The sequence below is a fragment of the Atractosteus spatula genome, chromosome 23 (assembly GCF_055471065.1).
Source record: "Atractosteus spatula isolate fAtrSpa1 chromosome 23, fAtrSpa1.hap1, whole genome shotgun sequence".
Lineage (NCBI taxonomy): Eukaryota > Metazoa > Chordata > Actinopteri > Semionotiformes > Lepisosteidae > Atractosteus > Atractosteus spatula.
Genome location: NC_142728.1, coordinates 56485 through 128573, shown reverse-complemented (window position 1 = coordinate 128573; position 72089 = coordinate 56485). Strand labels below are relative to the sequence as shown.

At 37.3% G+C, this 72089-nt stretch overlaps 3 protein-coding genes across 4 annotated transcripts in view; all 3 read left to right on the top strand.

Annotated features, from left to right (window-relative positions):
- LOC148815980 (TNF receptor-associated factor 1-like) overlaps positions 1-9357 on the top strand; it is an 11485-nt gene extending 2128 nt beyond the window's left edge. The window contains exons 2-7 of the mRNA XM_088904644.1: positions 3306-3380; positions 4005-4076; positions 5493-5882; positions 6621-6777; positions 7449-7597; positions 9145-9357. Coding sequence (XP_088760770.1) covers positions 3306-3380; positions 4005-4076; positions 5493-5882; positions 6621-6777; positions 7449-7597; positions 9145-9357 — 1056 coding nt within the window. The remainder of the gene's footprint in view (positions 1-3305; positions 3381-4004; positions 4077-5492; positions 5883-6620; positions 6778-7448; positions 7598-9144) is intronic.
- A 1332-nt stretch (positions 9358-10689) lies between these two features.
- Positions 10690-29992, top strand: traf1 (TNF receptor-associated factor 1). Of its 2 annotated transcripts, none has more exons than XM_088940781.1 (11): positions 10690-10787; positions 11669-11894; positions 12483-12567; positions 16642-16740; positions 17217-17378; positions 18866-18931; positions 19225-19293; positions 19678-20124; positions 25424-25601; positions 26969-27117; positions 28499-29992. In XM_088940781.1, exons 2-11 carry the CDS (start codon positions 11686-11688, stop codon positions 28715-28717), a joined length of 1683 nt encoding a protein of 560 aa, XP_088796907.1. In that variant the 5' UTR covers positions 10690-10787; positions 11669-11685; the 3' UTR covers positions 28718-29992. The 2 variants fall into 2 exon arrangements, with proteins under 2 accessions (XP_088796907.1, XP_088796908.1); XM_088940782.1 differs by lacking the exon at positions 10690-10787 and adding an exon at positions 11159-11229.
- Positions 29993-36752: 6760 nt separating this feature from the next.
- phf19 (PHD finger protein 19) lies at positions 36753-62564 on the top strand. The gene is made up of 14 exons (XM_088940764.1): positions 36753-36941; positions 37592-37673; positions 39580-39675; positions 40884-40978; positions 41842-41990; positions 43461-43556; positions 44782-44850; positions 46668-46788; positions 47394-47461; positions 47907-48056; positions 49325-49406; positions 50767-50852; positions 55040-55135; positions 62231-62564. Exons 1-14 carry the CDS (start codon positions 36753-36755, stop codon positions 62562-62564), a joined length of 1713 nt encoding a protein of 570 aa, XP_088796890.1.
- Positions 62565-72089: the final 9525 nt, after the last annotated feature.

Here is a 72089-nt window from a genome sequence, read left to right as displayed (position 1 = left end):
AAACCAGCACAGAGTTATTTCTACTTTGTTTGCAAATAATCTTTAGTTAAAAGTTTAAAAATAATTAAAAAGTAGCCAGGCCAAGACATTTGTTACTGTATTTTATCTCAAGAGCAAGTCATGTTACTGTTCATAATTGAATAGGCTGGTTATTTTTTTGTCTTTAGGGAAAAGTGTTCACAAGAACACTTCTGTATTATAATAAGAGACACACAAAACAATGAAAAGTAAATATTTAATCTGAGTGTGATTTGGGAATCAGGAAAATGAAGAGCTTGGTAATAGATCTTTTGGATGCAATGTCATGTGTTATACACACAGCTCTTTTTGAACAAGCAGCTTAGAGTCACCTCATCTAGTAAAAAAAACAACTGCAACAAGCTGACGTGAGACATCTGAGCCATTTGAATAGGAATTTACCAGATTGTGCTAAGGCGGCTATCAGAGAATGCTTGAAAAGCAATTTACCTTTGGAAATAGTGTTGGCTTCCTTCCAGACACAGCAAGGTCTAAGAGATGTGCAAAAGCAAGCTGCACTGAAACTGGATGTTGGCCTTCGTTATTTATAGAAATGGGGAGATATTTGCATATGAAACTTGCCCTTATGTGTACTCCTTTTTCTCTGATAAACGCCTGCATTTTTAACATGCACTGAGGAGTGCAGAAACACCTCTGTATTGCCTTGTCCGTATTAATGCCGCCAAAGGGTTGGGAATCTCGGCATCATTTTATCTGTCACTTGTTCTACCACAACCTATCTACTTCCTTAGCACTGCCTGCAGCTGATAACTAAAGATTTTATGGCTGTGTGGAGTGAACAGAAGCTCTATAGTCTCCTTTAGGGGGGAAAAAAGAAAAACATTGACTGTTACCTATTCTGAACACTTCTGTGAGACAGCAGAACAGTTAATAACAGTTAATAGGATCATTTTGGCATGTGTGCCTAGCAGTTGTCAGTATAAAGGATTTTGAATTCTTATTATCCTAATCAGTAGAATTGGATTAATTAGATAAAAATAAAATTTCTCTGGCAAGTCAGGTGCAGCTTTTGTTTTCTTACTCAACAGTACAGTATGAGGAAGTTAAAATGTTATTTTGATTCAATTTATTACAACAAAAACCCTTTGCCTGACTGAAAAAACAAAATCTCTAGAATCACCGGAGTTACTGTGCATTGCCTAAAGATGTACTATAGCACCTCAAAGAATTTTTCAAAGGGTAATTTTCATCATTATTTTCAGCTGAGACTATAAATGCTAATTTCTTAAAAAGCAGAAAAACTAAATTTCAAGTTGCTTAAAAATGCTATAATAAGACATGAACATGAAATAAAATATTATTTTGTTCTGAATGTACAGTATAACAATATGGCAGATTTAGACTTTTATGTAGTTCATCCTTTATTTATTATGTAAGGCTACAGCTTTTAATATGTTACCGCTGGTAATTAATGAGAATGTAATGAATTTGTTCATGCATTTTCCTTAGTGTTAAGCACATTTTAACCTTTGAATAATGATTTTGAAGATGTAGGGCAGAATGAAAGTTAAACTGTTTTGAAGATTTCTAACCTTGGGCTGCGGTCTTCTTTTAGACTTTAGAATGTCATGGCAAAATACCAAGACCCACATATTTCTGAACCTCCAGGATAATGTGAAATGCATGAGCTGAAAATTCTCAAAAGAAGTCATATTAAATTACACACTGAATCATCTAAAATGCTAAAGCAGGCTCTAAATTTGTTACTTATGTTTTCTTTATCTTCTCTTTCTAGTACAAAGTCTAGACAACTGTTTTTAGTCAGTGTCGTTTATTTAATTAGCAGATACGTACAGTATTTCAACCTAACTGAAGAAATCACAGACAAACATAATTATATTTTGATAGTGTCTGCTTTTCTTCCAACACAGAGTACAATACCTATACAATTAAACTCAGTTCACTAGTCCTGGACTGCAGTCTATTTCTATTCTATGTGCATTGGAACCTTTACATTATGAATTATTGGTGTATCACTGCAAAACAGTTCAATAACCACAAGATCTGTCTTCCTAATCGACTAAATTTGACAGGTAAAGGCAAAGGAGAAAAGCAAAGGTACAGTACATTTTTTATAAAATTAATAGTTTGGTATGGTGCATTTCTATGCTGTGCATAGGAAAAGAAGACATTGGACTCACAATGTGTTTACCTCATTCTAATAACTGCAGGAGTACAGTATATTGAAATCTGATACTGTACAGTATATGTTGGTTTTAACTTAACTAAACTTTAAAAGTTAAACTAACTAAAAGTTAAAAGTTGGTTTCAAGAAGTATTAGTTTGTACAAAATAGTGCTTTTTCACCTAAACAAGTTACCAAATTTGTAGATTGTACACATTTTAAAAATTGTGCCCATCAAATTTCCAAAAATTATAATTGGGTATGAGTTTTAAAATGCACATTGCCTGATTTTGCCTGAGAGTTAACTCCCTCTCTAATTTACTTACCATGTAGTGGGAAGCTTGCCCACAAGGAAAATAGAAACCATTCAGTTCCACCTTTACATCACATTATATGACACATGAAAAAGTTCTTAGCCAAGGAGGCCAAAATGCACTACCAGATAGAACTACATGATTCTGTTACATCCTGTAGTCTAATCTCGAACTTGCCTTGTTGGTGATTTTTATCATGTCTTACCGTCATTTTCTGCTGGCAAAATCAGATACCAAATAATATATTGTATGTGAAAAATACAATATAGGTAGCTCTTCTTTGATAAATGAATACAGGTCCTTTCTGATCAAGCAATCAAATTGGTGTTTATTGTTGAGAACAGAAATTATACAGGTTATGGTACAGGTAAAATAAATAGTTGAAATGTTTTCCACTAAGTAACACAACACAGCTCAGCTTTGGAATTGAGAACCTGTACATATTGAATATATATACTGTAAAGGAACAAGTAATAGGTTTATTCCATGCTGAAAAAAAGAAGAAAGAGAACACAACGTTTTGGCCGTGGAGCCTTCTTCAGGTGTGAGAGAATCAGGTGTGAGAATCTCACACCTGAAGAAGGCTCCACGGCCGAAACGTTGTGTTCTCTTTCTTCTTTTTTTCAGCATGGAATAAACCTATTACTTGTTCCTTTGCAGCCTACGCATGCTGACGCAGCTACCCACCTGAACTATATATACTGTATATGTATTCTACGTTACTCTGTCTCTTACATGTTCCTTTAGGTAACATGGTGTCTGCAATACATGGGAATGTATAGTGGAGTTCAGATAATCAATGTTTAAGACTCCTTTATAATTGACAGACTCAGCATTTCATACAAGCTATGCAAGAACATCAGGATTCCTTTTCTAATCACCATACTCCAATGAACACCAAGGTAAGTACTGAACAGAAGATATAAGCACTGTACAACATGTTTATTTCAGCTGCAAAAAACTAATGAAATACGGAGAATAAAACCAAGGTCTATGTCTCATGGCTAAAATTAAAACAGTATAAATCACAGTATAAACACATGCAGATCAGTGAGTTAGGTATATATTTTATGGATAAACTTTAATATTTATGATTGTACAAATGATGTAGGTAAGACATGAAAAATATATTAATGATGAAGGACATTCTTGTCATTTACTAAGGGAAAAACAAAGAGCTTTTATAAAAATTACCATTACTTCATAACTCCTCTTCACCAGATGCCCAAATCTTATTTTCCCTTTTACTGTATATCCCCAGATTTGGAATTGTCAAGTGTCAAATCAGTATTGCTTATTTACCTGTATGACCTGTATACCAGTACAGAAGGAATCTGTTGCTCAGAAGTGCAGAAGTATGCACTCTTGAGTCTTCTGCCTTTTTCAAACAAGACATGCAGCACCTACAACACGTTTAGCACTGTACGTCCCAATGACAGCTTAGGAATTGCTGTTTGACTCACCTGTATATTTTGGTGTCTGTCTGACAGAAGTGCTATTAAAAGGGAGTGGGATTGTTTTTCCAGGTTAATGACGATGAAGACAAAAGTGGGAAGAAGAGGTGTTGCCCATTTCAAAAACTGGGTTGTAAATTCAAGGTACTGTAGGTCACTCTTGGACATCTCTGGATTGCTAATCATTAGCAAATTGATAATAGAAATTTAAGAATTTATGGCTTGTTTAAAGCATAATTCTATGTCACTGTATAATCTCAAATAGGAAATATAGATTCCTGACCCAGACATAACCATTCTTGAAGTAGATAGGGAAGCAAGCCAGATTAAGTTTTATTTTTATTGTATAAGCCATAAAAATACTTTATTTTTGAGGCTCACTGGATGAAGTCAGAACTCCTTTCAATGTGTCTCATGTTTGAAATATTACACCTCAGCCTATTATATTTATCTCTAAGTTAATTACGTTACCTTCTGCAGACTGCTGTGTACCTATTCTGAAAAGGGTGCAATTGCTGGTGATTTGTCAGGCTCATTATAATTTCATCCTGATTGAAAGGACACGGAAAGAGACTTCCTAACACATTGTCAAAGGCAATACGTATTTATCTCTCATTTTGTCAAAACGTTTTACTTCACCACATGCAAATGCAATCAGGGGTAATTTCAGGGCTTAAATAAACATCATTCTTAAGTGAAAGTGCACATTGGAAGAGAATTAAGCTTCAGGACATTCCCAAAAGACCTTTAGTGTATTTGCTGCATAGTTTACAATTTCTGTTAAATGACTGCTTGTATAAACCACTAAAGAACCACTTTGGCCTTACACAGTATATGATATACAGTATGCCGTTGTACAGTATATTACATACATAAATATACAGTATAGCTTTCAATGTAGTGCAACATTTCTTATCTAAATCTAGATAAATCTAGTTACATATAGGTGACACATTTCATCTTTAAAAATTTTTTTTTTTTTAAATCACATACCTGTTTTCATGGTACATTTTGGACAAAATATGGCTAGTTGTGTTAACACATCCACATATAACCATTCAGAAATGTGGATGATTGATGTACAGAGATCCTGAGGGTAATATTATTATTTGTTCTTTATCATAATTTCTAGATTCATTAATATCTTTGCATCCCTCTATAGGTAACGGTCTCCTTTCATAGTTGAAAATTATTATTAGGAACAATGTACTAACGGCAAGGGTTTATGTTGCCTGATATGAATATACTGTATAACAGGATAAAGTCTTTCAAAACCTTTAACCAATGGTTACACAGTTTTCGTCTAGAAACAGACACTCATTTAGTCTGGAGGTCAATTACTTTTTGTGGTTTGAAAGCCAGTGATGACTCCTATCATTTTTAAATACAGTAGATATACCCCCATTGGAACATGGATTTTAATATTTACCAAGAACAATTAAAAAACCAATATGAACTTTTATTGCACGGAAACCCACGGGGTCTGAATGACATCTGTTGCTGTATCTGTAGCTCAGTTTTCACCCTCTTCCCTTTGCTGTTCGTTGCCTTACCCTGCAGGGAGGAAGATCGAAAATGAAGAGCCACGAGGCCTCGGCCTTCTCCTGTCACGTCAGGCTCCTGCTGGACGACGTTGTCAGGCTGGAGAGGCATGGCGCCATTCTGGGTGATTGGGGAAGAATAGAGGCTGGAGCCGAAGCTCTTTGCCCCCAGATTAGAAGACTACAAGACAGGCTCCACTGTACAGAGGTGACTGAGGAGATGCAAGAACTGAGTCTGGCCGTGCACTCTTTACAGATTCGCCTTCCAGACCTGGATAAACAAGCACTTGCTTTAGAGAATGAGTTGGCTTTGACTTCCATGGCTATTGAGAAGTGTCAAGCGCTGGTGGAGAGGAGTGCAAGACAGTTCGATTCCAACAAGCAGCTGTTAACAGCACTGCAGGATAAGGTCAGTTGATAACAATCTGGTCATCGTTCGCTTAGTATACTGCACGCTTCAAGCACATTGAGCATGCAGACAGCACTGCATGTTTTTGTGGGAACGTTTACAGTATCTCTTCACGTAGAGCATGTTAAGGATTACTCAGTAGATGGCATTTTAAAGCATTGCGTTGCAAAAAACAGGTTGGTGTGAGTTTTCACATTGTCATGGTCCCAGGAAAGAAATTAAGTAAATTACACTTCTGGACAATGATTTTTGCAGTCTGACATCTGATTAGTGCTATTGATGGATCCTTGCTTAGTATACTCAATGGAGCATGATGGTTCTCTAGTGAACCTCTTGCGGCCAAGTGGCCCTTGAAACATTTATCGACATCCTTCATTTTAAGCAATATAATTTAAGTCACTAAAGTAATTTAAATATACAATTTACTACTCTGTGCATTATTCCTAAAATATAAAGAAAATGTTTCAAATCTATCAACATCCCTTGTCTGAAGTCAGTCACATCAACAAATATTTCATTATTGTTCACTTGGGTAAATACGTATTCTTTATACTTTGAAAAAAACACTATTGCTCAGTAGAATTTCAGCTATTTATATTTGTAATTAAATTACTGAGTAAATATCAGGATGTCAAATGAATGGTGTCTAAAATATTATACACTATACTTCTCAGAATTACATATTTTTTCATCCAATAAAGTAGTGTATAATCATATTTATCAATTTATGTCTTATAGGTGCGGCAGGTTGAGCAAGGCTTAAATCTCTGTTTGTCAGTCAAAAACTTTCCAAAGGAGGTGGCCCATAAGGGTGTATTCATCTGGAAAATTCCACTGTTTCACCGCAGAATACAGGAAGCCAAAGATGGTACAAGACCTTGTTTGGATTCTGATGGTAAAGTCAAAGCAACATGTTTCACATATATCCATTCTGATTGTCATTCAGCTAATGGAATCATTAGGCTTACTTTTGAGCAAAACTGATACATTTTAAATAAAATGAAGCTTACTGTGTTTTCAGGCAGACCTATCATTTATGAAATGGTTGTGAAAAAGTGGCAATATTTATTAAGGTCTTATTCAGCTGAAAGCCTTGCTGATGCCTCAATAATAGTATAATACAGATTTAAGTTCCAGTACTGGGTCTGAAAAGTTGCACTTTAACATTTACACACTTCTGAATCTGAATTCTTAAAATTAATTTTTGTAAACATTTTGTAAACAAAAATGTGTATGTTGTAGATCATATTTTATCATACTTGGATGGTAGTTTACAGATAATAGATCATAGTCATTGTTAATGCAGATGACTGACTGAATAATCAACAATTTCAATTTTCATCATTTCCCACATTGCTCCTCTGAAATTTCTGTTTCTATGACTACACAATTAACTTTCAATGTGCATTTCTGTCAAGGAGTTAGTGTGCATTGCATTCATTTTTAAGTCTAAATTTTAGATTCTATTAATTTAACATTTTCTTCTTGTCATTAAAGACCACTTGTTTGAAAACTGAGATTTTACTGATAAAGTGTTCCATTTCCTTTTATGCATTTATTTTGCAGATTTCTACACAAACACCTATGGATACAGACTGAAAGCTCGCATGTATCTCAATGGTAATGAACAGGGAAAAGGAACTCACCTTTCCCTGTATTTAATGATCCTCAAAGGGGATTTTGACAGTCTGTTACAGTGGCCTTTTTCAGAAATGGTAAGCTTGCCCTACTGAAACACAATGTTAAAAAAACAGAAAATACCTACTGATAAGACTTTATTGATTCATGATTGTATATTTCCTAGCACAATACTGTACCTATTAAGTAAGGGTTACAGAACATCAGAGAATAGTGAAATCCTCTATTTTCTCGGTTTTCAAGTTACGAATTTTTATTTTTTGTCTTGATTTTCATTATTTTAATGCCAATATTGTGCACTTCTTCTGAAGCAGTTCTGTAACAATATGAAAGAAAAAAAAAACACCCACTCTACTTTCAATCATATTCCTAGGTTACTAATTATAGATTGCTTTTTTTCAAATTTAGCATCTTCTTAATTGGTAATACCATGGAAATTAACATCTGAGAACACTTTAATCTTTTAATTTATTGTAAAAGTTAAAACACACACACTGAAGTATATTAATACTGAATTTCCTTTTTTCTTTCCACATATCCTAATTACACTTGTATGTATATGTTAAATTAGAGACAAAACCATGTAAAAAAACAATAAGAAATAAATTAACAGTAGTTAGATAGAAAATTGAAAAGACACACATTGCATACCGTGAAATAATTAATCCAGTTGCTGGGAAATCACTTCTGAAGTTGCAAAACATGTCATAGTGCTCACACTAGTGTAAAAATAAGATTTGACTTTACTCTCTCTGTGCGGGGGATTCTAAAGCTATCCAACCTGACATCATGAGACTTTGAAATCCACTCGAGAACAAAAAACAGTGACTTTCAGTTTCAGTTCTAGAGACCCTCAACAATCAAGAGAGATTGCCCATAGGGTCATCTGAAAAACTTAGGAAAATTTCACTCCAAGATAGTTCTCCTCTAAATCTGGGTTTTATTAAGGAAAGAAGGCAGACTGTACTTGCTAAGTATGTAGGCATGTATTCATAAAAGGTGACCACATGAAATCTCAGAACATCACTAGATTAAATTAAGCTTTTAAACTGGTTTTACACAATAACCAGTCATGCAACTTGTCCTGCAGCACTGTCTTGCAAAACTTTATGAAAATCAATACTTCAAGTATAGTTTGTGCTGTAGTCTGATGTCCTAAAATGGATAGGATGGACAGGTACAACCGAAAGTGAAAGAAGTCATCAACTAGAAGAGTTTTCAAACAGAAACCATTAGATAGGCAGAAAATACCATTAGCACCTGTAGCCATATCCTAAATCACTGAATTCACTACAACATCTTGTATTGATTAGCAACTGAACATTTACTAGAAGATGTACAGTATACTCCAGTGCTTCAGGGCTAGGACTTTTCATCAACCAATTTAAATCTACAAAAAGCAGGTGATTTAACTTCTTACTAATAATAGTAATTACTTCAGTAATTAAGGTCAAAGATAGAATGGAAAAACAAATTATCTTTGTCTCCCTGGAGGACTGGAGCATCACAAAATAGGGTTATCTTTAAAATAAACTTATTTTTCTGAGCAGATTAATCAGGGTAGAATGGATTTTATTTAACTGGGCAATCAATAGTTTGTCACCTGTGTCTGTTTTCAATGCAGGTTAAAATCTCCATCATAAATCAAAGTAACAAAGAGGACTCAGTGGTCTATCACCTGGCTCCGAGCAGCTCACTGGTCCAAGCACTGAAGAAGCCATGCGAGAATGGGAATGTGCCTTTTGGGTTGTCCTGTTTCATGTCTTTGGAGGAGCTCTACAGGAGGCGTGCAGAACTTGTGCATGACAACACACTGTTCGCAAAGATTGAAATTTAGACCACTTTTCAGAAGAGAGAATCCAAGGTTTTGTTGTGTCCTACAGTATAGCTGAATTGGAATTAGATGGACTGCTCATGCAATTCTATCCCATTTCAAAACCTGAGACAATGAACTTTTGTGAGAAACCAAGGCATTAACCAGGACAGGTTGTTAACCGAACATCCTGCCCTGCTGCACAGCTGTTCTCAGAAAACAGACAAAATGTTTGGTTTCACATCACACATATGAAGATGACCCTCTCTTTAACTTGCACTGTTTTAAAGTTGTGTTGGTTTTCTTTGGGCATCCCAAAATACAGAACACAAACCACTATGACTTCTTCTGCATCACTTCTCAGACAGGATACTTCGGGGCGTTAAGCACAGCGCTGCTTAGCACGATTGAGTGACGTAACCTTTTGTTTCATAATCATTTCATGACCATTCCTTGTCGTCTGTCATTTTTGTTTTTCACTATTAAGTGACTCAACAGAATTTTCCCAATGGGGAAATGTACTGTAGCAAGTCCCCCTACACAGTCTTTTTATACGGGGTCATGTTAAAAAGGCCAGTTACTTTGCGTCTTCTGTCTTTACCAGACACCTGCTTAGTGTGTTATAGTTTAGGAAATGCGAAAGGGCTGAAACACGAGGAAAACCGAAAAAATCTGACAAAAGTCAAAGAAGGTACTGCAATCTATTTAATCATTTACCTGTCTATAACAGCTGCTTGATATGAGCCGCTGCTACAGTACACGCTTATATTTAGCACTGTAATGGTGAGGTCAACAGCTTATACTGTATAGCTTTATACTGGTTTGAAAATGTAATCAAAATTATAATAAAACATGTTAAACATTGGATTCATTCCAGTCTTTCAAAGATTTCTGCATGTAACGTAATCAAACCGATCATTACGCTAATTTTGCGTTTTTATTTTTTTATCGCAAGCGTCAACACCAATAGCCCGGAGCGTGTGCTGCAGCAATCGTCTCTCCAGCGGTCATCTTCCCGTTTTTCTCGCGCTTAGGACACTAAATTTCATCATTTCATTTTGGTCAAGGGGAAGCCTTATTCTGCCTTTCGTGTCTTAACCTGAGCGCGAAGATTATATTTTAAACAAAATGCATGCCACATGAAGCTTCGTCGCAGCTTTTTATATATATATATTTTTAAAAATGTATTCCACTTTTTTTCCAAGTTTCGATTTCTTGTTACTTGGCGACGTCACTTTTTTACCGCAAAGCCCTGAACTACTGGTGAGACGACCGGCGTGATTCTGTCTCTGGTGTAGGACTGAAGGAAAGGGCGTGTCGTCACCCGGTGCAGCTTGATTCGCCCTGCTGCGAGCTGTACCCCGTCTGGTGGGAGGACTCGTTATGTGAAGTGCAAGGTGACCTCATTCGGGAACTTTATACAAAAGGGACTTTCCAGGCTTCCGCATTTAACGGTAAAATGTAACATGTAGTGGAAAATAACGTAGAAACTCCCCAGAACTACTAGAAATACCACGGTGCTTTTCTGCGGGTTATAGTGACATATTGTCAAGAGTGGTGATTAAAAAAAAACGTGTTAAATTACCTTCCACCTCACTGACGTTGAAACACTGCAGTGCACTTACTGTATGTCTGCATAGCAGCTCGGTGGCGTTATTCAGTTTTCCATTATTTTGTCTCAGTTTAACTTCTGAAACCAAAGCGTTCGGTGCAAAATAAAAGTTAAAGTTTTAAGAGTCGCCACAGCGGCGCAACGCTTCGTCGCTCTTTAGTGGTTTTCAAGTGCTGTGTCAATAACTTTTGCATTCTCGTTCTCAGAAGGAAAACAAAATATACGGGCCTGCTGAAACAGAGAATTAACAGTACATATATCACGCTTGTAGAAGCTGTCATAAGGTACCATGGTTTCTGTGACTTAGTTAAATAATTAGTTATGTTGTTCTGTAGCCGCACACCTAACGTAGTCTTCCGGTGTTATTAAAATAAGAGTTCTGTATCTCTAAAAGCTACACTACGATGTATTCGCTATTGATCAGTTAGGGGATTTCAATATTTCCGTGTTCGAAAAGGGAAAATCCGTGGTAGTTTTTTATATTTTAAGCTTATTGTAAAGGAGGGGTGGCTGAGAGATTTAGTCCCGCGATTGACTTTTTCTGCTGGTACTGTAGGTGGGTCCTGTGCAATATCAAGGAATCAAAATGCCATACAAAAAACCTCTGTCTCTTTCTCCTTTTCCTCTATTTTCATAGAAAGCAGAGAGAGCCTAGAAGACTAGTAGATTATCAATTTGCCGATACCTGTAAGTGAAGTTTACTTTTACTCTCTTTGCTGTCAGAGTGGAATATACTTTAAATGGCTGTCAAGTCGACGGGGGACTTGTATAATGGCCTCTCATCTGCACCAGGAGAAAGCGAGTACCCTTCTGGTTTTCCACAAAATATTTGTGATGATGTGCCACAGGAGAAGTACTTGTGCAGCAACTGTAATAATCTGCTGAATAAAGCCAGACAGACACTGTGTGGCCATCGTTACTGCTTAGCCTGTGTCAACTGGCTGATGAGGTGAGCAAACTCTTTCTTTGCTGAAATGTTCATTGCATAACGTTGCCTTTCTTCCATTTGTAGGGAATCTGTTACACAATTGTGGTGTCCCCCTCCCCAAAGCAATGTATCTCTTTATTAATAATATTATCTCATACGTGTTGCTCACCTAAGCTTCAGTTTAAGCTTTGTCTCAGTAAGGCAGTAGCTGTTGAAAGCTGTTTTTATACCTTAAAAACTGGACTGGTGATTCTTAGACTCCATTTATGGTTTGGAGGTTTGAAGTAGTTTGCTGTTTAACGCTAAGTAGCCTTCTGAAAGCAGAGTGTCCAGTAGCTTAGAGAGGCGCCCCAAGTTTAAAAAAGCAGTTGCGTGTGATCATTATTTGATCTATTCATAAACTAAATAATACATCTAGTTATAAACCAATATGTAATATTTTTTTCTCTTGTTTGTGTTCTCGACAGTTTTTAAACTAGACTTTTGATTGCTATTTACTCAGGTCATTTGGCATATGAGGACCTATTCTATTAAGCAGAACAAGGACATGACTGAATTTAACTTGTAATATCAAGGAATCAATCCTTCATTCTGATTTTTGTTTTCCAGGAACAATATGAATCTGGTGTGTAAGAAGTGCAAAGAAGAAGATCCCAACTTAGATAATGAGAACAGCATTCTGATACCAGAACGTGTGGGTACTGTATTTCATGTGCTTCTCGTGAATTAAACCTGGGGTTTCACAACTTCAGTTCATCGTACTAAGAGACAGCAAAAAACCAAGTTATCTTGGTTTTGTATTGTTTGTATCGGATATTTTTGTGGTCTGATTACAAAAGCAGCTTTTTGAACCGTTTTTTTCACTGCATATTGAAAAACGTTGTAATTGCAGCTGAAACTTGTGTATGAATCCATCAAGATGCACCCTGTAATTTGATTAATAACAGAAAAGTGCTGGGCTCAAGAACAGGTTTCGGAATTTGTGTACATCTTTTTGAGAAAATTCCCCCCTTTGTTCTCCAGTTGTAAACTGCCCAGGCTTCACAGGAACTATAAAAAAATGTTAAACTATCAAGGCAATGATATTCCTAACGGTGTGGAAAAAAATGCTTAGGTAGATGTTTTGCCATCCTATACTAAGGGTTATCTCGTTGATTAATTAATGGGAAGAGCACTGAATCGTGTAGAAGCATAGATAACAGTTTAGTTGTGAATTATGAGTTAAAACCTTTCATAACACAGATAAATGAAAGGTGAAAATGGTGAGCCACACACGTGTTGGACAGCATTCAAGCCAAGATTTCTAATCCCAAAGGCCACAAAATTGGCAGGAAGCCTTTTCATTTCTGGGAAATGTGAACAAGAACTCATTAGAAAATGGGATATTAATCCATGTGGTTCTCAGTGTACAGCTGGATTCCTGAACTTCAGTGATTACTATTACAGGAACTCCCTCCCCAGGCCACAGTCATTGTCTAAGTCTTTCAGAAGACAGTCCTAGGATTACAAAGCTCTGGTTGTTGAGGCCAACAGCATATTTTGTGGCAGTTTGTAGCCGTCTGTGACACTGTTGAAAATGCAGTATCGCATCTAGAATAAAATAAAATCTACTGTAGGATAATATGATTTAACAAGTTGCAGGTGTCAGAACTGAGTGGTGGGTAGGATTCTGGGCACATATTGGACAACGATGGATGTGTGTCCTCACTGTGGACAACACTTGTATCCTTGAACAAAGCACCTCAATATGAAAGCTCCAGTTCACCAAGTTCTATACATTAGTACCGGCTTGCTACCGTATTATTACCCAGCAATAGGAAATCAGGCCTGATGGGCCTTAAAATTTGATTTGATTGGTGCTAATTAGGTAAGATTACAATACTTCAATTAACTATTTAGTTGGCTAGTTTTCAATTCAGCAGATTGATTTCTTATTTTATAATGGTTTTATTGTTTTATTGACCACCACCTCAAAGCTCTTTAGAATGTTAAGTTATGAACCAACACAGGTACGATGGAAGGGTAATATATTATAAAATGGAAAGTAATGATCGGTAATATTGAATCATTTGCGTGAGGATAAAGAACCAGAGCTAAAGTAAACGTTTTTTGTTTCAGTTCTAGCCATTGCATTGTTAAATGTAATGCCAGTTGTAAGTTTCTAAGAAAGTCTAAGTACAAAGAACAAACATAGTGGCAAATCGGTAGAGAATCCTGTGGTGACCTATAACAAAAATAGAGCAGCGCTTTTAAGAATAAGCTACTGAAAACACATCCAGTGGCGCGTGCTAATATTTATTTTGTTTATATGAATAATGCATACAGTATAGGCCTAGAGAATGTAATAAGAGTGGTGACTACAGTCAATATAATATAATTGTATCAGTAGTTTACCTCTGATGTTAAAAACATGAAATCAAATTTCAAGATATATAATAATATTGTCACATCATGAGCCCCAGTTAAAAGCATTACAGAAGATCTGATATTTTCTGTTGCAGTGAGATGAAAAGTTAACAATGCTTTTACTTGACAGCTGTTATTTTGTGCTTCTTTTGTTACTCAGAAATGATTTGGGTATTTGTGATTTTGTAAAGAGGATGCTTTTGAAAAAAGAAGACAAAGAACTGGCAGTAAATAGTTTTTTCAATGGTATAAAAACTGAACCACTAAAAGGTAAAAGGTAAATTATGAAATGTGTTGTGTGAATAGAAATACAACTGAGCTCCTAGAATGAGTTTGGATCTGCACATGCAGTTTGCCAAAGTTTAATGTTTTCTTTTGGAATTCTTTTGCAGAATACAGTTTAATAGATTTGAAGTATTTGTAGTAAAATGAAAAGGGAACATAACGAGCACTTTACTGTCATAATAACTTCTTCCTTTTAGATGTTCATGGTACTGTAGTTCTCTGCTGTTTTTGTCATTTAATGGTAGTGTGCAATGAATGAGTTATTTCTATTAAAGTCTTGGAATGGCACAACTGGTGAAGTTCATACTTGGAGTTTTGATTGTGCCTAATAGTCTAGAGAATACCGGTTAGAATCTAGGATATGTCATTAGCTGACTGCAATCATAAAGGTTGAGATCTGCTGCCCAGGTTTCACTTGCACTGCAGTACACAAGTGCAGATTCCTGTTGTTAACTGGGTCCCTGTAAGATTGATATATTATAAGGCAGAGCTGCATTAGTTGTCAATCTGATGTTTTAGTTACAGTATGTTGTCAATGTTGTGTTTTTTGGGCAAATGCATGATTTGTGTTTGTGTTGGCACAGTGGTTTTGGTGCTGAGTCATGCTGGTTAAAAAAATCACTCAAATCCAAATGACAATAAATTGCAAAAATTCTAAAATTATTTTTTTTAAATCACAGTAAAGGTTTCTGAAAAGAGTTGTCAAAACTGACTGCAAGGTTTTGAACAATGAGAAGCCAGAAATGTCACTTAGAGATAACATAAAGAAAATCTCAGAAAAGACTTCTTCAAAATGAAAAAAAAGGAAGTGCACCGGGGACATATTGCAGGGTTACACTGGGTAGCCTTCAGTGGACATTCCAGTCATGTGAAATTGATTCCTCCCACATGCTTCCTGGCATTCAGCTTTCAGGAATTTCTTAAGACTTAAGGGCATAAGAATTTTGCCAATCTAAGATGTTTGTTTGCAGCCATTTTTTGATAGAAGGAACAAATAAAGGTTGATTTAGTTTTGCAAAATGAAAAGGAAAAACACCACATTTTGCCTCTTGAAAGAAGCCAGGGAACTGGCTTCCACACATTTCTGATTCCAGACCCCCCCACAATCAAGGTGCTGCTGTTCGTTGAGGTATGCATGGAGAGAGCCTAGGGATGTAGTACAGGGTATACAGTTAGCAAGTAATTAGCAGATGATGCACACAGGACAGTCCATAACAAGGGCAGTCAGTCTGTAGTCCATGGGCGTATAGCATTTAAATACAAGCATGGCCTAAAAAAATGTGGGCATCTGAAGGACTGTCAGGGAAAATTTCAATTCCAAATAAAGAAAGGAAATATCTTATCCTAATTAACAAAACTAAATGGTCCAATTAAGTCACTTCCTGCTCAACTGTAGTGAAAACCAGCCTCTCTCCCATAACTGTTCTTCCACAGCCATGTGTAACATTGTGCTGTATCAGTATGGCACACTGTATGTGAACTGAAGCACAACACTGGGTAGCCTATGTTCATCTGATTTTTAGTACAAAAAACTTACTGGTAAAACAAGATACAACCAAAAAAAATTAAATTATTATATTTGCAACATTTCTACAGGTTTAATGATCCTGATGGTCTTTTCTTTTTTTACTCGTCATGGATTTTGTTGTTAGGTTTATTCTGGCCATATTGTGTGAACGCATTAGGCATCAATTAAATTAAACCTGTTGAACCATTATTTCTAATATAGTGAGAAATTGAAATTTACATCTACGTTTTAAATAATGACAGCTATACTAATCTGTTGCATGTTCATTTTTGTATCTCTCATCATCTTTTACTTAGTTTTAGGACTGTGAACTAAGTATAAATAGATACTTCAGGTATCACATTACTTTTTTGATACCTGTATTATGTTATTATGTTTGGCTGTATTATGTTTGCCAGCTACTTTACATTTCCTGAACAAATTGTTCGCATACAGTAGGTGGGCCTTCTGAGCTTGAAACTGTACCTCGAAACAGGCTGGACTTCCAGTGTTTGTCTCATAGCACTGTACTTTTATTTCTAATGCTGTATGTGGACTTCTCACTTTTAGTTCTTCAACGATGCTGCTATCAACAAAGAAATTTCTGAGTTGAAGGTCCATTGTGCTAACCAAGGCTGTAACTGGAGGAGCACACTGAAGAATTATGAGGTACATTTGAGAACATGCTTGCTTTGCTTGCTGAATTGAAATATTATAACGACACTTCAATTGTAATTGCATTAAGTTACTTTTGTACAAAGCTCCAGTCCCATTCGATTCTTTTTCTGTCTTGATTTGTTCATTCCTGGCACACTTCATTGAGTGCTTTCCTGGAGCATGCTGAGAGTTAATATCGTTTTCAGATTCGGGGTTGTGATCGTATCGTGCCCGTGCTGCCGCACACATTAGTCAAACGCTTTTCTGTTGCAGCACAGAGATAGTTGCCCCCTTTAGAATACTGCTTAATCTCCCAAAAGCTTTAAAGCTTTTATCCATTAGCTTGTTTTCTTTACTTTGGTTAATTTGTGTGGCCCCAGGAATGCATAACTATGACTTTCTCCCAGATGCATGGGAAAAGCATATTCAACAAACTCTGCCATGGGTATCATACCTAGATTTGTTACGCAACTTGTTTATTTTTTCAGGATCACCAAAGTCAGTGCGATTATGCATTAATCCCCTGCAACATCGGCTGTGGGCACATGGTGATTAGAAAGAACCTTGCGAGCCATTTGGAGAAAGGGTGTGCTAAAAACATGTTGCTGTGTCAGACATGCTCACATAAAATGAGTCAAGCAGAATTCCAGGTAAGACACATTCGAGTCCATACTAAAATGCGGCCAGCAGAACTAGAGACATGAGTGTAAACCTGTACCATGACGCCTTCATGCAATTATTCTGGTCACGATTCAAAATGTGTAATGAATCGCATGGTTGTTTAATGCCTTCACAGCATGAAAATGTTTTTTTTCCCTCTCTCAAGCCTTTTTGAAAGTGATTTTTTTTGGTCATATATCATCATACTCATGCCATTTAATATCAAGCTGATGTCCATCTCAATTTAATTCAAAACAATTTTTTCCACCTCCATCACTATCACAAGTTGTCGAAACTTAATTGGTGTCATAAAGGATTAAATGTTAGCTGGAAAATGTCAGTTTCCAACCAAATGAAGAATTGACAAAGTAATGTATTTTGAGTTTTCAAATATTCAAACCTTGGCAGTGCTCCCTGTCATTTGCCAAACAAATTCTGCTTGGCTGCTGATTAAAATTGATCTGAAAAGTAGATCACTATGAATAGAAAATGGAAACTCTCATTTTATTAACTTATGGCCTTTAATGCAGTGCTACTTTTTGTACAAGGATCAAAGCAATAAGTTCAGGCAATTAACTCTGTAAACATTGTTTAGAAGGACAGACTGGAGAAATTTATGGTTACAATTCATATTTATTTTTTTTAAATAATACAACCCAAAACAAATCCCTCACCAACTTGTGGATTACTGTTTTATGTCTATTTTAATAATTTTGCATGTATTAAATGTTCCTTATCTTAACAACTGGTTAGTCAGCGGACTGGAGTGTGAAAAACTGATAACATGCAAAGAATAATTGATCTATAAATACTTTACAATTAAGTTATATGAATAAAAAAACATTTTTTAAATGTGTACTTTAACTGTTGACAGAATAGGATTTCAAAATTGTTCTTTGCTGAAATGCTTTTTTGAATCCTTGAAAAACACATTTTATTGGGAACAAGAGAAGGGGACAGTCCCAGATTGCTTATACTTAATAATAGGAAAGCCCCCAGACAGAGTGTACTAATGCACATATTAGTCAGAATATGAATATTTTCCTGTGTGGTTTGAACTTTGATTAAAAATAACAAAAGGTTTATTGTACAAGAGCAGCAATGACATGTGGCATAAGGAAAAAAATGTTTGTAATGTGAATATAGAGTATGTCCATACTGCATCTTTCCTTACAAAATGCTATGCAAGTGAAAATAAAGTTAAGTATGTTTTATGTTAAAACACTTTGAATGATATAAAACATATTATGTTTATGATGCAAAGTCTTCACCTCAAGATACATGTATTTGATGAGTACCATTGTGTGATAGTTCAGTGTTCTCGGGTGAGTTCTTCCAAACTGAGGAACTGGGTCAAGTGATAGACACATAAACAATGCCATGGGATGTAAACAGATTTTTTTACTCTTTTTTTTTTAAAAGTCTTATTTTACTCAAACATCTGCATAAATTCCCTGATAATTGTTTTGGTATACAGAAACACACCTGTCAGAGCAGTCCTGCAAAAGAGAGAAAACCATCAAAAACTGAAACAAGAGAAAAGGTATTTGCTACAGCTTTGTTCGTAATTTCTACTTTATAGGACAATGTAGAGAGCATGGTAGAGGTGTCTGTTATTTTGTAGGAATGGGTACAAAATCACCAGTAAGCATACTTTTGTAAGTACAAGGATAGTTCTATTATTTTTTTAATGATTGCTTTAGAGAGCAATTTCATTTTTATTATACACTGAAGAACGCTTGCTGACAGCTTTACTTTAATAATTCGAAGAGTGGTTTTACATTCTCTAGAAGATTTTTATCTTTCTCACCTTTTAACCAATATCTTTGTCTCCAGAACCGACAGCTCTCAAGTGCAAAGAACAAAGATCAGTGCCGTTTTTCTGAGGTTGGCTGCACTTTTAAGGTAAACTAATGCCAATCGCCTTTTCAGATGGGATGTACAGTACACAATTTTCAACTAAACTGTGTGATAATATCAGCATCTTCATTGTACAAGTGATTATTTTCTTTTGAAGTATAGCATGGATTCATGTGCCAGGCAATGATTACAAAATTGTACTGTGATCAGAATGTATTAGTGCAATATGCTGTAACTACCAATTGCATATCAAGCCCTATGTAATATTGGGGTAAAATAACTATTGCAGGTTGACATAAGAATTATTTGACTTATGTCTGACTTTTGTTTGAACTGAATTTCCATTTTAAACAACACAAAACATTGACTCGTGATCTCTGGCCCGTTTTTCCAAAGGACTCAATCCTCATCTTTAATTTTGTGTTGCAGGGAACTAAAGAGAAAGTAAAAGAGCATGAAAGCACAGGTCTTGTGGCCCACTTGCAGCTCTTGCTTCAGGTGATTAGCAACCTAAAAGTCTCCTGTCTCACAACAATCAGCAAAGGGGATGGGGGCAAAGCTCATGTTTCAGGCACGGAGTTCAAGCTGACGGAGCTCGAAGAGAGTTTAGCCTCTATGCAGATGCAAGGAGCAGTGGAAGTGAATGGGGACTTGGAGACCGACGGATACACAGAGCCCTCCATTTCACAGGGAGCCCAGAAAGAACAACTAGGGGAATTCAAACAGAAGCTTTCGGAGCTCCAGCAGAAAATCTACATCTATGAGAATATTGTCACTGTTCTGAACAGAGAGGTGGAGAAGAACCAGGCAGCTGTGCTTGCACTTGAGCATCAAAACAAAAACAGCCAGGACAACATTGCAAACCTGGAGCTTCAGGTAATGGAATCATGCACACTGGTGTCTGCACTGTATATTGAAGTTTAAATCACGCATTTGAGATATAAATTGTATACAACAGATTGCACATGATTACATCAAATCCCTAAGTTGTAGGGATTCACAACTTACTGCTTAGTAGCCTACAGTATATATAAACCTGGTTTAGGCTAGAGTCCTGAAAGTATTATTAAATTGGGATGTTTTTTATTTCAATTGCTCTTGGAACAGCTGTAAAAAAGAGATTTTACCTGATTAAGTAGCTTTGCATATCTACAATTGTTACGTGACTTGTATTTTAAAATGTCGAAACCCTTTCTCTAACACAACACTCTGTTATGACCTGTCCCTAATAATCACCCATCTAGACTTACACGTAAGAGTAGTCTCGCCTCGTTGGGGTAATCAATCAGTCAAATTATCTTTATTATCTATAATGAACACATGTTCTAACAAAGTATCAGTCAACAAGGTCTGATGGGTTCTTTCATGGCCCACAAATAGGCTAAATTTTATTCAATCCTGTGTCAACAACCAGGCCAGTGGCACTGAATGACCTGAGGTTCTTGGCTTTTAGGTGTGGCTAGTCAAAGAATTCAAATTATCTGTCACAGACTGAAAAAACTACGGACTTAGATTTTTAGGATTATGGTGGGAACAGATTAATCCTTTCTTTTAAAATGACTGTGCTAACGTCTGATCTTACCTGGCGTGTTTCATGTGTTAATCCAAAATAAATATCAGTTGCCACATCTCTGATGGTCAGCTGTGAAGTGCATTCCAGATCCCACTTCTGCTGGCTTGATTAGTTCAGAATTCAGCAGAGAAGTGCAGTGGGGTTTATCTTCCTAAGTGATAAGCTTTTATTCTCATCTTAGTCTGACCTAACCTCGTTGCTGGCTTTGAAAGATGGCACACTGGGTTCCACTCTACAAAGGGAACACAGCTGTTCTTCTATGGACTAGAATGGAGTAGTGGGTCACATCCACTTTTCGGCTCTGCAGTCACTCCAGCAGATGATGCAAAGCAGCTGTGGATACCGGGCTAGTTTCCAAAAGAGCACATAAAATTGTCTGATGTAATATGTTATGGTAAAACAAAAATATGCCAAAGTTCTTCTACAATTAAGAGCTAATATGTTCAGCATACTGAAGGCTCCTCTTATATTTGATCCAAAGGCACATATTTGTTATGTGAAGTCCTGATTGTCACAGAAAAAAGTAGTGTTTGTAGAATTATTTTTGCCAAAAGTACAAGATAATGGAAAACTTCATAGTTGGGCTTGATTAGATCTCTTTGCCTGCAAAAGGAAAAAAAATGATATTCAATTGGAAAACTGGAAGTGTGACAGGAATAACTTCTTCTCTCCAAAGGATCTAATTAATTCTGAAGGTAATCCTTTTCTATATTCTGTGTTATGATTTCCTTCATGAAACTATACCTGCCATTGGCTTTTTTGGGCAAAATGTTCTTTCCAGTTGTTGGCTTGAATGCAAAATGTAGTTTTTAAATTCAAGTTTAAGCAGCCTCCCTGCTTTATCCCTGGTTAGTGAGAGGGGTTTTGGCAGACCCGACCTTATGTCTAGGGTTGTCATTCCTTCAGCCGGGTGAGATAAATATAGAATGTACAAAAATATCAAGTACAGTACCTTATTCCTCGATATCTATTATCTCGTTTCGTTGTAATCAGAGTATGACCGAACTAGGGAAATGACTTTTACATTGTATCACAGGGACTTTTATAGTACATATACCTCAAAACAGTACTTGTAGCGACAAGTGTCTCACTTTGTCAGGGTACTCATCCAAGCACAGGTTAAGCTCTGTGCTCACGGGTTCGAGCCTGGGTCTTAACTCTCTGACTGTGACCAGGAGCTCTAATCGATTGACTGAGCCCCACCAAGGGTAGGGTGGCAATAGCTGACCAGAATATTCTCGACTATTGGCAAAACACAGTAATCCATGTGGCTCTTGGGCAGTTGCAGGATTGCTGTACTTTGAGTGAGGACTTTGACTCCCCTCCCGCCAGCACTGAACCTCTAGTGTGGGACCCTGTAGTCTGTGTTACCAGATGAGTGGCTCAAAGGAGGACAAACACGCCTACACTCCCTCACTCTCTCCTGTGTACGGCCGGAGGTCACAGCCATAAGATACATACAGTAATTATATACAGTACATGGATACATAATTATATATAAAAAAAAAGAATAAAGCAGCATTTGTGTAAAATGGTGTATCTCTAAGCAACCATTGTAATCTTATTGAATTTAATAAATACATCTTTTGAAGTATTTTGTCAAGAATAGTAAACTTAATAAAATATTCTCTGTATGTTCAGGGAAATTACAATATTTTTGTATTTCCACAAATCCTTGTAATGCTTGGATCTTAAATTACAAATTGTGTTACGCACTAAGAATGAAACCTTTGAGTGAAAGAGCAGAATAGTGTGAAATGTCAAAGACATTTGTGCAGCAGTGTGCATCTACTGTACCTTTGCTTTGCACCCTGGTATTTGTCTGATTGCTGTACCATTCAGCAGGCAGTCTGGCATATCTGGCAGTAGGAAGGTGAACATGATCAGTGATCATTGAGCAGGAAGTGAAGAAAGGGTGAAGCAGAGCTTGAAGGGGAAAGATGTTGTACTGTGGCAAAGCTAGAAAAGATTGTAACACTAATGACACAAAGGAAACTACAGGAACATAACTTGCTTTTAATGTTAGACCATTTAAATAAATGTGAATTATCACATAATGAGGAGGAATCTTATGACAAACGGATGTCCTATAACAACAGATCAGCAGCATCTTCATCACTGAACAGAATTACTTCCTAACCATCCACCCATTTTCCAACATCTTCTTCCAGGTCAGGGGCGCAGGGGAGCCGAGTCTTTCCTGGCAGGGTACACCCTGGCCAGTCCATTGCAGGGCGGACACACTGACACAGACATGCACACACTCACACCTAGGGACAATCTTCTAATAATAAGTGGAGCACCTGGAGAAAACCTGCACGAACATGGGGAGATCCACAAACCCCACACAGACAGCACCCCAGGTCTGGAACTGAATCCAGGAGCCCAGCACTGTGAGTTAGCAGTTTTAACCTCTGCACCACCGTGCCACCAATTACTGTACTTCAGACTAAAGTGTACATTTTAAGCTTTAGTACTTTGTAGCCCTTAACTCTGCAGTCAATCCTGTAAAATAAACCCTACATCACTGAAACAGCAGTATAAGTTTTTTGTCACACAGCTCTCATAAGATGAGCCAAACCATGAAAATTATCAGTTGAAGCACTCTGTGTCATCGCCTTCTAAAATATTTCAGTCGTTTTCACATTTCTTTTGCAAATGAAGTGTCACCGCTGTGCCACATGTAGACACTCCGGGCAAGTAAAGTCAGTGCCTGCTGACATTTTGCAAACATTGTTATTTGAAATTTTCTTTTTTTTCTGAAACGTCTCAAAATCTCATAAAATTTAAACCTGTGAGGAAGAAAGAACAAAAAGCAAATAATTGCTACGGGCATAAAACCTGAAGAATAGTGTTTCTGTTTTGTAATGTTTTTGTCATCAAAAGGTAATTGAAGAAGCATTATAGTGCAGAATGTCTGTTGTTTTCTTGAGAGTCTTCTAAATGCATCTTACAGTTTTTGAAAACGTTCAAAAACAATTTATGCCCTCAGCTTTATGCTTGAGCCCTGGCTCAGTTGTTCTATTTACTGTATATGTAGTCTATTTCAAAACTGTTGTGATTGTCGATAATTGGGATTGTAGGTATTTTTGCTAATCCTCCTATTTTGTATCTGCTGCAAACTTGACTAGTTCACTAACTATGCCAGAATCATCTGTAGATCACTGATTGAAATCAGGAGTAATGGTTACTCTAGTACTGCAAGAGATCCAAGTGGTACTCCACTAATTGCATTCCCAAATCCCAGTATTCAAACCTTGTCTTTGCTGTTTTCTATTAAATATCCTCAGTCCAAACACACACATTTCCCCAGTTCCCTGAATGCCTACTGCCTGTAATGTGAGACTTAAGTTTTTATGAGGAATTTTATCAAAAGCCTTCTGAAAAGCTATATACACAGTATCATATGCTCTATGTGCATCCATTACTGTTGTTTGTTCAAAGAATGCTAACAAGTTAGTTGTTTAGGAAAGAACTCCCTTTTCTTAATCCATGTTAACTACTTCCTTGGATCATATTTTAATACCAATGATCTACAGTAGTTTTAATAACTGTTGCCAAAACCTTACATCACGTAGAAGCCAGACTTATTGGTCAATAGTTATTCACTGTTGTCACTTTTCTTACAGTTGCACACTACATTAGCACTTCTTCAGTCTGTGGGTACTTCCCCTATCTTGAATTAATGTTAAAAGAATTGCGTCAATAGCTTATGTATAATATATCCTCATACAGTACCTTGCGTGCAATATGATACCATCTGGCCCTGGGGATTTATTCATTTGAGTGCTTCTAGTACTCAAAACACTTCTGCCTCTTCTGTGCTGATACTGTTTAATAAAGAACTTTTTCTTTCTGCTGCGATTTGTTGTTTTCTTCCTTGGTGAACACCTCAGTGCAGTACTCATTTAGCAACATCATTCTTTTCCCTTTCATTGTCTAGAAAGCAATGAAAGTGATTTATAAGCTTTCTATTAAATTTAGTGAATAAATGAGTGAAACAGCTTCATTATTGTTTGACAGCCAAATCCCTAGAGCATTATTTGCATTGTACTCGCCCCCTTTTGCCAAATTCACTAGGGTTAATACCTACTTCCTTATAGTACGCTGTTTCAAAGTGTATTCAGCAGCTTGGTACAATATTGTTCTATTATTATCTTTATGATGCGATTAGATTCTGTAAGAAACTTTTCCAGCATCATGGGCTGTCAATGTACAGGCATGTTAAAAGCTGGAGTGATCCAACAGTGATATTACCAAGGTGCTATGGCAGAAACATTCTTATTATAATTGAATATAAATTTACATGTATACATTTTTAGAGGTTGAACTTATTTGCCTTGGTTTCTACTAACATTTTGTGTCATAAATAAGTATGCAGTATAAATGGTAGCATATATGGTATATGTAGCATACAGTATGTGATATGCAGTATAATTGGTAGTATTTCTGCTGCATATCACTGTCAGTGTTTCTGTACTGTGTGATTGTTTAAAATGGAGTCACTTGGGTAGACTGGGGTTTGGTATAATTCCTGTTTTAGCTTGGTGAATGCTGCAGGTACAGCCTTGGTCCTCACAATTGCTGGATGTAATTTTTCAGGTGGCAGAGCAGCAGGGGAAGCTTGCTGTGAAAGATCTTTTCATCAATTCACTCCACTTGCGTATCTCAGCACTGGAGGAGGCTTCGTATGATGGGACATTTATCTGGAAGATCTCTAACCTTAGCAAAAAAATGCAGGAGGCAGCAGCCGGCAGAGAGAACAACCTGTATTCTCCAGGTACAATGGTTGTAGTGCAAAATGTATTGTACTTTTTTCCTGTTTAATTTATAAACTAATCAATCCTACAGGCAAGGACAGAGAACAGGGAGTGAGCCCTGAGTGAGCTTTTTTGGAGTTGTGGGAAAGTTACATTACATTTTCATCTTACTTATTTTAAAATATATATATATATCTTTATTTGTTTAAAGCCTTTCTTCGTGTTGGTCAACTGTTTTAGTCCACTGAAGCACAGCAGGTGTGAGCCTGGTCAGTACCCGAATGGGAGACTTGGGAAAGATAAGGTTGCTGCTGGAAGTGGTGTTAGTGGGGCCAGTAGGGGGCGCTCATCCTGCATTCTTTGTGGGTCCTAATGCCCCAGTATAGCAATGGGTTGTTACACCGGCGTCCTGGCCAAATTTCCCCCTGGCCTTTACCAGTTATGGCCTCTTAATAATCCTTGTCCATGAATGGACTTTATTATTCTGTTGTCCTCCCCACTGAGAGCTGGTGTGTGGTGATTGTACTGTACTGTGCGGGGCTATTGGACTCTGTCTGCTGTCGCATCATCGAGGTGGGGCTGCACACTGGTGGTGAGGGAGGGGAGTCCCCATTACCTGGAAAGCACTTTGAGGGGAATGCCAAGAAAAAAATTGTGTTATACTGTATAACTGTAAGGATTATTTTAATATAATTATGACTTGAAAAGTGAACCATAGAATAAAGCACAAGTTGATGACAAAGCAATTATCCTACATAGATAGTATACAGTATATAGATAGAATTAATTTTGTACTCTTTGCCTTACCAAAATTTGCATCAGATTAGGTCAAACACATATTTCATCTGAAGCACAGCAGAGTGTCCAATGCCACCACACAGGTGCTTTTACCTAAAGGAATACTGCCACCTACTGGTCCACATAAAGTAGAATCCTTGTTTTGAGGCCTCTCATCTCAGTACTAACTGGACTCAGCCTGGATTAACTTCTGAGATGTAATGAGATCAGCCTACAAGGTGGTACAGTTGCTGCCCATATGAAGTGAAAAAAATGCTTTCATAACTGCTAAAGAGTTTTTACTAAACCTTCTATTAATCAACTCCTCTCCAAAATAAGACTTGCAATTAAGGCCTAGCAGCAATTATTTAACATTTCCTAGAAGGTTAGTACGGACCAGTTAGCCACAGATTAGCCAAAACATCAGTTTTTAAAATTACCATATGGTTTGATTTAGAGCGCAGATTTACTAAACCTTTCCAAGTTAATTTTGGTTTCTTCACTGCAGCCACCATATACCTAGGTGTTTTTTAAGATAAAACAAAAGAAAAAAAATCCCGGCAGTTGTCTGTCACTGTTAACGTAGTCTGCATCCTACTTCTTTCCTCAGCTTTCTACACAGGGAAGTACGGTTACAAGGTGTGCATGAGGTGTTACCTGAACGGAGATGGTATGGGAAAAGGGACACACATTTCCTTATTCTTTGTGGTCATGAAGGGGGAATATGATGCTCTACTTTCCTGGCCATTCAAGCATAAGGTGAGACCCCTCCTCCAAAGCAGTGCTGAAACAAAAAATCCTTTTATTTTGAAGGACAATCAGAGAAATAATGAAATTCTTTTGTTGGTCTTAACTTCTTGGCTGCAGGTACAGAGTAGACCATTACAAGATTTGTGAGTCTGCAATGTTTCTAATCAGTCCTAAGACTGGTTAATAATAAGATTTCTTGGCAGACAACATGAATAAAAGACAATTCAGGGGAAAAAAAATCCTATAAAAATCTGACTGTCATTCAAGCTTTCAAAAAGCACGGCTCCTCAGTGGTAAAAGTCTCAGAGTAAAGCTTTATTTATTGTACTGTTTAGCACAAGCCTCGTTCCTAGTTTTGTCACAAACTATAATTTGACATGAAGAAAGCTGACCACCGTGCTTTCAGTGGGTTTTCCAAGAAAAACTAACAAAAACGATTAAATGCAGCAGTTACAGAGAGAGTTTCTGTCTCAAATGATATTTTCCCTAAGCTTAGTCATTCTCTGCATATGAAATCAAACAAAGACAAGAAAGGAAATTTAGCAGCCAGATTCCAGTAACAATGCAAAACTTACTGTAACTTATTTTGTGACCTACAGGCTGGTAAAAAAAAATCCTAGAATTCCATGTAGGTAATTTTTTTTTGTTTTTACAATAGTAACATTTATTTCAAAGAATCAGTGTTTCTTAAACCAGCCAGACTAACTTCCATAACTGCCTCATTATTCTGCCTAGAACATGTTTTAGATACTGTAGATTTCCAGGTCCTGGTCAGTCTGTGTTCAATGGTTTCCATTCATACACCTGCACCTCTTTTTATGAATGTTCTTCTTATGAAAATTCGATACTACGAAGCATGTGAATTGTGACCCACATCTTTGGGGTCTGGAATGGATCGTAATTTTTCCCCCTAAGAAATAATGGAAATAGGTTTTCCTTTTCTGAATTTTTGCTATAGGAAAGGGTTTTCTGGGACCGAATTACATTAATAAAAAGAGGTGTGGATGTACTGAGCTCCTTCAATTTTATGTGAACCCTTTAATTGAATTATTTACTGTAGTTAATAAGACCTGTTTCAACTATTCTCATTGCTTTAAACATTAGCGGGCTACAACTGGAATTAACCCAATACCCAATTTGTGGTTTCAGAATTCTTATTGTTATCTCAATGCCCAGGTGGAACCACACAAAAGTGTGTATAGAAAAATCTACAATTCAATGAAGGGATCAGTTATCCCAAATGTCCATTACAACAACAAATCAAAGACAGGAGGTCCCACAGACCAGCCCTGGGAAGGATGTTTTTGATTAATGTTGTCTTTCGGCACTTGTGCCTTGTCACCACCTCCTTCCTCCCTGCTAACAGAATGATGCTGTTCTTTCTGCTCAGGTTACCTTTTTCCTCTTGGATCAGAATCAGAGGGAGCACGTGATTGATGCCTTTCGACCTGACCTTTCCTCCACCTCTTTCCAAAGGCCAGTCAGAGACATGAATGTGGCCAGTGGCTGCCCTCTTTTCTTTCCCCACGCCAAACTGAAGTCTCCCAAGCACGCCTACAGCAAGGACGACACCCTGTTCATAAAGTGCATTGTAGACACAACTTCATAAGCTCTTCAAAACACTTTCCACCATTTAGTTATGTATTACAATTTTAGAAGTACATTCCATAGACAGTGGCTTTAATAATATGAGTACACTGGATATACAGATTCCCACTGGAGCCACTGCATATTGTATATGCAAAATAATTTCCATTTCTGGTGTAATAGATTAGTTTTTCATTTGTATTTTTAAAAATAGTGTTAATAAAGGATCCAGGGTTTATGTATACTGTATATATTTTCAAAATTTGTAAACCGTCAGCAGAAAAGATGACATATTTCCATTTTTTTATTTTCTGACAATTACACAAGGGAATATTTATTGTACTTGGATTAAATTAAGCTCTCAGAAATTTAGGCTTTGGAGATTTTGTCATAAAATACATTTATTTTTTTAACGAATAAAACTGATCATTTCTTTTAAAACTGTAAACATTTTATATTTTCAATGCATTACAAACAACTGTGTTAAAGACATGAGAAGATAATGCTTGAAATGCTCTCTGAGCATGTTGCTTGAGAATTAATGGGATGATTTGTAGAGGAATGTCAGATCCTTCTGTTTACTAACCTCCTGAATCTGTATCTGCTCTGGCTGCTTCCTACGGTGCTGTAGGTGGCTGCCTGGAAAGAAAACGAGAATCATTGAGGCTTGTTTTTAGGTCTTAGGAGAGGAGCCTTCCTCTAATTTAGCAATACTTTTTCTAATAGGAATATATTAGAAAGGAAATTAAATAATAATCAGTAATTAAATAAAAGCCACAAAAACTGGCTTATTTTATGTATGCAATTTATGATGGGGTTATTCTTTGTTAATTTCACTGTTCATGTGAAGGTACCGTACTATATACAGTACAGCCTTCAGAAAAAAAAAACAGTGTGCTAACACTGAGTTTGAGTATAGAGTGGAACAGTCTGCTCTGGGTAAAATCAAGGAGATATATCTGCAGTAATCAGGTAAAGAACTTTCTACCACAGGCTGAGGTTGCTACCTCTCTGAGGATCTGTACGATGTCCAGGGAAGGTGCACTATGCCATCTACCGCTGCAGTCTGTTCTCTGTAAACCTGCATTAGATGGCTTTGTAAATAGTTGTACTGTATATAAGCTACTTCTGATCTCCAAGGGGAGGTGTTCTTCTTCCTTGAGAATGAATGGAAGGAATCTGTGGAGCTTTAAAACTTAAACGATGTAAACAAGAAAAAGAGGTCACTATTATCAGGCACTGATGTGCTATTGTGAGTGCTGATTTATTTTTGTATTAAACTGATTTTTCTACAGAATTCAACTTGTTCCTTGTGTCAGCATAAAATTATGTTGTCTGTTACACAGTAAATTGGTAACAAAAGCATTTTTGCTTAAAAGAACATAAGAAGAATAAAACTTAATTTTACAGCAATGTTGGAGAATTTGAAAGTATTATTGGCTAGATGTAGATAAACTTACAGTAAGTATTGTATATAGAAAAATCAAGATATTTGATTGCAACTTTGTGAGGATTATAGCTTCCAGAGCAGATTGTCATGATTGGTAAGTAATGCTACACAGGCTGGAGCTGCGTCTTAAACATTTGCCTTTTACATTTTTAGTAATATTTCCGCTGTTGATTGAAGTCGTTACTGGTGTGTGCATTTTCAGAATGTGCACATCTTCACAACTCAAATTCTGAAGTGTGAATTTGCTGCGCAAATCAACTTTACCCGTCACATTTTGCCATGCTTTGTTTGCATTTTGCCTCCTTATTTGCCTAACCTACAGTATTTCTTTGGAAACACTGACATTCGTGACAACACAGGAAAGACTGGAGGTGTAGTTCTTGCGGAGGAGTTAGAATCTGTTGTGGAGGAAAACGATTTAGGTCCTGTTGGACTTGACATGCTGTTACTCCAGACTTCATCAAGACAAGTGGGAGAAAAATAGATGGATGAATGGATTTCTGTGAAAACCACCTAGAGTCTGTTATCACAGTTTTTATTGAACAACATAAAGACCAGTAAACCTTTTTATAAAATATTTTAATATTGTTTTTGCATCTGGAATTTTTAGATGCCTTTTGAAAACAAAAACCAAGTCCAGACATTTTGTTGTTATTTTCTAGTATTTGAAAACCATTATTAATGACACATCAGTGGTATTACAATTAGCTGTTTTAGCTTGGATACTACAGCCTTGGAGCTAGATAGCACAAAGTTTCTCTCCCCTTCCTACAATGTATTTGCACGAAGAAATAGCAGTCAATCCAGGAGCTTACAGTACATGTAGTTGCAGTCCTATTTCAGAAAAAAAAGACTTAGATTGGAAACAGGACCTGAGTATAAGGATATACAGTACCAAGACTTCTGTGTATTGTTTGCATAAATAGAGGACTTCAGAGGTTTTTAGTGATTTTCCAGGGAATGCAAAAGCTTTAAATTTGCAGCATTATGAAATGTACTGTCACTTGGACACCTCAGGTGCTGCAAACAGGAAACATAAAGATCCCATAAAACAGATCCAGGCTATTCAACATTATTGAAACCATGAGACCAACTATTTTTCAAATAGAGAAAACTGAAGTTATTATCTTAGCACATATTTTGTAGGGCAATATAACATCGAGAATATGAAAAATGATTCCAAATGTTGCTTTCTTGGGCATGAAACAGTTTTGTAAATAATCTGTTCTTGTTTTTGAGGCATGCTTGAGTTCTTTTCTGTATCAGTAATGACTATAGACTATAGACTATATAAACCTAAGGTTGCTGCTGGAGGAGGTATTAGAGGGCCAGTATGGGGCATACTAATGGCAGAAGCCTGATGACACTAGCCACAGATCCAATTGACAACAGGACATAATCTGGCCAATCTGGTTTTAGATTAATTGCTTATGATATGCTTATATTTTCATCAATAGTGAAAATGTGAAAAATCAAACCTCTGGAGAAAGGATTTGTGATGTGAATTAATGGGCTATAATGAACTGGTGTCTTTTCCAGGATGTACTGAAGTCTTAATTTGCACTCTCTGCCTGCCAGGTGAGGCACTGACTCACTGTGACACTCTAAGGATTAAGATGATGCTGAAAATGTATGGATGTCTTAATGGCACCAGCAGGTGGCAGAAAGGGAAATGAAGTAAAACGCTTATTTCTTCTGTACTGTTCTGTAACTTTTCTGATATTAAAACACGTGGCTATGTGTGGTAGACGTCTCTTGCTTGGTTGTACTTGTGTATGGTTAAAAAAATACAACAAAAAGCATTAATATTCTAAACAACTGTGTCAGTAAAGAGGATTTCCTTATTCTCAACAACAGTTGAATGGTCAAATATTCTACTGTTTTCAGAACTGTGGTTCACTAAATTCCTACAGAAATATTGTTAAAAATATTTCATTCATTTTAAATTTAGCATTAAATTTACATCCTTGTAATTTCCATTTTGCCCTTTAGTCTTTGTTTCAGTCCTGTATTGCCAAGGTTGAAGCAGTCTTTTCTCTTAACCTTTCAGGATTTTGCATATGTGCAAAATCTATTCTCATAATGTATTTTCAAAACAAATAATTAATTTCTTTTGAAGGGTACACCATTCACCTTTGACAAGGAACAATTCTGTTTACTGAAATTTGATTTTTTTTATCCAGGACGGCATTGTCCTATTTTTGTTTTAATTACATTCTTTCTTAAATTGCTTATAATTATAATGTAATTGGCTGAATTTTAACTGCATACCTTAGAATTTAGTTTCCTTTATTAAGAAAGACGAGATGATTTAGAGAAATTATTTTAACAAATTATTTTTGTTAACTTTCTTGCTTCATCTCAAGCGTTAATGAAAATAATTTGTCAACTTAAATTCTAACCTAAAATTCTTTTCACAGAGGGTTCCTACAAAAGCTGCATCACTCATCTGATGTTTATAATATACATTTTTGCTCATGACTGCATTTAATTTTGTCAGGTTCTTTACAGTCCTCAAGAGTTTCTAAGTCTCTTTGTTGGTTCTTAGCTGTTTCAATTGTGTATCAACCATAGCATTTACAAGTTGTCTACTTACTGTATGTTAAAGTCAAGATCATTGATTGACATTAAATAGCAGCTAAAGCCTAATATAAATCTCATTGTAACTCCTTTAATTATGGTGCTCCAATGTACAATTATTTGAACATTAATCAGGTAGCCCTCAATTTACTTGCATGCACCACCTTTGTCACTTCCTATAGCTTTTATTTAGAAAATTAACCTTGTATGTGGAATATGATAAACCCTTCTGGATATCTAATTTTACCACATCATGAGCTCTGCTTGCTTCAGTTGCTGCTGATGCTTGCTCAAAGACATTTTACAAGTGCTGTATGCTAAACATGTTATGCCTTTCATAATCCTCTTTCCTGCCCTATTAGGGTCTTGTTAGTACACAAATTATCTTCTAATTTACCTCTAGATAATGTTTCCTTATTTTTACATATAATAGACCTACAGTATTTGGTCTTTAGTTTCCAGGATCAGATTTGTCCCACTTGTTGGGAATGGGTATATCTCTGGGTGAGTCAGTGGATACAAGTGCTGTCATCAACCTTTATCATACCAAGATGGCTTAATGCTGAGCATCAGGTTGTTTCTTCCTTATTGAATTCCTCTGTAAAATATTAATTTAAATACTTTAAAAATGCTTGTTTTCATCCTCACTGGTGATCTCTTAATACTCATGACAGTTTTTGCTGTTGTAATACTGGCAGGAAAAGTGCTTTGTATCAGTTTTGGCCTCAATGGCTAATGTTTTTGAAAGGCCAAATTTGTTATTCCATATGTCTTTTGCTTACTACCACTAAGCTCTGTGTCACTCCTTCATAGTTTGTTTTTTTCTTAAATTAAAAACAAGTGCTGTAGTCTGCCTTCTGGATGTTAACGGTCAGTTCAAATACCACTATTATATTATATATTATATTATAAAAAATGGTTTTCACCATTTTCTACTTGTATTCTAATCACTCTATCCTACTTATTTATTTTCTTTTATTACGCCAGATGGGACATTTGCTTTGCGGGCAGGTAAAAAACATAACACAATACGCAATCATGTTGTAACATGAGATGAACACATTAACAAATAAGAGACATATATGTATTATGAGAATAAATACAAAAAGGAATAAATAAGTACAAAGTCAAACATACAATCAACCTTCCAAATTAAACAGGTTAATAGCCTTAGGAATAAAAGGACTGAGTTCTGTAGCATTGCATCTACTGTATTACATCCTACTCATCTGACAAGGCTAGTTCAGTGCAAGAATGCTTGTGGACAGAAAATTACAGGAAGTAATTCCATTGCTACTTGATTCATTTCAGGCTTTAAAGTTCTTGTCAATCAGAACCTGAGATATACAGTAACTGCACTGATCACAAGGTAAGAATGCAAAGACACAATGTTATTGATATTTGGTGATTACTATTTAACCAGGTCAAGCTCCAGAAGTCTGTTTCAAAACAATCAAAGAATGTCCCGTTAAACTACAGTCTATTACAATTTCCTAAGATTTTATTATGTTATTGCCCATCCTTTTCAATTAATGTGACTTAATCTGCGCTAAATGCAACAAATACATATTAAGCTTATTTATAATTCACTTTTATTTTTTCTTCTGTTATCACAATATTATTTTGAATAGGCCCATTGTTTTATATACCAACGTAGCCCGACACAATTTTGTCTTTTACGTGCAGTGACTGAAAATTTTAAATCTGAAATGTGCAAAATGTTTTTTACTTATATCATCCAGTTTTTAAAAAGACAAAACTGTATCCATATTTGTGTCAACAAGAGGAAATACAATGTTATCTTAAATTAACATCAGTGAACTTCTTCCTAGTGACACAATTAATCATAAGTATAATAATGTTATTGTTGATTTGTTTCTACTATTAATACTATATTGTTTAAAATCTAATACACTGGCAAATGTCTTTCAATGCCAAATTATTTCACTTATTTAATTATAGTTGTAAGATTATATTAGTGCACGTTGCTAAAATGTTGTGAGATACAAGAGACGGGGTTCAAAAGAAGTTTAGACTGACTTCCTGGATGATGATGATGATGATGATGGGGCTATGTTAATTACATAAGCAAAACGTAAATGATTCGCGGGAAAAAGCAAAAAAAAAATGGCGACTTGCACAATCTGAAACCTTAGATATAGCTGCTTCACCCCTGCATCCCGCTATAAAGTATACTACATCTAATGGGAGACACAAAACGAGTTTAAAGAAATTCTGTTTTGTATTTTCTGCACTCCGGAGGCCTATTAAATCGGTAAGCGAAGACGAGGCGAATGTTATCTGCTATATCTGCTGGTTTTGCTGATAAAAGTTTTTTTAAAAAACTTTGCTTAAATAAAATAGAGTGAATTTGTTTGGATTCGTAGTTATCAAAGCATGGGTTTTACTTTCTTAGAGATCCGTGTTTATACTTAAGTCATTCTGTATGGACGATTAGAAACAAAGTTTGCAGTACAGTATTGTCATCTCCGGTGCGGGATTTTTCTTAAAAACTATAAAATTACCGCAAACACTCAAGACATCTGTGTCACGTTCTTTCACATCGATAGACTATGCAGTGATCTCTCGGTAATTTTGGTTGACAACATTATAATTATTTTTTTTATGTAAGTAGCTTTTTATGAATTTTCTAAGGTCATTTATTGCTTGTCTGAAGTTGCAGAAAGTGTTGCGTCCGCTGCGTTGCATTTACTTTTCGCAGTTGAGTAAAGGATACATTTTGATGAATGCGTCTGTACTGTTTAAAATTTTAATTAGTTTACAGGAGCCTTACAATGAGGTGTGGCGTATAACGAGCAAGGTGCCGAGCACTGTGTAGCTGTATTGCTTTTATCGGTGAAATCAGATTGCAAACGTTGTGGTGGGGGGAGTTATTCGCGTTCAGTTCTCTGCTACTCTTTTTCACTGTGCTTTCAGAAAATAAACTTTTCACATAAATGGGCACACGTTGCTTTTTGCACTTGCTGAGGGGCATTACCAAAAAAAACCAAAGGGACGTGTCAGCTTTTGAACCTGCAGCACACACACAACAAAGCGTGCCCAGCGTGCCCTGTCGCTGTTTGTGATTACGACAGAGCGCGACTCAGCTCGCAGCTCGCTGGAGGGGCGGGGTTCCTACAGGCTTTGGGGCACTTAAAAGGATACGAAAACTAATATCATTTTGATCGCTACTGTTAGCAGATAACAACTTCGCTAATTGTACTTTGCACCTTTTTCTTACTAAGTAGTTTTGTCAGTTTAAGAAATCCCTGTTGCATATTTGTCTTCTATTTTCATGAGTTTTTTTCACAACACTTGCAGAGACACCGATTTTAACCGGACTTCATTCGGATAGCCCCTAGTGGCAAAGCCTTGTTTTCCATTTGAGTAACTTACCGTTATTTAAGTGAAGTCACATACTGTGCAGTTAAATTGTGGTTGGGGTTGTCTTTATGATGATTCAACTTGCAAGTATTTCTGTAAAGCACTTAAAATGAAAGGGATTCATTCTGTTTCATCCTGTTAGTACAGCACGTTAAGTCTTGCCTGTGTTCTACTGATGATCTCAGTTTGGTTTAAATTTAGTAGCCTAATCATTCCCTGATACTTTCAGACTAAGTTAATAATTTAATAATAAGTTAATGAATAAACTGAGATAAAAACCAGTTCCTTCACTGTGTGTATGTAACAGATGTTAGGATTATTGGGTTGTACAAATTGCAGAATTTGTTTAACAAATATGATACAGAGATATCTGAAGCACACAGGGGTATCAAATAATGTATTAAAGAACATGGCAAAACCACACAAAAGTTGTATGAGGGCTGCCTAAGAGAAATAATATTACGGTATTTTACACTACGTAATTTGGTTTTATTTTTCAAACAGACACATTTGTGAATTGCTGTGACTCTAGAAACAATGCTCACGTGTGTCACCAAGTTTGCTGTTTTGCTTTGATGTGCTAGTGCGTCTGAAGGTTTTATGTTTATTCTTTCATTTGAAGCGATAGGATTTCTGGGGGCTCATGGAGAGCGGCATGCTGGAGCCCTACAGGGGTATCTATAGCACCAAGAGCCATGAACAGCTGGAGCCCAAGAGATCCCCTCAGAAGCAAGGAAAAAACTGCACGGACATGGAGAGCAGTCTGTCGGAAGGGCAGTATGTGTTGTGCCGGTGGTCAGACGGGCTGTATTACCTAGGAAAGATTCAGAGAGTGAGTGACCTCCTCTTTAACTTGCCATACACGCTCTTCATTTAGCAGTTCCTCCATCTTCGGCTCGAGCAGTGGTTTGTAATGATGTCTGCCACTGCAGAATTCTGTGGGTCCAGGCATGTTTCTGTATCGTTTCTGAAGCTGGAGGTCTAAAGAAAACGACCAGTAACACATGGAATTTGTGTCGCCTGTTTTATCAAATCTCAGCCCTTCAAGGTTATGCCTCAAATTTATGTTTTTGATTAGGGTGAAACCATTGTTATACTGTCAATGTCCTACCTACGTTAGACTATAGCTACACAAGTTACAGTGTAAAGATGGCTAGTGTTATGTACATTGGCTTCTTTAATGATGGCTATTATGCCTTTGTAAGGACTGGATTTAGGAGAGCAGATTATCTGTCTGGGGAGCAGATCTCTTGCATTGCTGACACTTTAATGCCCAAGAAGAGGTGGAACATCAGTATTCTCAAACAGCTGAAAACTGCTCTCAATCTGCCTACAGTAACTTCACCTACAGGCTTGCTCGCACATGAAGAAACTGGCTCCTGGAGCTGAAGAATTTAAATGTTTTCACAGACCTCTGAAGTTAATCTTTTTTTTTAATTGATTTTTTCTCTCTTTTTTCACATTTGTGTTATGTACTTGTAGGTAAGCACTTCCAAGCAGAGCTGCTTTGTCACCTTTGAGGATAACTCCAAATTCTGGGTTTTATTTAAGGACATTCAGCATGGTGAGTTGATGGTACTAATTAAACTCCATAACAGAGTATGAGTTAGAAGAGAAGAGAGTTGTTCATCTGCAGACACCACAGAATGCCAGCTGTCCTGCTGTCCTGTAAATGAAATGTAAGCCATCGTATTATATTAATGCACATTGCATGGTCATTTCTAGTAGAAAACTGGCATTTTATGTGGCGTTAGTCAAACCTTTTGGTGAATGCAATGAGGAATGTTGCCCACCCGTTGTCTTGTAAACAGTAGTAATCACCCTGAAAAGAAGACTTAGCATGGTTTGGTTGTTAGCTCTCTGGCCACAGTGTCATTCAAATCAGTCATTAATTCTAATGTCGCCCCATGAATAGTGGGCCCCTTGGTGTACAGGGGAAAGAATCTCAAGACAACAAGCTGTTCAGGTTACAGCAGAAAATTAAGGAAACCCAACAGTATTTACCCTTAGGAATAAACATTGGAAATAAGGCTATATGCTTCTGTAACCATTCTGTAAGCATGGTCCAAGTCTTGCTTCAATAAGGAAACAGGAGAGTCCTTTAATACGTGAAAGCTAATTATTTGTTTTTTTGGCAAAAAAAAAAATTTTTAGTCATGTTTCCCTCTCAACTCATGTTTATATAATCCTGGTACACAACACAGCTTCAGAAATGTATTCATGTTTACAAGTAATGTAGTCTGACAGGCCATAAATCTTTCACAAATGAAATGCTACAGAACAAAGTTTCCGACATTTTATTTCTGTCAGCACCTTATGTGTCAGTACTTTTCTTGTCTAAAATCCAGCAGTATACATAAATGCATGAGCTCACACTAGCTCTTTGAAAATATGATACTTCATTTCCGTCTTTGTCCAGCATTTACTGTATTTTACATTGCAGGTCACATCAGACACCACAGTTTGTAACAACTAGGATTTTAAAACAGTTACTGTATAAGCAACACACTGTTTTAGAAAGGTGAAAGAACATCCTTTGTAAAAAGCAAATGCCGTCCATTTCAGATGCACACTGAAACAGGATGGAATGTCGTTTGTTGCTGTTTTGTTGCCACAGAGTTGAGAGCACCGTCCTACACTGGGCGGTTGGCTGTAGTCAAGGGACAGAGACCTGTGTGTTGTCTGTAGGTGGGCTGTACATTAGCCTGTTCCGTATAGAACCTAACCTGATAGTTCCTTTCCTAATTATTCAATTCAAAGCGCCTTACAGGTAATGGGGACTCCCCCTCCACCACTAACATGTAGCCCCCAACTGATGCAACAGTAGCCATATTGCATCAATATTGTACACTTGCCACACATCAGCTCTCAGTGTGGAGCAGAACAGAGTGATGAAGCCAGTTTAGTGACGGGGATTATTAGGAGGCCATGATTGTAAAGACCACAGGGAAATTTGGCCAGGATGCCGGGGTAACACCCCTACTCTTTTTGAGAAAGACCTGGAATTTTTAATGACCACATCATTAGGACCCATACAGACCACAGGGTGAGCGCCCCCTGCTGGTCTCACTAACACCTCTTCCAGCAGCAACCTTAGCTTTCCCAGGAGTCTCCCATATAACCTTAACTCTGTTATAAAACTGAATCTTTTAAGCCAACTTTTACACCAATCGTGACCTAAAACTATGTGTACAGACCACAACAGCCATGGATACATGCATTTTAAGAAAGGGTGCGTAAGTGACCTGCCATGAGCATTTCACCTTATACAAAGACATCGAGACACCATACATCTTTCACGTCAGCAGGTGGTGCTTTCGGCAAGGTTTGCAAATTGCCACTGAAGGTTTTATGGTGAAGGTCTGTTTTGCAGATACTTGGTGTGGTGTTTAGTGCAGTTTTAAGTGCTGTAGCATTGTTCAAAGGTTTTGTTCTTTCTTGATTGCCTCTCTGCTTGCACTTGTTCACAGCTGGGGTTCCAGGGGAGGAGCCCAAGTGTAGTGTGTGCTCTGGACTGGCACTGGTGTCAGACAATGAAATCCTCATATGTGGCAAATGTGGAATAGGTGAGTAAATGGAAATGACATGTATTTCCCCATCTCCTCACATTCCCTGAAGGGACCTGATTAAATATTCAGTTTCTTTATTACACCACCTGCTTTCTGCTGTCTAATATGGCAGTTTCAGATTTAGAAAGACATCTTAGATTTATCCAAGGTGGGATAGGAGGCAATTTTTGCTTTTATGAATAAGAGCAAATCACAGATGCTTAGTCAGTGCACCTTATTCACAAACTGTGCTTGATGATTCATCAGTTTGAAGCACCTGTATTGATTGCAAATTTGCAACATGATGCAGTTGAATTTTCTAAACAGAGACCTCAAATTTGTCATCAGGATTGGTCTGTGCTGTTGGAAAAGGGTATTCAAGCACAGAAGGGAGGACATTTGAGACTATTTTGTATATTACTAGCTACAGACATTAAAGCCCTTTTTTAATATACCAGAGCCATGCACTTGATAAAATTGGCTATTTCCCCATTATGATTCAGTGATACCCTGTTTCAAGTGGAAGCTGTTTAAACAGGGTGATTGTGATGCACTCTGTTACTGGAAAACAAGACGATAAAGTGCTGAAAATGCCATATTAAATCATTGTAACCCACACAGACAGTACAAAGTTTTTCTGAGGTCAATTTGTAAGATTAATTTGTTATAAATTTAGTATATTATACCATCCATTTTTTAACCCCTTTAATCCAGTTCAGGGTCATGGGACACGTTTATAAGCCCAGGCCTGTAAAATTAACAAAGAAAAAACTGTTTACTGCTTTTACTTTAAAAAGACCTTTAGGGTTAGTCAGATGCAAAAATTATCATTGTTTTGATTTTGAAGTGTTTGTTTTTTGACAGCAAGTCAAAAATTGTAAGACTTCTGTTATGTGTGTTCATAGCACAGTACCACCCGCACTGCATTAATATATATTTTTTCTTTTTATGTATGCTGGGAAACCATACGAGTCTCTCGTTTTCATCATTGTGCATTCCCAGCAGAGAAGATAGTAAATAAAGAAAAATGGGCTCAGATGATTCTTTGATGGTTATAATTAATTTTCATAAAGCTGGTCTTGCTGAGTGACTGAATGAAGCCGAGGAGAAAGTATTCAGCCTCTTGGGACTGACTTAGTTAGAAGCTATTAAGCAGGCAGCAGATTGCGGACTTATTTGTTGATGTTAGAGCTAATCTTCTTTCTTGGTCTTCATTGCTTTGCCAGGTTATCACCAACAGTGTCATCTTCCCCAGGTGGAAAGCACTTTGGATGTGTCACCCTGGTTTTGCAGGAGGTGCATTTTTGCCTTAGCGGTGAGGGTGAGTGAAATACAGAGATGAGACAGGCGGTCTATGGGTTTTCAGCCTCTCTGAATGAAGATGAGGAGAATAAGAAAAATTAAAATGGAAAAAGGTTAATGGCTTTTTCTTTTTCATAACCCTGTAATTTCAGTGAAAGGTGTTCCTTATGTTTGGTTTTCATTGCTTGATTGGTTGTTCAAATAAAACACAAAAGGGGTATATGACATAAAAACCATTTTGTAGTTCAGAATTCTTTCTGAACTGAAGTGGTGGAGCGGTGGCTCTGTGGCTCAGGATCTGCGCCTGTGGCTGGAAGGTGGCCGGCAGAGGAATCCTGCTCCGTTGGGCCCCTGAGCGAGGCCCTTAACCCCAACTGCTCCAGGGGCTCCGTATTAATGGCTGACCCTGTGCTCTGACCTCAAGCTTCTCTCCCTGTCTGTGTGTCTCATTGAGAGCAAGCTGGGTTATGTGAAAAGACAAATATTCCTAATGCAAGAAACTGTATATGGCTAATAAAGTGATCTTATCTTTCATACTATGCTCAGGCAGAATTTTACAGACAGAATGCAAACATCTTAAAGAGGAATTATTCCTCTTTGTAAAAGATTTCTGCTTTGTCAATTGGTTCCTTCCTTCTTGTGAAGATGAAAATGTCAATCTAGATGTATACACCTGGTGCTCTTTTTATGAAGAAAGAGGACATTATCCATTGGGCTTCTCCTGTCTCTCAGGGGTTATAGCAAGTATTTTGCTCAAGTTAGTCACCCCAGATGGACTTCTGGGTAGTCTCCTGAAACTGTTTGTTGAAAAGACGTTGATGATCATTCGCCGGTTCCTGAAGCCATTGCATATTGACAGCACGCTTTTCTCTTGTTCTGCAGAAAGGTGGGGCATTGAAGAAAGGCCCCATTGCGAAAGCACTGCAGGCAATGAAACAAGTGCTGACGTACAACCCAGATGAGCTAGAGTGGGACTCCCTCCACAGAACCAACCAACAGCAATGTTACTGCTACTGTGGGGGGCCTGGAGAGTAAGTTAATAATAATTATAGTATTTATGTTGTCCTTTTGGAAGCAGATTCTGCTTGTGCCAATTGGTAATTGGCAGCTGTTTTTTAATGTATCATATAAAATTTCTACTTCCAGCTGACCACATAGACATTGCAGATGCTGACCCAAGGCTGTTACTGTGTGCTGTTAAGGCCCAGCTTAGCTGGTATTGGGCAAAAACTGCTTTTAGCCCTCTTAAGTAGTCAAGTCTATTAAGGAAAATGCAGGTGTTTATAATGGGCTTTATTGCTACTAAATAAGCTCCCCCAAGAGAAATGTATTTTACTCTTTTATCCAAGGACAGAGGACAAGGTTGTTAAGTATGCTGCATGTGGCAGTGCCAGGGCTTGAACCAAGTGTGTCCTGGGAGTCAGCACCTTTCCTGCTCTTCTGTCCTTCTGGTGATGTGTTGAGGGATATCGAAGAGGAAAAGTGAAGGTTGAGGACACGTGCGTGTAATGCTCTGTGTTGTAGGTGTTAACACTTTCCAGAATCCCCAGCCGCATTCAAGCCCTCTGCAGCAAAACACCAGCCTTTTGATGTGGCCGGCTCCTCTGAGGGATGTGTTAGTTGTGTCCTGCAGGCTCTGCAAAGAGGCTGGGAGGGGGCAGATAGGCACACGTTGCCCACTGTACTGTATATTGGAGGGAAAAAAAAGAATTTCCTGCCTGAAACCTATTTGATCAGCTATTTCCTGCTTGAGCCATCACTTGGCTTGATGAGCCTAAAGTTGTTTATCTGTTTATTCCAGCTGGGTGGGAGTAAACAGGGTGGGCAGAACGTCCTGACATTTCCCTACCTCTACTCACCTCACAGAGGAAAATCTCTTTTGCTTTAAAAGAAACTTGACTTGCAGTAAAATGGAACTGTAAGCAGTCAGTTGCTCAAAATGTGCATAAAGAGCAGGAGAAAAAAAACACTGGAGCATTCTTCCCATTTTTCATCTCATGTCAGAATAAGTAGTCAATGTTCAGCATCTCGTAAACCTCACAGATGAAATATTTTGCTAAAGATCATCTGAAATGCACTCTATGTTTTTCAATTGTAGTATTTGTACTGACTGACTTGTTTTTTTAAAGTTTGCCTGTTTTGATAGACGGGGATTCATTGTTTTTTTCTTGTAAGGGGTGTTTGTTTCAACACCTGAGCATAAATAAGACATGCCCCTCGCTGTCTCTTCTTGATTCCCAGCTATTTCACATTTTCAGCCTTATGAAACCAGCCCCAGGCAGGCTGGGCACGTCTGCCATTGTACTGAAAGCCATGATTTGCTGTATTCTTCTCAGCAATGGCCATACAGCAGTAAAGCATTTGCTGAATGTACAAAATAAATGATACCATGCTAATTAAATTAAGGTGTCGGCCTTCCTGTTATCTTTCAAGATCAGTTGGTCACAGAAGGCATTTCATAATTTAAAGCTAATCTTTTTTTGTCAAATTTCCTTTCCCAGATGGTACCTTAAGATGCTGCAATGCTTCAGGTGTCATCAGTGGTTTCATGAAGCCTGCGTGCAGTGCCTGCATGAGTCCATGATGTTTGGAGACAGGTGCGTGGTGAAAAATGAGTCCTGTTGGGATAAAGACCTCCAGTCTGCTTAGCTGTTGGAATGTGTTTTTTTAAGATAGCTATAAGGAAAGGAGGTGAATCAGAAGCAGGTTTTCTCAGTTTTTTTAATGTTGTTTAATGTTTCCTCTAGGAATTTAACTTGGTTGTTGATTTGCAGCAGAATTAAAGTGTCTCATTAAATTTACAATTAATTTTGTCAATGCTGTATTAACTTTCAAATGGTTAGCAACGTGATTACTTTGGCCTTCACTCAGTTTGCACAAGCCATGTTCAGGAAAGGGGATAAGGAGCTATTTTTTAAGATATATATGACATTTGGGTCAGAATAACGTAGTGGACAAGTCACTGGTCTCATAACCTATGGGTTGTAGGTTGAAGTCCCTGGTGTTACCCTTGTGTTGTACACTTGATGTACAGTACTTTACCCCTGGTGCTCCAGTCCACCCAACTGTATAAATGGGGAGCAGCATTTCAGGGTGTAATCCTTGTAATAAACCTTCTGGGGACTCCTTCATTCACTAGCTGCCAGGGACACCAGGATGAGCTCTGGTCTGACCAGATCTGTGATTTCACAGCAGTTTTTCTTATGAGGGCCCTGTGAAGCTGGACCCAGATCGGCAGCACAGCTGGGGTGCGATACACATAGGTGTCCCTCGTTTAAATCTTCTAGTTAATTGCTCACTAATTGTGATTGTAAAGGATAGTCTTCCTTAGAAGAGTTTGTTTTAATTAACCTTGATAAAAAAGAATACAGCTCTGAAATTCTTGTTTTTTTCTGTTTAATTTCATCTCAATAAGAGCACAGGTTAAATGTTTTTTCCACTAATTGTCCAGAGGTTGTGATTTGCTAAAGATGTTAAATCTTCCCTTTCTAATGAGTTTAAACACAGCTGCATATATCCTCTAAATTGGCAACTCTGACGCATCAAAAAAGACGTGAATTATTTAAAATGTTTTAGTTAATTGTACTGTATGAACATGGCCCATGGGCAATGTTTAGACTAACATCATCTTTTGAAGAAATAAATACAGTAGTTATGGAAATTGTGATGGGGATGTCAGGAGTGTGATATGTGCAAGGCCAGGTTTTTATCTTGAAATGCTCTAATGCGTGTGTTTCTTTTGGAGTTATTAAAGATTGTGTTCACAAATCATCATTTGAGCCCTTCAGATGTTTAACAGCACCTTTTCTTTATTTTATACAGATTCTATTTGTTTATCTGTGCTGTGTGCAATAAGGGAGTGGAGTATATCAAACGCTTAGCCCTAAGATGGTAAGTAAGTTTAATCTTACTGCTGCAATCAGAAATTAACTTTCAGATCAGTATTTAAGGTAATAATTATTTACAGACGGATTATGCGGGAAGTCATTTTCATAACCTGTCTTAATTATTTTTTCACCTGTGATTGCATAAAGTGTGGGTGCTGTTTTGCACTCAAAGTAGTGTCTAGTTCAGAGGGGTCATATTGAATTTGTGAAAAGCCGAGAAGCCTGTGGTTTTTGTTCCAACTGAACTCCGTTACTTTCTTGGTCTAATAATTGAACTGCATAATTGTGATTATTCTGACCAGACTCTGTTGTGTTTTACAAGTAACTGGGGCAGTAATGAAGTGAATACTTTGAGTAATCCACACTTTCAGAAAAATACTTTAGACATCTAAGTAAGAGAACGGATTAATTGCTTAATTGAGTGCTTTGTTTGGAGCAAAAATCAGAAGAACCAATACCTTGGAATTCGGGATAAAGTTCCTTAGTTTCGGAGCTGTTACTCACTGGGTTCTCCTGATACTTTTAAAGTAAAATCACAAGGGGGAGGTCTTATACATGAATGAATTTGTATCAAAGGATATTCCAGACACGTCCCTCATCTAATTTTTCAGGCATGAGATCTAGATCTGGCGTTAATGAAATACTGGAGCTGACAGTGGCAAACACCCTGTAGTTTTTTTGTACATTAAGGGCAGGAGTGCATTCACTCATCTGCAGCGTATGAGATTTTCACACCAAGCTCCTGTTGACTGAGGCAAATGGAACAGTCTTGCACACAATGTTAACATCAAACACACGGGGAGATTGCAGCACCAATTGCCTTGACAATGGTTACAGTTTGACAGGACTATTAAGGCCTGTCAATTTTACTTTCTTTTTTCATGAACCTTTTAATGCTTGGTATGGCATTTATAGGATAAAGTTAGCTAGCTTCAGATTAAATGTTTTTTTCCTTTTTTTCTCCTCACTTGTTGAGTATATTCAGGCATGATAATGGTCAGAAATGTTGGCCTAGCTTCAATCTTTGAACTGCAAAGAATCACAGTTCTTGCAGAACAACAAAAAATAAAAGTGTAAATGCAAAGAAAGTAGCACATTCATTCCTATCTTTAAGGTAAATTTTTTACTAATATGCAGCTAATCTTGGTTATTAACATGGTTGTCACTCTATTAATAGATTATTGCATTTATAAATGTCTTTTGTAACACCTTCTTTTAAGAGTGTCATTGCAATGTCTCCAGAACGCTTCACTTAATCTTTAGTGGATGCCCACTGTATTTCAGATGAGAACTGTCTATGGAAAAGCTATGAATATTGAATTGAAATTTGAAATGAGATGAACATATGAAAATAATAATAATTACACTTATATAGTGCTTTTCTGGACACCAATGTGCAGCATCCACTTGGATGATACGATGGCAGCCATAGTGCGCCAAAACACTCACCACACATCAGCTATCAGTGGGGAGGAGAACAGAGTAATGAAGCCAGTTCAAAGATGCGGATTATTAGCAGGCCATGATTGGTAAGGGCCAATAGGAAATTTGGTCAGGATGCTGGGGTTACACCCATACTCATTTCGAGAAACGCCCTGGGATGTTTAATGACCACAAAGAGTCAGGACCTCAGTTTTATGTCACATCAAAGGACGAGATTTTAAAAATGTAAAGTTAATACAAAGGTTGCATGGATATAGTTATGTAGAGACAGACTGTTTGTATGTAAATCTTACTGTGCATGAAACTCAAAGGAGGTAAGTTTGTGCTCTATAGGACCTTGAGGATCACCCTGACATTTAGGGCCTTGCGTTCCTTCAGGGTCGATGTGGTTCATCTTGCTCTGTACAATCTGGGAGTGCAAAGTAAAAAGAAGTACTTTGAGCTAGAGGAGATTCTCAACTTTGTTAGTAACAACTGGGATCACTTCCAGCTTGGAAAGGTAAGTTGCTTCTTTTGTGAGCAAAATAAGAAGATGTAATTGACAAGTGCAAGGAAAATATTAATTCAATATTAGGTGGGAATAAAGTGACAATAAATGTGAAAAAAATGTAGGCATATGTAGATAAGGGCTGATTTTTAAAGTTACAAAAATTTGCACATTCTGTAACCTGCAAAAAGTCTTAAAATGTTATCCATCACTTCATTGTGTTTTATTACTAGAATATGCTCTAGAATAGTTCTGGTTGTTCATCTTGATAATATTGGCAGCCCCTTCACCCTCAGCCGACAGTGATGCCAGGATTTCAGTGCAGTGGGAGTTTAGAAAATTGGCTGTTGGCCTTTTAATCTTTGCCTAACGAATGGAGTTGCCAAGTTGAATTAACAACAATTAACTTGTTCTGCTGTTCTTAGAGAGATCATGGCCCTCGCTTTGCAGAAATGAACAGAAACCAAACCTGCTCCCTTTGTCCTCACCAGACCTATTTTTGCACATATTTATGCTTTATCTCCATTTTTTTAGAAATAGAATCTTTCCTGAAATATTACCGTGTGAAAAAAATACTGTTTCTGCTTTTATATATACACTGTTTCTTTTTCATGCAGCTTGCCAACACTCCTGTTACAGAAAGAAGCCAGTATGTGCTGGATGCTCTCAATAACTATAAAAGCAAGTAAGACAACTTCCTTCTTTTCTCAAAAAGATTTTGTAATGATTATGTATGCTGATACTGCAAAAACTGCTTTCATGGTTAGGCTGTTCTCCAGTAATCAAACAGAACCTGTATTTAATTTACCTAAGTGAAGATAGCCCAGAAATAATTTATTGGCTGTATTTTGTGCAGTTTTTAATTTTTAAAATATTTTTTATAAATGATATTAAATGCAAAATAGTTTTTTGTGCAATTTAATTTGGAACACTTTATTTTTAGAGCGGTGCAGCCAGAGAGGGACCTTGATGGGAGTGTTGAGACAATACAGTTTCTCTCCTTCTAAATTTCCCCGTTGTCTAATGTCTGTCTGGGCACAGCACGATTCTCTTAACGCAGTTCTGAAGATAATAGTAATTGATGAATGTTGCTGTCTGTTATCGATTTTTTCATTCTCAACTGTGTGCAGGTTTCTTTGTGGAAAGGAAATTAAAAAGAGGAAATGCATCTTCCGTCTGAGAACGCGTGTCCCTCCTAGTCCTCCCTCCAAGCTGTTCCCAGAGAGAGCACAGAACTCGGAGGGCAGGGAAGGAAGGAAGAGAGGGAGGGGCAGGAACAGGTGTGTTATGTTGGAAATTTCTGAAGTTTTCGGAATAAAGATGAATGTTGCATTTTTTGCTACAAAGACCAGCTGGTTCGTTAGTTAGCATCAAGTTTTAGTTGAACATGTAGGATGAATTGGATTGGTTTACAAATTTCAGACATTTAAAAAATCTCCTATCCTCTTTGCCAAAGATGCATTCTGAGAAATTAAACTTCTAATGGAAAAAGTCAAAAGACCTTAGTTTTCTTCTCTAAGAAAGAGATTCAGTACTTTAGCATATTGGCATAGGTACTGTATATTTATATTCCTTTTCCATTTATCTATCATTGCTTCAGTAATGAAAAATGTGTCATGCCATAATGAAGTCCTAGTGGCCTTCAGCCTACATCTAATGAGGGAAAACATTTTATTTCTCTCTGTGCATTTTTTTAACCAAATAGCCAGTCAATTCATTCTCAGTATGGACTATTAATGTTAAATGAATATTGACTTCTAATCCATGCAAAAATAATACTTTGAGCCTTGAAATAGGTTTCCTGTTGCTGTCATATTGTCCCTGTACCTTCAAATGAACTTGCTTCTCATTTTTAATTATATATATATATGATAATTTCCTTCACTCTAAGGCCAGCAAAAAAATCCAGCACTCTGCGTAGCCTTCACAAGAGATATTCACAACATGTGCTGAAGGGAGTGAACAAAAAACAACTGTTAAGTTTGACTTATTCTGTTATATAGAGTTGTGGCCTGGGTTTAAACCTATGAGAAAAGGTAATTACAGATGGAGTCACCCACTGGCTCTCCAGAGCTTGTTCTATTCGATTTATTAAGGGGTCGGATCTCCAACAGAGAGACAACCCATTTAATGAATATTTCCTGGTCACGGAATTAAGGTTTTAAATATTGTGAAAGTAGTTAGATGCAAGTAATACTATGCTATTAATAAAACTATTTTGATGCAATGGAATTGAAGCAGAGCAAGAAGTCCATTAAGATTTAGAACACATAGAACAAATTGTTTGGATAATGGTAACACAGGAGCAGCATCATAGAATATTGTGTGAGTAATTGGCAGAATATACTTCAAGCTGTATCTCATCTGTCTCCATTGATTATTAAGTTTTGAATACAAGTGCATTCACTTATTAAGTTCATCAGCATGCAAAAAACACTTTTACCTTGGGATGTTTTGCCTATTCTATGATCTCTGTGAGCTGTTAAAAGGTTTTCGCGTTGTGTTTTTGACAATCCACTTCTAACATTGTTTTGTCCTCTTGATGCAGCTCATTGCCCCCAGAATTTCAGCCCCAGAAAAGGATGAAAAAGAAGAGGTCTAAGTGGTTGCTGGAGGATGCTATCCCAAACGTGAGTCATGCCTTGTAGCACTTGAACACTTTGTCCTGTTTTGTCTTGTGTCCTGTTCATTTGCTCGGATTTCTGTTCCATATCATGATCTGATGTGTTTTTCTCCCTTGTCTGGAAAGAACAGATGCAACAGACCTGTATATTTTGAATTGTATTATGAATTGCAGATTATTTACATTAAGTCTTTTAATGAGACTAACAAAACACTACAAATGATTAAGCTTTGTTTCCCAAAAATATGCAGACGTGCAATGCTTATTAATGTCAATTTTTTCATTAGAAATGTCTTTTGCTGTCTGTTTTGTATCTTTTTGATCTATATGGTTTTTCTTCTGTGCAGTCTTGCCAGGGTGTGAATAATATCATTGAAGCTGAAAGGCATTGTTCTTCGTGTAACCTTATTGACCACACACGCTTTTGGACGTGACACTACAGAGGGACAAGAATTCCAGTATCGGATCTTGAAATCCATTCCATTGCAGTATTGTGTTACAAAAGATTTGTTAATTGTCTAGATAACATTATTAATCCACTAACATGGGAAATTTGATTTCCGGTGGGCATTGATTTCAGGCGCTGGCCACCTCAGGAGAGCAAAAATACCTGCAGTACTAGAGATGTGATAGGAAGGGTTTCAATCATTTGGACTCACTGCTGGTTCAGACTGTAGTGTACAGTAGGTATATATATTGTATGAGCTGAATTTTGTTGAACTTATAAGCTATGGAGGGGCGGCATGGTGGCACAGTGGTCAGCATTGCTGCCTCTCAGCGCTGGGCCCTGGGTTCAATTCATTATATTCATCGTCAGAATGGCTGGTTTGTCTATTGCACCGTGTATTGAACTTACAGCCTGACTGTTTGTAGCTGTTGAAGACCCCATGGCTCCGCTGGGAGGCTAAATTCCCACACATGTATCCTGATTTTTCTCTGCTTAAATTGTCCTCTCTATTGTATTTGGTACACCTGCCAGCCTCTGGCCCAGTGATGTTTGCATGTCACTGCAGAGTGCTGAGTGCTATTCTGGAGGGTGAATTGAGCCTCTTCCTTATAAGACTAGTAATTTAATGCACCATTGTGGTGGTTGAACCTGAGATCTAAAGCTGCTGCTCTGGAAGAATGGGGAAAATCACTCACATTTTACCACCTGAATGTTATTGTCAAATCTCCGGACCCTCTGCCCCCTTATCTTCTATTAGTCCTCTGCAGTAGATCAAAGTTAAAAGATTTTTTTTTCCTAGAAATAATTTAGCAGTACTTTCATGCAGCTGTGTCCTTTAAACAGATTTGTGTGGTCTTGGCAGGAGAAACCTATATTGTCCATACATGTTGCTTTAATAATACTTGTAATCACATTACAGAATGACCTAACATCCACCTGGAGAACAAACCACCATATGGCCAGTATATTTGACTTCACTTTGGATGAACTACAGAGTTTGAAAAGGTAATGTGCCTCTAAATAGCATTCCATATTTTTTATTTAAACTGCAGAATGCATGCTGCTTGTATCAGTATATCAGTTGTAAAATTCACAGACATTAATACATCCATCCATTTTCTAAATGCTTTATCCAATTCAGGGTCGCTGGGGAGCCGGAGCCCATCCCAGCAAGCAATGGGTGTAAGGCGGGATACACCCTGGTTGGGACGTCAGTCCATCACAGGGCAGACACAGACAAGCACATGCTCACACCAGGGCCAATTATTCCAGAAGACAATTAACCTACCAGTATGTACATAGGTACCAGTATACCAGGAATATACCAGGAACATGTACCAGTGTATAGAGTACATGTGAGTTGGGGTAGAATGTACAAAGTCCGTGCTCATAGCACCTTAGGTCCTGATTCGAACCCAGGGCCCCAGTTATGTGAGGCAGCAATTCTAACTACTGCATCATCATACATAATACATAAGAAAAAGGGCACAGTAGTAGCACTTGCAATCAAATTAGGTATATTTTAGGTTTGTTGCTATTAGCAGTATGAAAGGAATGTACCCTTTTTCTTGCATTGATCTGTTTTTTCATAAAGCACATAACAATGCAAGAACAGTAAATTCAGTATTTGGAACTGACAGTGTTACAGATTTGATAAATGCAGTGCGAAGCTTGTACGTAAGAATTAAAATCAGCATCTCCTTGCTTTTGTTTAGAGAATTTTCCGGCAGAACTGCAATTTCTTAAATGTGCTAGCTTCATGCACAGCGTAGTTCCTTTTCCTGAATTTACTGGATGGAAATAAAACTACTCTAGCAAGAAATACCCTTAGAACACTTTTCTTTCTCCCTTTTATTGCGAACCCAGAAGGGAGCGCTCCCATCTGGGCTTCATAAGAAGTCAAATAGCCCCTTGTGAAGGTGGAGCAGCTCACACATCAGTTTATCATTTTTCAAGTGAAATATTTCATGAAATGAAATAGTTGAGGTAACTAGTTGATTTTAAACTTTTTGGTCTCAACCACAGCTTTCATTGTACTTTTAACATGAGGATTCAAGGAAGTGTTATAACATTTTATGGCCTTTTTGGGGGGTTTATTTCATAACTAATGGAATCTTCAGTCCCCAGTACGTTTTTCCTTCTTCCTCTAGAGTTAATATGTTTCATAATCACAGATTGTTGTACATAAAAGTGTATTAAAAGCTAGCAGCAACCTCTTAGAAATTCCATTTCAGTCCTTGATTCTTATGTCTTATTTATTGTGTTGTTATTGCTCAGTTTGCGTAGTTTCTCTTCTTTTGTCTAAAGCTAACGAGATGATGTGAGCAAGTTCAGAAAATACTGATCTTAATCAATTTTTTACACAGGTGCAAAGGGAAACAAAGAGATCAAAAACTGTCAGGGAATTCCCGAATGGGGAAACAAAAAAAAACGTGATATTAGAGCGCTTCAAAAAATCTTGATTGTTTTAGAAATAAATTGACATTTCCTCCAATTATTTTTACACTTGCTAGGATAGGCTCCAACTCCCCCGCTACCCTGAACTGGAAAAAGCAGTTAGAAAATGGATGGACCGGCTACTTCTAGGTTCATATTGTCTTCTAAGCCAGTACTAATACTTCTAAGCCAGAAGCAATGGCTGTTTCTTGAACATTACATTTCAGAAATATAATTGTGCTTACATCAAGCATTATGTCCTTTATTTTTTTATCTCAACTGTTTTCCTGAAAATGATTTAACATAATTTTACAGCAGTAGCTACAGTATATACAGTATGTGTTCGATGTTTTCTTCTATTGCAAAATATAAAGAGAGAAACTTATTACTGCTTATCCCTTGCAATGCTTAGAATACAAGAGATTTTATCATCATTGCTTGCAGTAAAATTGCTTTAATTTGCATTGATTTTCCCTATGAAAATACTCTTGTTAAAGGTCTTGAAGTGGTTTCAAATATTTTATCAATGTGGTAGGTGAAGGCATTTAATTACATCATTCTGTAAAGGTTAAGGCCTTCCCCAGCAGCTGAGTTTGAATAATAAATTAATTCAGAGTGCATTACTTTTCGAAAATTAAACCAATAACATTTTCTTTATTTGAGAGATTGAAGCATAGGCAGAAACATTCAGAGTTGAGGGGGAGGGGGGTTTGGAGGTTATCTGTGGATCAGCCTTCCACAGTTATACCAACAAGCTCAATTCCTGCCGTTTTAGAGCCCTGCAGCAATAGGAAAGTGAATTCCATTCGCATCTCCCCTTCGTGATGCATTTCCTCTTAAATAATTTGCATTGCACTGGTTGTAGAAACAGTACATCTTTAACTGGCATGGAGATGTTTATGAGTAGCTGACACATAGCGACCCCTTCCAGGATAGAATTCTTCTCTGTATGACCTTCCAGCACATTTTTAGCAAAAAGAAACAAAAATCTGGAAACATTTAAAGTGTTGTCAGAGCTTGTAAATATCTGGTATAACAAAAGAAGAAGGATAAATGATTTAATTCCACATGGTACATACTGTACACTAGAGATCAGTTTTTTATTCAGATTTTATGCTTTGAAGAAAGCAAGTCAAATTAAAAATCACTTTTTGCTTTCCAGTACAAGCTTGTAATTGAATATCCCTCCATCTTGCATTACTTCACTTTTTTAGTAATTACATGCATTCAATGTAGTTGGCACCAGTACTGTATCAGAAAAAAAACACATTTTCTCATTCAGAGCTTCAGACAGGCGATCTCTAATGTGTGATTCACAACTTTAAATCTAAGGTTCCCTGGGGCTGTTGGAGACGATGCAGGGATTCATCATTTTACTCACAATGTGCAGCACATCAGCATCATAGATAAAAAAAATCAGCATTGCTAAAACGGTTACAGAGTTTCTGAATCAAGTTTAGGGCCAAGGGTCAAATCTAAGGGTCAGATTGAAAAACAAATTGGGTGGGCTTTTCAAGCATGGTAAGTGTTTAGTTTAGTCCAGCTATGTTTAAGAGATGACTGACCTCAAAAATATCAGGGGAGTGGGTTCTGCAACCTTAGTGATGCAAAATGGCATTTAACAAAAGGACTGCAAGAAGTGCGTCCAGTCTGTTGTCTGAATATTTCCATGAGTACCTCACATACTGCAAACACGGGTCTGTGCATTCTGTGTTGCAGCTTGCACACACAGAATCCCTACTTGTCATACAAGGTCAGTCCATCAGAAGGGACAAGTTTGATTGGATGAGCAAGTTAAAATCACTTTGACTAGTGGTGGAAAACAGATAAGAAGTATCTTGCAGCTTATTCAAATGACGCTGTGTGGTCTTGTGGATAATTTTTTTTAACTTAAAAGACATTTGGTTGTACTAAATTAAAAATGCAGATTTGAGTTTTGATGTCATTGTTCTTTTATTTGTGTATGCTTAAAAAACAATTTCTACTGTAGGAGGTACAGTAACAATCATTTAAAAATTACATACTTGTAACTTGTAAACAAGATTTCTTTACTAAAAGTACTTCAGTTGTAAGCTATGTTAAGTATAACAGTGTAATGCAGTTTGTGCTCCACCAGTGTTTTTGTTTTTACATTTTCTTTATTCTTTATCGAGAAATGCACTGTCCGTGATGGAAACATCATATACATAAATATTTAATAAATAAATGTATGAATTGCAAATCTCTCCAGTGTTGGTTTGTTAAATAATTCATATTTCAGAGCCTGGGTAAACCTGTGCTCATCAATAAACCTAAAGTTTAACTCAACAGCATGCGAACAATTTGACATCCTGAAGTACCCAGAACCACATTAAGCTCCTCTATCAGCCTATAAAACCTCCTCAGTTTTGTACACATCTTTATCATAGTTAATATCACCTTTCCTGTGTTTTTGTTTCTGTCTACATCTATCTATATCAGCTCTGTTGGAGCTGGTAGATGATACCTTCATCCTTCTAGTTTTTTTTGCTGAGTTTTTATCGCCTCCACTGTGCAGTCAGCTTGATGGACAGCTTTTCCATCCGACAAATGAAAATGACAGCATGCATCCAGTGTGGAGAGGGCTTGAGACAGCAGGCTGGTCTCAGAACAGTTGGATGGGAATGAAGTTTAAATGAAAATGTGAAGTATAAAATAAGCTTAGGCTTCTTATCCAATATTGGAGGATGGATGAGACTGCCTGTGGTGAAGCACTGACTGTGATTATGTCCTTTCAGTACGAGTTCGGGACAGACCTTCAGCCTGGACCTGGACTCAACAGATGCTGCAAGCACATCTGGATCAGCTACCACAAGCGTATCCTATGAGTGCCGGTAGGATTGGAGAGCTGTTTTTCAAACTTTTGTGCCTGCATATATAGTGGTTGCAGGGCCTCAGAACCATTTAGCTCTGTAGGATTAAGTGACTGGGTTAAGTTTTTAATTATTTCATATCTTAGCAATGAAATAAAAACCCAGTCTGTTGGCAGCCACCCCTGTACCAGTTGTGCACCAAGAAGAAATAGACTAGAAGGTATCCAGATGTTTTGCCACACTTCGTAATTTGTTCATCAAGTATATGGTTACTGTGAATTTGTTTTCTACGTCTGTGGCTTGAGTGTACGAAGTTTACGTTTTTCATGCAGTTTCTTTGTCATGTGCAAGGACTATCCCTTTAAAAAAGTGGTGTGGGGGTTGTTTAAAGTTGTCAGCTGTTATGCACCAAGATCACTCATAGAGAAATGCAATAAAGCATTGCACTACCAATTGGCAGTGTTGTGCAGTATTGATTGGTGTATCAGTCAGTGTTTCTCATGGTGTCCTCTCCTGCCAGGAGTTTATTACAGCCAGCGGTGGCCTGAGAGTGACAGAACATATTCCTTTCGGCCACCCTGTGACTGAACTTTCATAACAGCCTGCAGCCCTGGAGCGTATTGAAGTCGGCACACACACATAAATGGCAATTGCTTAGATCAGCTGGAACAAAGCAGTTGTGACACCAGAGATTGGGTGTTAAAGTGACAGTAATTTAAAGGTCACGGAGCAAATGTCCTAGAGAGCAGCAGCAGGATTTCTTATTTTGCTTTGACACTGAACTTGAAGCAAGTCCTAGAGGTTAGCCAGTCTGTTTAAACCAGCATTTCTCTAGGGTGCTCTGCATTAAAACATGCCAAATAAAAGGTATGTGTGAGACGTCCTCATCAGCCCCTCAACTCCTTGTTTTTTTAATTATGTCACGTTCTAAAGCAGGCAATCAATAAACCAGCAGACTGAAAACCTGGCAGAAGTAGCTGTCAGAGACGATTTCTTCCAGGATTGCCTAATCTACAGACATGGCTGGAGTGGAATAAACTGGAATTAAACTGTTAAAGGGGAACTGCAGACCCAGCATCCCAGACTGGGTATTAAATCTCGGTCACAAAATAAATTCATTGACATAGACAAAATTGACACATTTTGAATTAAGCACAAGTGAAAGTGCTGTAAGTTGCCATGTTGTTGCAAACTTGCATTTGAGTTCCCACTAATTGTGACGTGAGGCGGCCCTTCCTGCTCACAAGTCTTCATAATGACTGATGTACTGAGATTTACGAGTGAATAAGTACAGGTTGAGCAGCAGACATTTCACCACAGAAATGTTCCAATATGATCTGTGTGCAGAGTTAATGAGTAAGTAGTATTTGTCTGTAAAACCACGTTTTAACCTAAAGCAATTCTGTTGGATTAAAGGAGATGTATCCACAAACCTGCTTGTTTACAGTGTAATATGGTCACTTCATGTCACCAGACGTTTTGTTGCCTCGTTCTGAATCACAGAATATGGTGCTGTGTGTACCTGGAAACTTTGACTATTTTGTGATGTAAATTGGAGGTTTTACAAGTTACTGTGTACATTTTACTTTTATTACTGTTTGAAACGCACTTATCAATGCTGATTCATTCTAGCCTAGAAATATGAAAATAGCGCTGCAGTTACCCTTTAACTTGTGGGATAAAGGAGGGAAAGGATGTGAACTACCTTGACATTACTGAGCTATGGCAGGTGATTCATGGATTTTTCTATGTTGATGTGGTTGTCACCTGTAAATCTACATTTCACTTTCTTCTCTTAATGTGTTCCTATGAGAAAATGCAAAAATAACAGTAGCCAAATTGGTTTAATTTTCAAGTCTCTGTTTACCAGCATCTGCTATTTTATGACATTTTACTGTTCTGTTATACAGTTTCCTTAAAGTTAACAAACCTGAATGTAGAAACACGACACCCAGACATTGTATTTCTTACTGGAAAGAATTAGACTCATGTTCTACTTTCACAGCCTTTAAGGTCTCATCTTGAGAACTAATAGCTCAGCTGTAATATTTCAAAGTGCTGTTGGTGTAGGACATGATAAATTACCCTTTCCACTCCAGGACAAAAAAGAAGAAAAAAGAAACTTTCAGCAGTTTGAATTACTGGCTACAGAAGAAGAAGAGTGATAACAACAGAATATACAGAATTCTCTGCAGAATGTACAGAATTTATTGACTTGCAGTTTTGTTCACCTTTGTTTAGATCGGTTGAAAAGGCTGGGTTATATGTTGATTAAAAAAAAAACAGGCTTTTAAATTACAGCCCTGTACCCAATGGACAAAATTTTAAATATCAATACTTGTATGAAAATTTCTATCATGTCCTATCAGCAAAAAAAAGGGCATTTTAGATTGTGGTTTTAAAGCATTTTAACAACTATAACCCAGAATAACCTTTCGGAGACATCTGCATCAGATTTGCATCACCTTTCCTCTTGTCAAAGCTTGTACAAAATGTCCTCTCGCTGAGACGGCTCAGACCAGAACACAGGTGATCCTACATTTTTTGCTGTTGCTCTGTATTGGCAGGCTTGACTGTGTTCCCAGAAATGAGGAGCTGACCTCTAAGTATAATGTCAGCCTTTTCCATATGATTGCTCTCACCTTTAAGTCACAAGGACGGTCTGGCAAGTATTTAAAGTTTAAAAGAATAATGATTGCATGATCTGATGGGTACGTTGTTTTTCAGCTGCAGTTATCTCAGTGATCTTGGATTGGTCAGATTCTGCTAATCATCGCAGACCAGGGAAGCCTACTTAACCTTTAATTAAAGTCTCATTGCTAGTTCAAGCTTGGGTCGTGCCACCAGCCAGCTGTGACCGGGGAATCACATTGCAGTTGACTAGTGACATGAGCCAGACTGGGAACAGCAACCTCTGAGCCAAAGTGCCCATTCTGCACTCTGAACAAGCACCTTCACTATCTGAGCCTTTCTATAATTTTGATTTTTGCCTTCATTGTTTTTTAAGACTCAGATAGCTGCCTAATTATTCATGCAGTTCATGAGCACTGGTAACTTTCTTTTATAAAAGTGAAGTTTCCAAGGGACAGCACATCGCTGAGGAGTTTGGTAGACAGTTCCCTAGAGCTCAACAGAGGTCTAGCAGATTGAAGAAGCTGAGCCCTGGTATGATTTATCTCAATCTCGGATTTCCCAAATTAGAAAAAATGAACACGGGCGAATTTGCATAGTTTATTCCTTTATCTCTTGTGAACAATACCCCACTGTGAGTTTCTTGCCTTCTGGTGTACCCTGAGAGATTTACCCACAGGATTGTAGCTTGCAGTCCCTAGAAAATGACACTCAGTGGAATAGAAATAAAATAGCAAAAGTTTTTTTTGGAACGGTTGTGTTAATTATTTTTTTTTAAATCCCAATTTTGGTTTAACTTAAATGGCTGCAAAAGTAAAGCAGCTATGCTTAGAGACAAAGAAAAAAAGTAAACCACAGTGCCATCTTGTGGATGGTAAATTAAACAATTTAAACCAAATCAACCACAGTGAAAAAATAATAGTAAGAATGCCTTGTATTCGTATTGTGCTTTCATACCCAAAGAGTCCCCAGATGCTTTTTTACATATAGTAAAGGACCCCTCGAAATGCAGTAGACAGCAAAGAAGGTGAGAAATTACTTCATTAATCGAACTGAAAGGAACTTGATGAAGACCAAATTGTGGAAGCCCAGTGCAGAATTTATCGAGATCTAGCAGAGTGTTTAACTATCCAGCTTTTAACTGTGGGAGAGAACTAGAGTAACTGGGGAAAAAACAGGGAAAACATGCAAATTCCAGACTGAATTCAATCCCAGGACCTAAGAGTATTTAAAATGAGAAGGCTGATAAAAACTAATAAATATTAAATAAATATGAATGTATTATTTCTGTATGGTGTCGTACATTCCAAATCCCTAAAGAGCTCCTAAATCTTATTGTGTTTTACAAGATGACTAGAATGTTGTGTAATTAAATAACTTTCAGAGGTGCTGTAAATGTTGACATTCATTAAGGATCCTGATGTTTTTCTGTTAGCTGTGTATTTAAACAGGATATAGTAAGAGAAGGTAGAGTCCTTTGACTTCACTACTGCTAAGAAGCCTATCACATCAGTGAATGCAGAATATTAATCGTTTGTGACATTGTGTGGCAAATCTCTCAACTGCATACATTTCTTTATTAAAGGTAGTTATGTGAAGATACACAAGAATCCATTGTTCCACCATTAATTGTTGAATAAGACTATCTACAGGACATGACAATTATAATTGTTATGTGATGTGTACTCTGGCTATTCTACAAAATAACATGTCTTGCAGTTTTGATGCATGTAGAAATGCATCTGCCTCAAGTGTTTGACAGCTGAGAGACTATCGGGACAGGCCGGATGAAATGAAGAAAATGTTGCCGCATGTAAAGCAAATTATGTGCTCATAATCGGGGACTAAATTTAGGACCATAAGATGCAAAACGTAATAATAAAGTATGCAGCATGAACAATGACCAAGTAATAAAGATATTGATCACTTAATCCCATATTCCTGGAAGTCTAGTCAGAGGTACCAGGAGAAAAGATATTGTCAGCAGGACTTTGTTTAATTCACTTTGCATTGATACTCACTATCACTTTCTCGTTATTAAGAAGGGAGCAGCTACACTTGTCAGAATTTCTTTGGAAAGTTACTGTATTTGATCTTTAAAATCAATTTGGGAAGTACCTAGTTAATCAACAACTAAAAGTTAGACCTACCAGAATTCTGTACCCACTTTTCAGTCTGTCTCCAGCCTGGAAAGGGGTTTTCAAAGAAGACTCAAGAAATGAGTGAGTAGTCTTCATATTTTCGTTTCCAGCCACATGGCTGAAAAGCCTGTCCCACACACCCAAAACTCTTTCCATAAAGAACAGTTTCCTATTCTTTATTTTAAATGTATTTCCTTTAAGCTTTCAGTTGTGGTTCTGTGCCTTTGTGTCTTGTTCTAGATGGAAAAGATTTATCTTCTTTAATGTGACAGTATATGACAATGCCCTTAAACTATGAATCACTCTTGTTGCTCTTCTTTAAGCTCTTTCTGAGGCATTAATATCCTCTCTGTGGTAGGGCAAGCAAAAGTGACCACAATATTCTAAATTAGGTCTTACTAATGTGTTGTGACGCTTGAGCATAACTTTCATACTTTAGTATACAGTACTTACTAGTGTTCTATATACTCTTATTGCTATATGTCATTCTGTTTGCTTTTATTATTCTTCTTCTACATTGCCTTGATGGAGGAACATACCTACACATGTACATCTCTTTCATGCATACAGTAGCTCCCCGAGACTTGCAGTTCCTCATGTGATATGGTATAAGTATGGTGTATTTCTATATGCTTCCTCTTCTCTCCATCTATGCATTTTTCTAACCTCCAATACAGAGTTGCAGGGGATCCACTTTGCACATATTAGCCCTAAATGTTGCTAAAAGTGTGTCCAGTCCAGGATTATGTTTGAGTCTTCTTATACAGGTACTTCCCTTGCTAATGTTTCTAGGTTGGCTGCTCCCTCTTTGTTTATGCATATTTCATATGCAAGTTTCATTAATTAATTAAGCACACTACAGTCTAAATAATTGATACAGATTGGAAAGAGCAACAAGCCTAAAATCAGTCCCTACAACACCAATGCTTTCATCTACCCAAAAAAGGAAGGTTCCCCTTACAATGATGTGCTGGTTCTAGTTCTCAGTGCAGCTTTTAATTTGACAACGTTTTGTTACAGACCTAATCAAAAGCCTGCTGGACATCTCAGTATGCCATCGTGGAATGCTTTAGTGTTATCGACTACTGTATCCTTGTACTTGCGTAAAGAATTCTAGTAAGCTAGTTAAACACTGTGTCCCCTTTCAAATCCATGTTGGCTGTCTCTTAAAATACAATATCATAAGAAAGAATATGGTATACCTATACCAAGTTTTAGTTATTACCTCACTTTATTTTTGTTTCTGTGTGAAACATTTTAAGAAGGGCAATTTTGATGGCACATTCAAGGTTGACTCACAGAGTCTACAACAGAGCCCACCTTCTCTCCCTGTCCTGTTCACAGACAGGATGTCAGTCTGTGGGCATTATTAAAGTGCTGCTGACAGCAGTGAATTCATCAGCTGTGTTGCTCAATCTTTCACCATGGCAAGCTGGTCAAAGTTGGCTTCTGTAAGGGGAGCAGTTGTACAGTAGGTGGCTGGAGGAAAGTCCTCTCAACAATGTGCAGATATTGGTGGCCAAAATATCAGAGATTATTGGGAGAGGAAGTGGGAGTCATGGTTCTTTGGGAAACAATAGGTTGGTCTACAGCACATTTGAACTACTTTTAGTTATTTTAGCTAAAAAATAATTGATTCTTGTGCATATTTCTCTTCCACAATACTGTTTCACACATTTAAACTCCAACTTAAACGTCTGAGAACTTCATGGTATTTGAATTTGCACAACTACATCGATCAGTTTGCACTGTGATTTAACACCCAGCATTTTAACACATTCAGTGCTTTTAAAAAGATGTGGAACGTCATTAGCAGAACAAAAATCATAGTGATGTAGTCAATATAGTGGTTTTAATTATTTTGGTAAATTATGTTTTTCGGAACAAAACATTTCCCCCACCCCACAAAATCTCCTGCGTCTGGGCTGCTTCCAGGTTTCCCGCAAAAGGACCCCAGATCATGGTGAAATTATACGACAACTGAAGCCTAGTGTGATAAAGACCTTATCGAGTCCAGCCTGCCCAATCGATTCTCTTTTAATTATATAACATCATAGAGAGTGTAGTCCTCTCAAAGATATCTGCATTCTTGCCCAATCAGATTTTGCTCAGAAATGGAAAAAAAGGGGAAGGTTGACCACTATAATAACCCCCAGCTCCCTCCTTGACTATGTACTGGTATGTCCTTCCTTGGAGGAAATCAGAGATGAACTTTTTGGCTGCATAGTAAGCACTTTCTCTCTTCCCTTCTCCTGCCTTTCTTTGCTATGACTGTTCCCAGTCCATGATTGTGCTCCAGTGTCCCACAAGGCCGCACACACAGTGCTGTTTAATTGTCTTGTAGAAAAAACGTGGGCAGCAGGAAGAGGAAGCTGCGGACCTCCAGCTACGCCCTCTTGCCATCCCGGAGGCCGGTGACAGAGAGCTATAGCAGCCCGAGTGCCTTTGACGCCGTTGAGTCGCCCGAGCCCCTGGACAACGGCATCGACAGCCACACCTTCGAGAGCATCAGTGAGGACGACTCCTCGCTCTCCCACCTCAAGTCCTCCATCACCAGCTACTTCGGGGCAGCGGGGCGCTTGACCTGTGGGGAGAAGTACCAGGTGCTGGCACGCAGGGTCACCCCAGAGGGCAAGGTTCAGTATCTGGTGGAGTGGGAGGGCACCACGCCTTACTGATGTAGGCGAGGCAGGGGCAGGTCAGGGGCAAAGGGAATATATCTGCTGCCTCTTACCACTTAATTGTCTATCTGTCCTGTCATGGAGCTGTCTAGAGCAAGAGTTTTCTGCTCCAACCCTGGGAGGTTGCAGGGTCTCCTGGCTTGCCTTCCACCAGAGTTAATTAGCCTAACTAATTACTTTCAATATCTGACCTGGTCTCATGCTATCAGTAACTGAAGGAGACCAGCAGGGGCTCCAGAACTGCAGCCCTTAAGCATAAGAGCTGAGGACTCCCGGTTTAGAGATCGACCCAGAGGTGGTTCTTGCAGAAAGAGGCTGCAGCACTCTGGGCAGGCCAAAGCCACAGCGTTGCGTTGCGTTGCTTCACTTGGCTTTGCATCATTGTGTAAAGTCGTGGGTTCCCATTACTCCTGACACACTGGAGTGACTCCTCACACATTTACCTTTCTCCAGTTGTTGAAGTGCCTCTTGACAGACACGTGTGGTCTTGGCCAAAAGCGTTCAACCTCAGTGTGATGTGTCTGTCAGGTTTTCTCTCACCAGCTCCAGCAGTACCTCTAAGCTCTATTTTGACATCCTGAAATACTGATGAAACCTTTCTTGTCAGATGCTCTGGACTGGAGGAAAGATACATTTCCAACTCTGTTAAGGTTTCCCACTATCTTTTCTTTCAGTTTTAATGTAAACATCCTAATACTTATGAAATTTCTTCCTCCTCCATTAATGTTACTGTTTCCACTTCCTCTCACAATGCAGATTTGTGTTTGTTGTGCTAGAGCAGGAAGCACAGTGAAGGGATGCAATGCTATGCACTTGTGTGCCCCAGGCCTAAGTTTCCCCTGTCGAAACCGCTGCCCTTGAAGTTGAAAGTATATTATGCTAGAAATCCACATGCTGTGTGTATTGTACAAAGACAGCACAATATTTAGATCAATATTGGTAAAATATTTTTGTGATATAAGGCTTATACAGGTTGGAGAGCAGAGGTTGGTTTAGGGGTGTTGGTTATTCATACGTCAAAAAAGGGTTGATTACTACAGTTGACCCCCCATCACCCTTGTATTGCTAATATACATACCCTGTCAAACTGGGTAAGAGGTAAAGTGTCTTGCTTCAAAGAAGCCTTGGAAAAGAACGTTTGCACTGATTTTGCAAAACATTTGTCACATAATGTGCTCATATTTGAAATTGGAATTCGCTGTCTCAAAACATCAATAAAGCAACAATATAAGTAAAAGAGAGCTAGCTAGCTTGTGTATTAAACTGACTGTAGGTTGATTGTGCATGAAAATCTAAATTTGCAAACATTTGTCGATAACTGTGCTTACTGTGTATTGTGCGTTTGCCCCTTTGTGACAAATGGGACAGAGAGGACCTTTGTTATTTACAGACTTCAGTTTCTTCTCTTGTCCTGCTTTCATGAAGACTTCTTGTGAGCCATTACCTGTTTCCACAATTTCTCCTGGAAGTAGTTGGACTGAACTGGACAGAATATGCGAACCAGAAAAGTCACCCTGAGGTTTAGCTAGAGAAGGTTTCCACTGTGGCTCAGCAAGACCTCTTCCAATAAATCTCATACCCGAAAGCCAAAGTATTTTTCCCCCTTTTGATGGCAGCTTTATTACAGAAAACAGAATTTTGTAAGAAAAACAAATTTCAAGCATTAAATGTTTCGCTGGTAGTTTTCCTATTTAAATGGGCTAAGGAGCAGAATGTATTGTAGCAAGATAATGTATGTTGCTTCCCAGTGTCAGGACAGAAAGAATGTGATAAAACATATTTTAAAAGAGCAACCAAATCATAAATGCTGGAATGACAATGAAATAAAAAATATAATTATGTTAAGTAGAACTTTCAGTGCTTGCAGTTTAGACTACGGTTAATCCATACTTTGATATCAATAGAATCTAACCATACAAATTTAAAAAATATTCATTTTATTGATACCGAATGGTTTATAGAACACAGCTGGCAGAAAATTATGCGATTGTGTGTCTGTGTGAATTTGCTGCTTTGTAGCAAACCAGTGTTATAATGTGCCATTCAACATAAATTCTCTGCGTTGTGTAATAAACGCAGTATAATGAGATTTTTTTTTAATGCATCTTGCAATCAAACTATACAAAATATCCTGTGAATTGAACAGATTTATTATTCTGAATTGCCATTCCATCCTGGATTTGTTATGAATATAAATTTAAATCACTATAAGCAACAGCAAAAGAGAACCTTTAAAATAGCCAATTTTATTAAATAAATAGGCAACATAAGCTGCTGATTTAGAATAGTGACAGAGAAAATACGTAACTATCTTTTAAGATGCTGTGTATTGTATTGTGCTGTTCATCAAACATGTTCTTCTAATTAATTTCTAAATTTATGCTGTATGCAATAGAAATGCATTCAAATATTACAGTGCTTCTATAGCACTACTATTGTACAGGAGGTTGACTGAAGTTTGGAGGGAGTTTATAGTTATAGCTGTTTCATGACAGCTGGTGATGCGGTTTATGATTGTTCTCTGTGCTGTTTTCTAGCCCTGTGAACTCTTTTCATAGATCATTGACCCTGCTAAGAGATTTAAAGAAAATGATGCATCACTATTTGTGTTTTGCTCAATTGCTTAGATTTCAAATGTTTTCAATAACCCCAGTAGATGATTTTTTCAAGACATAGTATAGCTTTGCTGGAGTTTAACAATAACAGGAAGAGGTTTATAAACTTCTTGCTGGTAAAAAAAAATGCCAGAAACATTCACTTTGGGTGTTTAAAGATGATTTTTTATCTTTATTAACGTGTGATATTCTGTAGTCACTTCTATAGAGTGATTTGATATTGAAGCAGGTTAATATAAATGGATGAAGAAGGAGAGACTCTCAGAGCACGAGGGACAAACACTCATTGATTGACACTAAGACTTCAAATTTGCAACTCTGCACTTATTTACTCTCTCTGTTGCAAAAAAAAGTTTTAGAGATTAAATCTCTTAGCAGTTATTAAAGGGTCTCATTAAGAAAGCAGTACCTACAGCTCATGTAGATATTATTAAAGTAGATGCCAGAAAGATCTTGCCTCGTCCTTTCTGTTTTTATTTAGGCAAAATATCAGCAAACAAAATCAATTATGACACAATTTTATTTATGCTTTGGATTAAAAATAATTTAAAGGCCAAAATAAAGGATAAAGGAAATACCTATGCAAAATGTATTTCATTGAATGTTTACTTGTCACAGGTACTGATGTGATTTGATTTGATGTATAATTAACATTATATTAACATAATAACATAATTAAAATATATATTCAAAAGTGTTTCAGTGAACAGTAAACCTATGAAATCTTTAACTCCCAGTAAAAGGTTTTAAAATACTATTACTGAGAGAAAAAATGTTACTTTTCTTCTAAAGGAAAAAAAAAGCCACAGCAGTATTTACAGTAAGTAATTGACAGTTAGCTGTACAAGATTTTCCCTCACTTTGCATGTAAACTGAATCTCTCCCAAAAACACTTCACTTCCACCTCCGCCTTTGGAAAATTTTGTTTGCAAGACAGTTTAAAAATAAAGAGCTGAAGATTGACTTGAACTATTAACAGTACTGTTCAGTTACTGTATACAGAACCTGCAGCAGTCACGAAGTAAATACCTGTATCTCACATCACAGCGGAGGGAAAGGATGTTTTATTAGATTTTTTTTTTGCTGTTAAACGATCAAACCCTTGAAAAGAGCACCATTTACGGGGCCCTGAATAAGTAACGTGTTACACTGCGTTTAAATAACACTGTTCTTTCCTCCTTTCAACAGTGGTGAGGTCATCTGTTTGCACACTGTCCAACTTGTAAAAAGTTGAAGTAATAACATTTTTGATTGTGCACAGCTGCCGACAGTGCCAACCTATTTATCCCATGTCTTTGCTTTGAAGTCCAACAAATTTTTCATTTTTTCTTAGTGCTTTTTTTTCCTTATTCTAGGTAAGAATCAAGAATGACTGCCGCACCACTATTATAAGCATATACATATTTTATTTTGCTGGAAGTAAGGCATAAATTTGCTTTTCCCTGAAAATGCACCTTAATTTTAGTGTCCTCCCCATGATAGTATTCACCACAGTCTACATTCCAGTATTGTACACTAATGTTATTTTTTTTCCTTTCTGAACTGCTCACAAATAAAGCTGTGCAACACTTATTTCTGTTAACACTTAACACAAGAAAAAAATGCAAACTTCTTCAGTTTTCATTTCATTTTATGCTGTTTTTTTCTATTCTGTATTGATGCTACTCTTTGCTAGACCATTGCCTTAGATTTTGTTCTCCTGTAAGTAGTTTAATTACCTTGAGGAAAAGGGGCAGCTAGTAAATGATGCGGTTACTGTGTAATAAGGTGTGCAAAATGGTTCTGAAGACGTGGCCCTTAAAGAAAATCATTTTTCAAAACTGAGTGACTCATTCAAATTGGAAATCATTCAAGGAATTAGATTTACATTAAAAACAGCGGAGTTCATGAGGGGCTTGGGAGCAGTAGACCATGTTTTTTATTATGTGACATGTTTTGTTCTGTAGAGTGCAGCTAGCTAGTTCAAATGTCTGTCATTGCATTTAAAAAATAATGTTTCATCTGATGAGGAAAGAAAATTGACTGAGATTGTTGCCAGTTGTCTTTCGTTACTCATGTTCTTTTTTTCTCCAGTACTGTGTTAGTGCATTCTTATACTTGCAGACAAGTCTGGTCCTAAAAATTGCAGAATGCCTGTACTCTTAAAACTGTAGTTCTGTTGGCTGGAAACCAAAGTCAGTAAGGAATCAAGGACTTTTTATTACCAAAATGTTAAGAGCAAGAAGAAAGTTAAACGTGCATATAACAGGTGGTTCTTACTTCAGTGTTATTTCTTCCCTCATAATAATAAGCTTGATTGTTTTGTTGTACAACAACCCCATAACATGATCCAATTTTCAGTTAATACAGTACACAGTATTTTTCTGAAAGAATTAGTACTACAGGTAAAACTGTATTCATGAGTTCATTCAGTCAAATTTTCAGGCAGGCAGTCATCTTAACCCTGAATTATTTTCTTTATTCATTCATTATAACAGCTTGAGTACATCTTAAATGTAACATTTTTTGCTGTTTGTTTTGAACAGTGTTTGAACACTGCAATGAAATACTCCCCTTCTCCCCTTTCCAAAGAGTCCATAAATTACAGTTTTTATTTCATCTATTTTTTTCTGACTTGCAGCATGTATATTTCATATTGCCCCAATTGAATCTGGGGACAGCTTTCAGAAGAAACCTTAACAGGTGGCAGTGTACGCTTCCATCTCTAGTTGTTACGTTGCAGCACCCTAGGGATAGATTTGAAACTGCTTATCTTAAATAAGTGCCCAATTTGGTAAGCCAAATGGCCACCTCAGGTTTGCGTCTTTTATTCTATAGGAAGTGTAGGTGACAATTAGTTTTCATGGTTGGAAACAATATTCCTCTTATATGCCCCATAACTCTTAGTGTGTGCTCAATAATATAGTAAATCACCTTTTGAAAACGCTAGGCTCTGGGATAGTACTGCTTTTAAGTTCCTAAGCTCTTTTAGACTGCAGTGTTGAAAGCAAACACTGAGCTTCCTGCTTTCTTTAAATAGGACATTATTTGCACGGTAAAATATCCATCCACCCTGGGTTAATTATTTGTTAGTTGTAGGCTCCTATAATCATTGTTTCTGCACTATTAAAACTTATTGGTAGATGTATTAATCTGGTAGGTAACATGCTTTTCTGCCTTTAACGTTTTGCTGTGTTGCACTATTTACAATTTTCTCCTCTATGCAAAATGTAATGCTTAAAGTAAATGGATGGTACCACTTTGACCAAAGTTAGCAGTACGAATTGAAAGTATATGAAAATCAGCAACCAAAATGTTCCTGTTGTATAGAAATACAAATTTGTTTAGACTACAAGTCATAAAACAGTATTTTATTTTTATGTGTTTTCTATGTTCAGTTATCTATATTAGTGTTTTTTTATTCTAAAACAATATTATTGTTTAACAGATGATAGTGGTCTATATTTTGATTTATTTCATCCCAAAAATGAGACAACAGGACAGTATAAATTTTAATACAGAAAAATTACACATTTCCTATTACCCTTTCAAGCACTTAATTTCCATTACATTTCATGTGTATATTGCTGAAAAATATATTAAAAGTTAGTTCTCAAAAATAAATCATAATGGCATGTATTTGAAACGTTGGTCATACTGGTTTTGGACTTCAACGATACCGTAAAAAACCAGAATGTTCCAAAACATTTGAAATATCTCACTACCAATTACAGTCAATTCCATTTAACAGTGGAATCCACAATTACAGGGTCTCCAGTGCACATTGCGTTTACTCTACTTGTGAATTTTGCATCTTTGGTCATATTTGTTGCACTGCAACAGTATAGATTTGTTTTCACCTGAGGAATTGCTATACTATTGTTAAATTGGTAGCAATGCAGAGCTGTATGCAAAATAACCTTAATAAATCCATCACTATTTATTAGAAATTGTGAAAAGAAATGTGGACTGTGTGCCAACTCATAATGTGAAATGACATCTTGTCTCATGAATTGAATCCTAAAGATTAATACAGCCCCTGAGAGTTACAAGTAGTAAGGTTTGCTGTCTTTCGTATGGTGCGTCAGTTTTATATCACTATATATATATATCAAAATGTATTAGGATTAATAATGAAGGAGTAGTAATGATCTTTTTACTGTTCTGAATATACAATGCCCTTGCAGTATAAAATGAGCAAGCCTGAAAATAATGGACAGGCTAATTTCACATCCTGTGCAGCATGTAAATGGTTTAAACTGAGATTTAGGAACATGATTTCTCTGACTTGAATGCCACATACAAATAGCAGAGTAGGGGAGGTATTGTTCAAGATGCATACCTGCATCATCCAGTTTACAACAATGGCATTACATGTACCAAGTATCGCCCCAGACTCCCATCAAGAGTCACTGTACACCATGTTACATTCCGCCATTACTGTACAGCCCTTTCTGACAGATGTTGCAGAAACACAGATTAAAATTAATTGACTCTGACATAAGCTTGGCTATGAAGGGCAGTTAGCTACAAGAAAGTCATTCTTGACTATGTTATATGTAAGTTAGGGATTTTCCCAGTTTGATGATGGTACTTCTTCGATGAATCCCAATTTCAGCAGTTCAGCTCCAGCCCACATAGGAATGTAGAGGCAGAGAGATGACAAGTTCCAACCGTGATACTTGCGGAGGACTATCGGGCAGGGTGGCGTCAGTGTCCTGATGTGGGTTGCCATTTGGTATGATGGAGAAATGAAATTGTGCTTTGAAGTCTCAGGCCCAGGAAAAAGGTGCCACAGCCAAGACGACAACTATGCGGAAGAGTAAACCAGACATTTATCTCTTCCTCTCTACACATTATCCAAAGCACTTGGTTAATAAGGCAGTCGCGTACTTGTACAAACATGAATTGTAAATCCAGTGTATATTTACTTTCAGTGAAACAAAACTGTGAATGGTGCTCATTTTATTCTGCCAGAGCATAGTAGTTGCCTGGCCAGAACCGTTTTGTCCAATACAACCTGAGTCCAGGAACAATAGGAAGTGCCATGTGGTGTGTTTGCCAGGAGAGGGCAGCAATATCCTGGGAACAATTAACATTGTTTCATACAAATTAAAATGCTGTAATTTTTTGATATTTTAACTTAAGGTTAAACTTAACTTAAGGTTAAAGTGCCTTCTAAATCAACAACGTGAATCCACAAATTTACAAATAATTAAAAAAAAACTAATACAGACCATAGAACTGCATCTAAATGTCGAATGTATGCTAATCTAACACTGCTTGAAAGCCTGTTCAATTGCACTTATTTGCAGATGTGGTTTATGCATAATCAGGCTCGTAATTGCAAGGAGGTTTGAATTAATGTGGTGATTTTCCCATAGGATAGTTGACAGCTCCTGTCTGTTTGAGCAGAAGACAGGTGTTGTTAAAATAGAGTTGCTTCTTGTGTTTTGCCCTCCTGCTGTGCACCTGCAGAGAGGGCTGATAATAACCATGACAAAAAGCAATAAATAATACTGAGCTCCACACGAGGCGTTTATATACTGTACATCATAGGTAACCACCAGGTAAACAAACCCCACTGTTCAGGCTTTGATTGACATGACAGGCTTTGGGGTGGGTGAACAGGGGTTTTAGATGGTGGGGATGTATAATGTCTGAATGCATTTTGTGTGAGGATGACAGGGCGAGCTTCTGCAAATGACTGCTCTTCCAGGGCCAGGTGAGAGCTGTGGGTTTGGCTGAGCCCACCATGTGACATACAGTGCAGGATACCACTGTCACTATTTCACCAAATAGATTCTGTGTTTCGCACAACTTTGAATGAGTTTAATTGACTCTCTAACACAGTGACTAGTGGTGAGCCACTGAAACTCAGATAGGAGGTCCAGGTCCAGTAGGATCATCCAGGGTCTGGAACTACTCATCAAGATCAATTTTGGAACTATCAGAATTATGGAAAGGAACGTCCGAGGTGAATGCTTAGGATCAACAAAAGTTTTTAAAGCATTGATATTTTCTGTAATGTGCTCATGAGTATCTCATTGTTTAAATTCTATGTAAAGTTCCTTCATGCTTTTGTGTATTAGCACATTTTATAAGAGCATCATTCATCTATGTATTTTCAAATGGAAGTTATGATTGAACTTGTGACGATTTCTCTAAACTTCCTCTGCTAAGAAAAAAATGCATACGGTGTTACATGATGCAAGTGAAATGTTTATAGTGGCTGCTGGTAGAATAAAACTATGATTTGCACACTTTCTTGTGTCAAAGGCACGCGCTTTGCATCTCATTTAGTGAAATGTTATGCTACATATTTCAGCAATGCACTGGATATCTTTGAGATAAACCACTGTAGAAAATACATTCATTTCCTGTTGCTTTTGTATTGTATTCTGCTTTGGCTGCATAGCTATATTGTTATAGAAAACTGAAATAAAACTATTACAAACGTCAGTGTTTATTCTTTACAAGATAGATATTGAGCTTGTAACACAATTGCTGTATTTCTGGTGTTCTGTACGAAATTAAAAAATCTTTTTGTCGTTATGTTTCGTATACCATTTTCCATAGGGATATTGTAGGAGCAGGATTGCAATTTGTGTATTCTCATCTGTTATTTTAGGTTGTCAATAAAACATAGCTTGCAAAGCATTTTTGGCACTTTTTTAATTTCTACACATTCTGTGTCTGAAAATGGATTTTCATTCATATTTAAGTTCTGCCATTCTCAGTACTTGGGTCAGCATATGAATGAACAGAAGTTTCATTTTAATCAAGTAAGAATGTCAAATGGAGTTAATTGTTTGTGATCTGCATGTACCAGTAATTTTTATTTCTCCAGCACAGGTATCCCCACAATTCCCTTATAACAGAAAACTCTCACTGAGTATGAAGCCAGAAATAATATCCGATTCCATAT

Excerpts from the sequence above, each read along its gene's own strand:
- traf1 (XM_088940781.1), top strand. The coding sequence starts at position 11,686 with ATGGCTGTCAAGTCGACGGGGGACTTGTATAATGGCCTCTCATCTGCA. Across the intron at positions 19,294-19,677 it reads AGGTTGGCTGCACTTTTAAG|GGAACTAAAGAGAAAGTAAA; the intron begins GTAAACTAATGC and ends TTTGTGTTGCAG. Across the intron at positions 20,125-25,423 it reads TTGCAAACCTGGAGCTTCAG|GTGGCAGAGCAGCAGGGGAA; the intron begins GTAATGGAATCA and ends GTAATTTTTCAG.
- phf19 (XM_088940764.1), top strand. The coding sequence starts at position 36,753 with ATGGAGAGCGGCATGCTGGAGCCCTACAGGGGTATCTATAGCACCAAG. Across the intron at positions 36,942-37,591 it reads ACCTAGGAAAGATTCAGAGA|GTAAGCACTTCCAAGCAGAG; the intron begins GTGAGTGACCTC and ends ATGTACTTGTAG. Across the intron at positions 41,991-43,460 it reads TACTGTGGGGGGCCTGGAGA|ATGGTACCTTAAGATGCTGC; the intron begins GTAAGTTAATAA and ends TTCCTTTCCCAG.